A 64,750-nucleotide genomic window follows, 5' to 3' on the forward strand; every position below is an offset into this window, starting at 1 on the left:
CAGAAGATTATTCATCTCGGAAGCGTATTTTGCTAAAATATTTCAGCCGTCTTCGGGCGGTTGACTTGGTGGATTAGATATAAGAAGAGATTTTTTACCTGCACTCTCTGAAAAATCACGTTAAATGTGAGACCTTACAGCTTAAAAGAAATTACTAAATCGAAACTGAAATATATGCGGTAACACCGTAACACTGCAATCTCCGATGGCTAGGCATCAAGCAAAAACCCAAACTCAATCTGATGACGAATCTCACTCTATCCACTTGAGAATCAATTTTTATTGAAGCATCAATGTTCATCTTTCTCACGTCATGTTGAGCGAAAATCATGCATCTCCTGGTGTCGAGCTCCTTCTCCTAAAGTGGTTTCAAGCCATACTCTCAGGCTTCTTTTAGGCCCTTCCTCTTCAAGGCCAAGCATTCCTATCGACAATTCCCCAGAAAAGTTAATGGGAAAAAAGACAAAACCAAAAGAAAGATTCCTCACAAATGGTTAATCGATCTGCATCCATCATCAGTAATGGAGTTTGGGATAGTCTCTCTTTTGAGTTTTGACAGAACTTTGCAGTAACTTCTGGGCTGGATAGGGTTGGTTACTTTTTTTTTTTTTTTTTGGTAATAAGGGTTGGTTACTCTATGATTCTTATTTGATGTGAAAAAAGTGATTAGACAAAGCTCTGTCATCAATAGCAATGGTAGTTTCTGATCACAAATACATTCCCCACAAACTGATTACATATCATCTTTAGATATTTCCTGATCACAAATACATTCCCCACAAACTGATTACATATCATCTTTAGCTATTTCCTGATCACAAATACATTCCCCACAAACTGATTACATATCATCTTTAGCTATTTCCAAACTCTGAAGATGCTCAAAAGTAAATATGGAATATATTACATTCAGTTACTACTTCCGAAAACCAGTGAATAGCAAAAACTTCAACCAGACCTGCCACATCCAATTTGATGTAATAGCCCAGATGATCATTATGAAGCCAACTGGAAGCCATAACATCAAATTAGTAGCTACCCAGACATAATCAGCACGATAAGCTGAACCATTATAAAAGATTGGAGTAGACCATGAATATGTAAGCAACATAAAGACTAGAGCTAGAAGCAGGGGACCTCGAAGAGGATATCCTACGGTGAGATTGTAAGAAAGCAATGAAGATAACATGAACCCAGCAAAATTGAAAAGCATGACCAAGTTGTATGTAGTTGGGGCCACCGTAGACCAGATGGGTTGTCCTGCAAAGTGTTCATATTTGCAGTTTGATGTGCAGCTGTCCACTGTTTTTTTATCTTCCTGCCAATACCCACCTGGGGGGCTTACTCCAGTCTGATAAGTAGCTGTGGAAATTAGAACAACTATCACCAACAGCGCGTTTCGGGCATCACTTGGAACATCCATGTCCACATACAACTTGAAATACTTTGAGAGACATTTGATTCTTGAATCAGGTAAAATTTCCAGATGATTGCACTTTACTGGTACTTGGCACCCAATCTCTTCAGCTTTCTTAGCTCCTGCACTGGATAAAAGATTCCTTATTTTCTCCTTGTCTGGATTGCTACTAGGAAGATTCATTACCAGATCAAATGCTGTTAAATGAGCCTCGTTGATCTCATTTACATGGACAGCATTTTTAAAAAGGAGATTTCTCTGTACTAGTACCTTAACTATCTGCAAAATGTAAACATAATCTAATAATGTCAGAATTCTTTTTAAGATATAATTAAGCAAGGGAATTAGGGTTTACAAAGAGTAGTATACCTCATATTGTCCAGTTGAGGCAGCAAGATGCAAAGCTGTGTTGCCTTCTTGGTCTTTCCAAGGTAGAATCTCGTGGTGCCATTTCTTCCGAAGCCAATCCACCAATATCCCAAAGGCTTCGACCTTTTTATGTTTCACAGCCAAATGAAGAACAGTCTCCTTTCTAGTTGTCAGAGCTTCAATGGATTCTGGGCAACAAGAGAGTAATTCTTCCAAAACATCAATCTGTCCTGAAATAGCTGCACAGTGAAGAGGAATCTTCTTCTCTCTCCCTTTCAGGATACAAAGATCACCATCCACATCCATGGCTTTGTTTACTTTCTTTTGGCATGGTCTGCTTTCTTTTCTCAAGAGCACCCTCACAATCTCTAGTTTCCCAAACATTGAAGCTTGGTGCAAGGGGCTAAATCCATCTTGATTCAGCTTCAAGGTGAAAGAAGGCTTCAGATTTTTAAGTTCTTCCACCATACAAACTTTATCAGACGAAACAGCCAAATGTAAAGGAGTATTAACAAATGGAATCTTTTCAACCTCTTCAAGGATGAAAGGGTTCTCTCCAATCAATGCGTATAATCCATCTATATTTCCTTTATTAGCCACTTCAATCAGTCTTGGATCCATTATGTATGTTTTCTCGATGCTGTGATGGTGATCAGGAAGCAACTCTTCAAGAAAGGCAGGTTTCCAGGTTTGGCATGCTTTTATACCCCCTATGGCAAATAAAAGCAAAGAGTTAAAGGCTGATACTAGCAGTTGCTCATACTAACACTCTATAAAAAATATATAGCACTAGGTGTACCATTTCTCTTACCCCATAAATGAGAAAACAAAGAAAGATTAAGTACCCATGGTGGAAGAAGCATATATCCCTTCCCTCAAACTGAAAGTGGAACATAAGAGATGAATACAAAGCTTACCTTCTCAATACTTGCTATAATGTATAGAACAGAAAATTGTCCTTATGGATTACTCTATTCACACAGAAACTTTTGGCACTGAATTCAGACAAAGCTCTCCAAGTCACTTCTTACACTGGTCTCCAAAACACCCTTCTTCCTGGTTGTGATCTATGTTAGTTTGTAAAGGGCTTCTTGGTGTAAACACATATATAGCAAAAACAAGTCATGAGACTATTACTTCAACAAGGGTTTGGAGTAGTCTCCCGACAAACTCTAGTGGTATCTTTTATGGGAATAAAGAAAAAGCTCACTTAATGATAGAATTCATCCATTATTTTGGGTTTGATACCGATGGTGAGTGCATCAAAATGGACAAAACTAGCTTTTGACTTTTACGTGTATGATATATAGAAGGCAAAACTATCTTTTTCAAACTGTGAGCATATTGGATCCTAACCACTCGTGTTCATGAAGATTATATCAAGTGCAAAAATTTATCAAAAGAGAGTTTAAAAAAGTATTATTTGCAATAATTATTTATGAACAAATTAGTCATGGGTGTGACACAATTATCTAACCTTTATGTGACATCACCAGTATTCTCACACTTACGTTCACATAATTATGTATGCAACTTACAAGTGGTGATTGAAGTCGAACATTCGTACTATTATGTATAAAATATTATTGACTGAAGACTTGAATTACAAATGTGAAATGCATGGAAAGGGAATTTGAGTTGGGATCTATTAACCGCAAGGGTACACAATTGTGCTCCCCTTACATCTTTTTCACATATTAAAGAGTGAGATCTACCTTAGGCTCTTTTTGGTATCAATTATCATTCTCAATTATAAGAATTTTTTATTATTTTAAAATGTTTGATATTTATTATTAGTTTTATTTTTATGGATTATGGTGAGAATTTCATTCTCTTCATTAATGCGTAAGTTTATGTTGTTCCATTGGCCTAAAATGAAGGTGTTGTCATTGTTGGCAACTTAAGTGGGCTTTGATATGTTACAGCAACACACAAAAAGGTTCCGAGAGAAAGAATCCAATTCAAATAAAGAAAACTCAAGAATACCGTTTTTGAGGGTCTCTGTCCAGTTTTGATCAACCTCTTCATCGGATGATCATCCAGTGTTCGATTGAGCCGATTTTTGGAGGAAAGCTTCACGACTTCTTGATCTTCAAATCCAACGGTGGGATTGTTCATTGGAGATCTTTAAGTTAGTCCGATTTGTACGTCAAAACACTCCTTGTTTAAGTCAGATAGGAACTCTGAGTTTGATTCAAACTCTGAGTCCAGTTTTGATCAACCTCTTCATCGGATGGTCATCCAGTGTCCTATTGAGCAGATTTTTGGAGGAGAGCTTCACGACTTCTTGATCTTCAAATCCAACGGTGAGATTGTGTATTGGAGATCTCAAAGTTAGTCCGATTTGTACGTTAAAACACTCCTTGTTTAAGTCAGATTGGAACTCTGAGTTTGATTCAAATTCTGAGTTAAATTAATCTATAAAAGGAGAGCAAACTCCAGCTGAAGAGAGAGGACGTTTTGAGGAGCTTGGGAAGAGCGTGGAGGTCGAACCAGAAGACGTTGGTTGGCTTTGGAGATCTGAAGCTTGGGAATAAGAAGTCTTTTGTTTTGCTGAACAAGAAAGAAAGTGAAAGAGAAGGAAGAAGAAGCAGCAGAAGAAAAGAAGGGAACATGGTTGTAGTTACTTGCTTTCAAGAAAGATAAAGGGCTGTTGTTAACTTGTCTGAAAAGTGCAGCGGAAGCGTGGTGGGCCCATAACCCAAGAGAAACAAGTATTGTTACCATGCATCTTACACAAAGTTGAGGTAACCTGTATTCACAAGTTATTGTCTATTATTCTCTAGGTTATGTTTAATGATGAAGAACCTAGATCATGAATGTAATTAGGGGAACTTGAATTATTGGTTTACATTGTGACCTAGCAAGTTGGAGCTTGTCGAGGGGGTTGGGGTTGGTGCCCTTGTCTGAATTGCATTTTAGACTAAAGCAGGGATTGGTGTTCCTGGACTGTTGTAGCAGTCAAAATATCTAGGAGTGTATTGAGTAATATACGAAACCCTAGGTAAGGTATTACTCCGTGGATGTAGGCAATTTGGCCGAACCACGTAAACTTTGGTGCATTGCGTTTTTGGTTTATTTTTCTTTGTTGCACATATTGGAGTGCCTTGATTGTAGAGTGGTGGTACACTGTCTGGTAGACCCAGCCACATTGTGGTGTGTGGTGGACGTGTCCTTGTGCAGTTGATAGCTACGAGAAAGTTCTAATTAATCTTGTTTCGAGATTAAAGAAGCTTCACATTGAAGTGAATTTTTGAAGACATTGATTCACCCCCCCTCTCAGTGTCAATCTGGGAATAACAGTTTACTTAAAATTTTATAGTTAAGATGAGGGCGAAATAGTCAATACATTTTTTTATTTATAAAAGTCATACTTTCTCCCTCTTTTTTTTTCACTTACTATCATTTCCTAACAATTTTTTATTTTGACACCAAAATTATTCTTCATTCATAATTTATTTTCGACAAAATTTACCAAATCATTTTTCATTATTGACCATTAATGAATTATTGTACTTATTTTTTTAAATAGGCATAATAGATAATGAGAATTGATACAAAAAAGAACCTTAATCTACATTGTCCAGTACTTAGAGACGAAATCTCCTCTTAAATATGTGGTAGAGAGGTGTGAGGGGAGTATAATCCTTTACCCTTGCAAGTAAAGGATTTGAAGGGAACTTAGGTATCTGAAGTGATTGGCTCGATCTTTGACTCGATAGGGAAATGGTACAACCCAACCTGATGGGTCATTTCGATTACCTGGTTGAAACTCTAAATATATATATTCTCTTATAGAGTCACTGTGAGATTTAAATTTTCGTCTTAGGGTTTTTTATGAGAGTTTTGTCACTCTGTCCTGGCAATTGATTATAGATCTCCACTATAATCTTCCAAAATTAGTAAAAGTTCTTCTTCACTTATAAACATATGTAATACATCACATTGGTATGTGAACCACTTTAAATTTTGTGTTGTATTGATTTGTTTTCGTTTTTGTTCGTGATTTCTTAGTGTTCAATTAAATAATGAGCTCTTTGTCACCATACAAGCTGCAAATGTAGAAACTTTGCATTTTCTCAAAGAGTATGTAGTACCATTTTGTCATTCTTTATTGGTGTGCTCCTGTGCTAGTTGCTTAGAATCCTCTTCTATACTTACCTACTCGTTAAGTTACTGTTTATAGCATGTTATATCTTCAACAAAGTAGACCGCGGAAAGCCTTGTTAAAGGATTCGTAATTTTGGCTCTTTGCCCATGAAATCTGCCAGTTAAGTAACAAATGTGGAATCAAAATGAAAACCAATGTTGCTGGATCATCCATTTCTACGCCTGACATTAGACCTATATGAGGAAAGAAACTATAGTTAAAGCTGTCCTTTACAAAGAAAAGCTAACTCAGGTCACAAAATTTATATGAGAGAACACTAGAAACAAAAGGAATCTCACCAATGTTGCTGGATCATCTATTTCTAAACCTGACATTGAACGCATTTGAGGAAAGAAACTATATTTAAAGCTGTCCTTTACAAAGAAAAGCGAACTCAAGTCACAAAATGTAGATGATATGACGCTAGAAACAAGAGGAATCACACCAGTTCACTTTATTCTGAAAAGGTAATGCTGTTGGTTATTGACTCTCTCTGATTTCCACAATCATTTTCAAGCCGGAACCAATCCTCGCGGTAGTTTTTGGCAACAACAAGAAAAAAAAGAAAAGAAAAAAACAAGCATGGCAAGTTAAGGCTTTTCTCGGAGATTTTGAAACCACTGTGGGGGTTGATTCCTGCTTGAAAAGTTGCTGTGGCAGTTTAAATGTTAAAAATCAATAGCACATTTTACACACTTCATTTGAAGTATTCTTGTCTACTGTCAATTCTAAATACTTTGATATGGATTTAATTCTTGGAATAGATATCCATTTTTTACAGATGCAATGGATGTAGTCCCTACTAGAAGTTGGCACCCAAAGTCTTCGGCTTTCTCAACTAAAAAGATGAACAACAGATAACCTACAATCGTCATTTGGCTTCATTCACAAGATATACCACAATGAAATCCATTGCTGTAGAGCCATCTCTATTGCACATCTCAGGCCCAATGGGAGTGGAATTGTGGGTTCTTTTGTCATATCTTCATAAACTTTGATTTGCAAGAAAAGCACAACAAGACTGATCATCGACATTAATGTTGTGAAAAAATGTTGCAAGACGGTATTGTGTTGGATCATCAGCATAGGTTTCATATATTAACACATCAAGTGTCCAAAAAGAGAAAGAAAAATAATTAACAAAACAATATGAAGACATGAAAACAATTAAACAGATGTGGAAGGCAAGGTTCTATGAGGAAAATCATAGCACATTCAATCCAAACTTACACATAAGATGGCATGGAAGTTCTGCAAGTCATCAGGAATAGAGATGTTATAGGGAATTCTAGTTAAGGATTATGGTAAATGTTTGTGAGATTATGGTAAATGTTGATTCTCAACTCTATAATAACTGCTACGCATTTGATGCTTTACACTTACTACTGTATCATAGACTTGATTAGCTCTAACTTTCCATATTTGACTAGACCCACAAGTACTTGATCTATTCTTCTCTATGAGAAATACAAAAAAAAAAAAAAAAAAAACTTTTGGTGCTCAGCTAAGTGTATGATATTAGAGTGTAAACACAGAGGTAGTGAGAGATTTTACTATCTTACCTGGAGAAGGGTATCCTCTCACAAAAAGAGGGGTGGAGTTTGGGTTAGGATTGAAGGAGAAGGTAGTGGTGGGAACAGTGGAAGTTAGCTCCTGAGCCACACTCTGTAGAACATTTGGCCACTAATACCATTAGATTTTACCGTTTCCTTCTCCCACTGCTAAGCCCTTAGCCAAGAAGGCGTCAAATTGAGCTTAACGAGCACTTCTCAGCTCCTTTTCTTTCAATTTTCATTGGGAAAATTTCAGCGTCACCATCCATTACCCCCAATTTAATGCCACCACTTGAGTTATCCAATTTATGAATCAAACTCTTTATTATTAACACCGTAGTCTCAGTAATTTTTACTTGTTGAGTTTAGTATTATCCCCTAATTCTAAGGAAATAAGATGGGAAAAAAAAATCATTCTAAAATACAAATCATGAAAATGCAATAATAGAACAATATTAGTGTTGCAAACAGTAGAGGACTATGAAGAACAGTCAAGCATAAGGTTATTTGTTCAAGGGTATTCTTGTATTTTTAAAATGTTTAACTTGTTTACATTACCCATTAACTCTGATTTTGTGTCAGCAGGATATGTTATTGATATATTTTCCTCCTATAGAGGTCTAGTAAGTCTAGTAAATTGAATAACTCAAGGGATGACATTAATTTTAGGGGATAACTTAAGGTGGGGCTGAAAATTTTTCATTTTCATTCTCATTCTTGTTGTTTTAAAATAAATCAATAGTATAATTCTTTTTTTAATTAAAAATAAAATTTTATATGTTTAATACTCTTTAGGTCAAATTATGAAAATGAAAAATATGTTTAAATAGTTCTGTACAATTGTGGAGCTTCCCTAGGGCCAAGGCTCGTGATCCCTCAATTTCTTGAAATGTCGTTATTGATTCCCCTCTAGCCCTTTTTACATGTATGAAATACTAGCATAAGGGTGTTAATCGGTATGGTATCAGTAATTTGGTACCATATTGATTTTCAATATCGTAAATAGAAACCCGTATTGTATCAAATTTTGTACGGTACGGTATGCAAAACGGTACTTGAAAAACAATGCGATACGGTTTCGGTATGAAATTGGAGCGAAAAACCATGCAAATGCTGTACAATTTAGGTACGAAAGAACCTACTCTATATATTTATTAGTTTCAGGTTTCAAAGTATAGAATTAACAACAACTTAGAAGGGTCGAGGACCATAGATCCCTATGGTAGATTTTGAGTTTAGACTTTTTTTATGGGTGTGCTTGTGCTCAAAACATCAAAAAATTTGAGTGTAGATTTTGAGTTTAGACCTTTTTTTTGTGCGTATGTGTGTGCGCTCAAAACATAAAAAATTTTGAGTTTAGACTAACATGACCATATTCAGCCCGTTGACACTCTTACATTTCAAAGGTATTTGCAGAAAAACTAGTTATCGAGAAGCTTGCTCTCTTCACCATTTCATAGTTGACCTCGAGTTGCCTTAGAGATAGAGAAAACTTGGTTGCGCATGGCCTAAGGGGCACTTTCCTTGAATTGGGATTCTTTTTCTCACTCATGAAATGAAAATCAATGTGACCCTTGTGCCACACAAAAAAATTCAACGTGAACACCTTCTCTTTACAAGGCTATTTAAATTGCCATTTCACCAAAAAGACTTAAAATTTTGAATTAATCAAGTATTCCATTAATTAGGATCTTGTTGGGGTAATGAGCCTGACCTAATGGTGCCTGTGGTGTGCACCATTAGATGCACACTACATGGATTATATCAAATCCTAGCTGTTCATATGGTTTAAGAAAAATATTTTATTTTTTTATTTTTTATTTTATTTTTATCATTTAAGTTGATTATATGTGCACATGGTTTTTTGAGTGGTTAAAATTTAGTGAAATTCACATAGCTTGCAACCAATAGTGTGCACCATAGGCATTACCACATTGGACATGCTATTCAAGTAAAATCCCCCAGCGGGATTATCTCGGTTGGCAAAGAGCAATGCTTAATAACTAAGTGGGTGGATGTGCTTCTAGCATAGTATTAGTTTGTCGGCCTCAATCACTATGATTAGTTGACGATGACAAAAAACTGACGGGTCAAAGTTTCAAATTTCCCTGGTGCCATTAAGACCAAAATTTTGTTTTGTTCATGAGTTAAAAATCAGATGCTAGTCAAAGTAATTCAATCATGATAATGAAAATTAATACCTTCTACCAAAAAAAAAATTAAAATTTAATAATATTCATCCGGGCAGAAGCACCTAAAAATTTCAGTTGTCTTCCGGCGGCTGAGTTGGTGGATTAGATTTAAATAGAGTTTTTTACTTGGAGTATCTGGAACATCACGTTAAACACGAGACCATACAGCCTAAAAAAGTTCAGAAATCGAAAAGGAAATATATGTGGTAACACTGCAATTCTCCGATGGGCCAGGCATCAAGCAAGAACCCAAACTCAAATTGATGACGAATACCACTCTATCCACTTGAGAATAAATTTTTTATTGAAGCATCGATGTTCACATTTCTTCACATTTCTCACATCATGTTGAGCGACAATCATGCATCTCCTGATCCAATCACCTCAATTGGTGTCGAGCTCCTTCTCCCAAAGTGGTTTCAAGCCATGCTCTCAAGGTTCTTTTAGGCCCTTCCTCTTCAAGGCCAAGAATTCCTAGCGACAATTCCCCAGAGAAATTAATGGAGGAAAAAGACAAAACCAAAAGAAAGATTTCTCACAAATGATTAATCGATCTACATCTATCAATAATGGAGCTTGGGATAGTCTCTCTTTTGACAGAACTTTGCAGTAACTTTTTGTCTGGAAATGGTTGGCTACTGTATGATTCTTATTTATTGTACGTAAAGAAAGTGACTAAACAAGCTTTATCATCAATAGAAACGGAAGTTTCTGATCACAAATACATTCTCCACAAACTGATTACATATCATCTTCTAGGCTCTAGCTATTAATTTCCAAACTCATGGAATATATTACATTCAGTTACGGCTTCAGAAAACCAGTGAATAGCAAAACCTTCAACCGGACCTGCCTCATCCAATTTGATGTAATAGCCCACATGATCAACATCAAAGTAACTGGAAACCATAACATCATTTTTTTAGTTCCCAAGGTGGAATCAGGACGCTTAGCTGAACCATTAGTAAAGATTGGAGTAGACCATGTATATGTAAGCAACATAAAGACTAGAGCTAGGAGCAGGGGACCTCGAAGAGGATATCCTATGGTGAGATTGTAAGAAAGCAACGAAGATAACATGAACCCAGCCAAATTGAAATACATGACCCAGTTGTATGTAGTTGGGGCCACTGTAGACCAGATGGCTTGTCCTGCAAAGTGTTGTTTGCAAGAGTTTGATGTGCAGTTCTTCTCGGCTGCTTTATCTTCCTGCCAATACCCACCTGGGGGACTTACTCCAGTTTGATAAGTAGCTGTGGCAATTAGAACAACTATCACCAACAGCGCATTACGGGCATCACTTGGAATGTCCGTGTCCACACTCAGCTTGAAATACTTGAAGAGAATTTTGATTCTTGAACTAACGGTTGGAACGTACGTGCCCACTTTCAGCTTGAAATTCTTTGAGAGAAATTTGATTTGTGAACAAGATTCAATTTCCTGATGATTAATGCACTTTACTGCTACTTCACCCTTAATGTCTTCAGCTTTCTTAGCTCCTGCTTTGGATAGAAGAGTTATTGTTTTTTCCTTGTCTGGGTTGCTACTTGGAAGATTCATTACCAGATCCAATGCTGTTAGCCCAGCCTCGTTAATCTCATTTACGTGGACGACATTTTTAACAAGGAGACTACTCTGTACTAGTACCTCGACTATCTGTAAAATGTAAACATAATCAAATAATGTCAGATTTCTTTTTAAGATATAATTAAGCAAGGGAATAAGAGAAGTATACCTCATGTTGTCCAGTTGAGGCAGCAAGATGCAAAGCTGTGTTGCCTTCTAGGTCTTTCCAAAGTAGAATCTCATGGTGCCATTGCTTTCGAAGCCAAACCACCAATATCCGAAAGGCTTCGACCTTTTCAAATTTAGCAGCCAAATGAAGGACACTCTCCTTCCTAACTGTCAAAGCTTCAATGGATTCTGGGCAGCAAGAGAGTAATTCTTCCAAAACATCAATCTGTCCTGAAATAGCTGCACAATGAAGAGGAATCCTCTTCTCTCTCCCTTTCAGGATACAAAGATCACCATCAACATTCATGGCTTTGTTTACTTTCTTTTGCCATGGTATGCCTTCTTTTCTCAAGAGCACCCTCACAATCTCTAGTTTCCCAAACATTGAAGCTTGGTGCAAGGGGCTAAATCCATCTTGGTTCAGCTTCAAGGTGAAAGAAGGCTTCAAATGTTTAAGTTCTTCCACCATACAGACTTTATCAGATAAAACAGCCAAATGTAAAGGAGTGTTAACAAATGGAATCTTTTCAACCTCTTCGAGGATGAAAGGTTTATCTCCAATCAATGCATATAATCCATCTATATCTCCATTATTAGCCACTTTAATCAGTCTTGGATCCATCATATTTGTTTTCTCGATGATGTGATGGTGGTGATCAGGAAGCAACTCTTCAAGAAAGCAGGTTTCCAGGTTTGGCATGCTTTTACCCCCTGTGGCAAATAAATGCAAGAGTTAAAGGCTGATACTTGCAGTTGCTCATACTAACACTATAAAATATATATAACACTAGGTATACCATCTATCTTACTCCATAAATGAGAAAACAAAGAAAGATTAAGTGCCCATGGTGGAAGAAGCATATATCCCTTCCCTTGAACTGAAAGTGGAACATAAATGATGAATACAAAGCTTACCTTCTCAGTACTTGCTATGATGTAGAACAAACTGGAAAATGGTGAAGCAAACTCTCCCGTCTAGCTTGAGGTCAAGGTTTCAAAACAATCTCTCAATAAAAATCGTGGGGTTAGAGACTATAAAGGAAAATTGCCCTTATAGATTAATACAGAAACTTGTGGCAACGAATTCAGACAAAGCTCTCCAAGTTACTCCTTACACGGGTCTCTGAAACACCCTTCTTCCTGATTGTGATCTATATTAATTTGAAAAGGGCTTCTTAGTTTAGAACATATATATAGGAAAAAATAAGTCATGAGACTATTACTTCAACAAGGGTTTGGTGTAGTATCCAGGCAAGTCCTAGGAATAAAGAAAAACTCAATCAATGATAGCATTCCTTTTACCAAAAAAAGAAAAAAACAATGATAGTATTCCTCCATTATTTTGGGTTTAAGATGTAAATGATGAGGAAGGGCATCTAAATGGGCAAAACTAACGTTTTACTTTTACTCATGGTACAACCTTTAGCCAAAATTCAGTGAATTTGGGCCATTTCGGTGAAAGGCGAACCAAAACCCTTGCTGAAATTCAAGATTGCGAGATATTGTCGAGATATTGTTGATTTTTGCATATTTTCGTTTGATCTTCAACATAAAACTGTAGGTCTTACTTCATTTTTTACGGGTATAACATTGTTTATGACAATCAAGCAGGATTTCACACAAATCTGAGTGTTTTGTGAATTTTTTCATCAAGCAAGTATACCATGTTCGCATCCTATTAGCAATCGGACGAATTTGGATACCGCTAAACTGATGCGAATGCAAATTCGAGAGCGAATTCCGATTATCCATTTACACCCCTACTTTTGCCAGATCTGTATGTTAATGGAGCCCAATTAGTGTGGATCATCTCTTTGCGGTACAATCAAAAATTATGTAGGATCTACACATTAAAAAAGAAAAAGAAAAACAAATCCCATCTCCTAATTAATCAAGTTGACTACCTCATGGTCATGGTCAATAGCTGTCGAGAGAGACCATCCAGATCAACCTAGTCCACTTTATTTCTGATGTACAGCTAACAATAATGGAGTTCCGTTTAGAAGGGTCTCTCCTTTGACAAGTTCACGGATGAATCTCAATATCCCAGACCAAATTGCAGGGGGCTGGGAATTGTATATCCTCGTTGACGATGACTTTTAGGGTTTTTTGTGTTTTTGATGCAGCTAGGGAACAAAATCAAAAGAGAAAAACAAGAAGAAGAATAGAGAACTGAAGTAGTATGTATTGCTCCAATTCTGTGGGCTGCAAGCCTGCAACTAAGACTTAGACATTTTTAAGGAGTTAAATAGCCACTTTGATGAATAGAATTAATGACTTCACGCCGCCCATCACAATATTAATATACAGTCCACATTTGATCAAGACAATAATAAAAGAAATGCAAGATGGTTACAAAACTAAAAATTTTTTTAAAACTGGAAACGAGTCCTTAGCAGCCCAAACACTTGTCATCTTCCCTAACAGAAAATACTCTGTGCTCCTTCCACGGCATTACAACCACAAATGGAAATTAATTCCTGAATAGCTGTCGAAGAGACAATCCAGACTCGGACCAAATTCACTTTATTTCTAATCTGCATCTAAGAATAATGGAGTTTGGAATGGTCTCTCCTTTGACAGATCTTTATGTAAGTGGGGGCACTGGGGCCGAACCCACTTTATTTCTAGCCTAAATTGGAAGTCCACCGATGAATGTCAACATTCCAGCCCAAATTGCAGGGTTGGGAATTGTACATCTTCGTTGACGACGCCCTAGGGTTTTCTGTGTTTTTGATTTTTTCTTCATGGTGGGGTTGTGTGGTGCTGCTATAGAACAAAAGCGAAAGAGGAAAACAAGAAGAAGATGAAGGAGAAGAGTATAAAACTAAAGTAGTATTGCTTAACAACCTAGAAAGCGTTATCCATCAAAACTCAAACAAAAGTAGAGAACATCAGTAGTATTGCTTCAATTCTGTGGGCTGCAACTAGGACTTTGGCATTTTTAGGAGTTAAAGAGCCACTGTGATGGATAGAAAATGACCTCACGCTGCCATCACCATATACAGTCACATTTGATCAAAGACTACATTAAAGAAATGCAAGATGTGTTACAAATTAGAAGAATAATAGATGCCCAAAACAAACAATCAAATAAAATGTCCAAGAAGAATGGTAGATGATTCCACTTGCCAAAATTTCCCAAAACTGAAAACGAGTCCTTATCAGCCCAAATACTTGCCTGCAAGTAATAAAGATTCTATTGTAGGCCTATTTAGAGCAGGGGCGGAGTCAAGACTGAAAATTGGGGGGATGGAAAGGGGGTGAATAATGAGTCTGGATCACCTCTTCCGTTGGATGAGCATTAACGCATTTTCACCATAAATATTATGTTGACCTATACGGGACTCATGTTAAAATGAAGCATAAGGACTAAAATTATATTTTAATGTGGATTCTACATTAAAATTTTAGATAACTTAATAGGAAGACTAAAATATAGATAACACAATTATAAGTAAATTATAAAAAACATGTTAAAATAAAGCATAAGGACTAAAATTATATGAATATATTTGTTACCATTTAATGCTTTAAAAAAATCATGAACGAAAGAAGGTCGCAAAAAAGAAAAAGAAAATCATGAATGAAACAGTTAATTTCATAAAGTAAGTAAAAAAAATCCAATAATTATGATTAGATCTAATAAATTCAATTATTGAAATTCTAACAAGATTTAAATAGCTATTAGTAAAATCAAAAGGGAAAGGGAATCGGAAGTTGGGGAGGGGGCATGTGGCCGGCTCTCACTAAGGGAAATCAAAGGTGAATTAAAAAAAAAAAAGGGGAGGGGGGTCTATGGGGAAACATCTTATGCTGTGTACACCAATGTACATAGATGCCAAACAATATGCTAAAAAAGTAAAAAATTACAAGCCTATTTTAGATTTTTTAAATTTGAAATCATGTTTTAAATTTTAGCCTATTGTTTGACATCTATGTGCACTGCTGTGCACAACAGACAACTGTGCACAAAGATGATTTTTTTTTTTCCGAGCAGGGGCGGACCCAGGATTCAACAATGGAGGGACGAAGAATGAAAGTCCAGATAACCTTTCCGTTGGGGAAGCACTAATGCTTTTCCGCTACACATATTGTATGAGCTCTTATAAAACCTATTGGGGGTCCCATAACCCTAGAAATTTATACAATACATAAAACAAAAAACACATAATTCTAACCCTAGAAAGTTATATGCAGACCAAATTTTTTTTTTGGCAGGAGATGCAAACTAATTTTGATTTTTTTTTAAAAAAAAATTAAGAGATGCAAACTAATGGTAGTTTTACCTTATTAGACATTTTATTCACAATATAAAATCAAATAACAAAAATTGCAGAATAAATAAGTAAACAGATAATATAAAATTAATTAAAAAGAATAATAAAAAAATGAGAAAAAAATAAACAATAAATAAATTGAGAAAGAATACCTAATTGTGGAGAAGATTTTTTTCCAAATTTCTTTAACCCACACTTATAGAAAGGAAAAGAAAGAATAAATAAGAAGAAAGAAAGGGAAGAAAATAAATAGGAAAAAAAATATGAGAGAGAAGAGACTAAATAAGGATTGAGGAGTTTGTTTCTAAATAGGAATGCCATTTTAAATACTTAATATGATTTTTTTTTTTTAAAAATTTCCTTTAACCCATGTAAATAGGAAGAAAACATGAGAGAGAAGAAATGGGAGAATAAATAGGGATTGAGGAGTTAGTTTTTAATTAGAAATGACATTTATACCAATTATTTTACCTTTTAAAAATTGTTCTCAATATTGGGGGCCAAATAATGAAAGGCAATTAATATAAAAATCAAAAAAATTAAGGAATTAATAAAAAATTTAAAAAAGATTCGGGGGGGGGGGCATGCTCCACTGTAGGTCCGCCACTGTTTTTGGGTCTCAGCCCCTTAATAGCTCCGCCTCTGATGCAGAGGTTAGCCTAATCTTCACAAAATAAAAACCAAATAACAACATAAACTAAATATAGCTACAAGGAAACAAACAAAGGAGGAACTTCAAAATAAGTACCAAGCCTAATTTCCTAATCTGAAATCAAAAAATGCCAAAGACTATTAAAATGAAACAACAATTTTTTTTTTTTTTTGGTATTTGAGTTTCATCCAAGATAGTTTGGGCACACCTCGATTACATCCTCAGGAGAGAGCTTTGTCGTCCACAAGGACCGAACCCATGAACTCTCCACTAAGAAGTATGGATCTTACCACTAACCTTGCATTGACAAATATAAACTAAGCAATCCTATTCCTCCTCTCGAAAAACCACAACATCATCCATTCCCATGCAAAACAAATATGGGTTGTCACCCCGTTCCCATGAACAACACTATGAACAGTATTGGTATCTCTTTTCTTTTAGATCCTTCATAAATATTTTGATCTACATTGAATAGATTTGACCATCCATCATCAAGAAAGATACAGTTGTGCAACTAACCACAGAAGTATAGTTGCAACTGGATCTTTTCTCGCTTATCATTTTCTTAATTTTGTATTACCTAATGTGTTTTTATACCTAGTGAAGGGAGTGGGACCTCCAACAATTGGTAAAATACTCCCAAGGTTACATGTTTTAATGATTCACATTGTTTCTCTTTATCTCCTCTCCTTTCTCTTCTTTTCTCTTTTCTCTTATTAAGCGTGCTCACCAAATATTGTCTGATAGAAGCATAACTCCTTCAATGAAAATCAGACTCTGGATTTATTAGAAAGCTGGTTTTCTGCTCTACATAACAAAAGCAGTCGCATGCTAAATTAGACTATTTGATCAGCCAAACTTCTTGGAGAGTAAGAAAATTTCTCAAAATTGAGAGCTATTAGATTATTTATAAATAAGATCACATTTTTAAAGAACAATATAAATCAATGCAAGACCATGGATACCATGAGAATGACCAATCAAATAGCTGTAGTTCTAATTGTTTTAAGACCTCCAATAACTTGCTCTTTCAAACATTAGTTATAAAATGAGAAGTTGCAACCACTGCTTGGTAAAGACAACAGGAGGAGATACATTTACAAATAAACCATAAACAAAATAAATAATTAAAAAAAAAATCCACAAACATGAGATAAATAGGTGGAAAATACATCCAATTGCAGGTGAATGAAGATGAAGAACTGGACACCAGAGACTCGCTGATGGAAGATGAAGAAATGGAAACCCTAAAATGATCACAAAAGAACCCGAAATTGCTGCTTCGGTTGCAGAGAGAGGGCTTTGGCTTCAGTTGCAGAAAAAGGGCTTCGACTTCGGTTGCAAAGAGATATGTTGTAGTTAGAGGGGTTCGCTTGCACAAAGAGAGGGCTTCGACTTTAGTTGTAGAGAGAGGGCTTCGATTGCAGAGAGGTGAATCTTAGCTTGCTTAGGGCTTGAGAGAGACGAGAGAGACAACATATACGAGTGAGTCACGAGAGAGTCAAGAGAGAGTCAAGAGCAGAGTCGAGAGAGACATAAATGTGTTGTTATAAGGCTTTTGAAAATAACATGGGAAAATGACATCAATACCCTGATTCACCTTCAGCTTCTCTCTTGTGCCCTTCATTTTCTACTAGAAGTGCTTCGGTGCCCAAGAAACTCCAAATTTGGAGCTTCTTGTTGGCACATAAATTGTGTGCCAAACGACCACGTCAGCACACTTTTGTTGAACCAACACACTATTTTTAGACCAATTTACCTTGTATGATTTTAGCAACTTCTATGCTAAGTTGGACAAATGTCATAGAATTAGTGTGTCAGAATAATTGCCATATAACTCCTAAGCAAGGATTTTAGGATACCCTTGAAATCATTACTATAACTTGAGATATATTCAAAACAAGGAGATTTTGTGAGATCTATGTTTGTGTGTGGTGTTTTTGATTTAGTTTCTTGTGAGTTATCCTTATTCTTTATTCTGTTCCAGTGATTGTACTTTCAATTTGAGAGGAAAACTTGTACTCGATCTTCTTCTTTTCATAGTAGATTGGTGCAATACTTTGCCCTTTGGGTTTTTTTTCTTCTTTTTCAGCACTTAACAATTACTTCTGGGCTCAATAAGGTTTGGTTACTCTATGATTCTTATTTGTTGCGAAGAAAAGTGATTTGAAAAACTCAATCATCAATAGTAATATGGCAGTTCCCGATCACAAATACATTCTCCCCAAACTGATTACATATCATCTCTATCTATTAATTTCCAAACTCAGAAGATGCTCAGAAGTAAATATGGAATATATAACATTCAGTTACTGCTTCACAAAACCAGTAAATAGCAAAAACTTCAACCAGAACTGCCTCATCCAATTTGATGTAATAGCCCAGATGATTATTATGAAACCAACTGGAAGCCATAACATCAAATTACTAGCTTGCCAGAGATAATCAACATGATTAGCTGAACCATTGTAAAAGATTGGAGTAGACCATGAATACGTAAGCAACATAAAGACTAGAGCTAGTAGCAGGGGACCTCGAAGAGGATATCCTACAGTGAGATTGTAAGCAAGCAGTGAAGACAGCATAAACCCAGCAAAATTAAAAAGCATGACCAAGTTGTATGTAATTGGGGCCACTGTAGACCAGACGGCTTGTCCTGCAAAATGGTCATAGATACATTTTGATGTGCAGTTGGGTGTGACCTCGGATATTTTGTCTTCCTGCCAATACCCACCTGGGGGACTTACTCCAGTTTGATAAGTAGCTGTGGCTATTAGAACAACTATCACCAATAGAGCGTTACGGGCATCACTTGGAATGTCCACGTCCACGTTCATCTTGAAATACTTTGCGAGACATTTGATTCTTGAATCAGATGAAATTTCCAGTGCTGATATGCATTTTACTGCTACTTGGCACCCAATCTCTTCAGCTTTCTTAGCTCCTGCACTGGATAAAAGATTTTTAGTTTGTTCTTTGTTTGGATTGCTGCTAGGAAGATTCACTGCCAGATCCAATGCTGTCAACCCAGCCTTGTTCCTCTCATTTACGCAGACAACTTTTCTAACAAGGAGACTACTCTGTACTAGTTCCTTGACTATCTGTAAAATGTAAACATAATCAAATGATGTCAGATTTCTTTTTAAGGTATAAGCAAGGGAATTGGAGTTTACACAGTTGTAATACCTCATATTGTCCTGTTGAGGCAGCAAGATGCAAAACTGTGTTGCCTTCCTGGTCTTTCCAAGTTAGAATCTCATGGTGCCATTGCTTTCGAAGCCAACTAACCAATGTTCTAAAGGCGTCGACCTGTTCATGTTTCACAGCCAAATGAAGCACACTCTCCTTCCGAACTGTCAAAGCTCCAATTGATTCTGAGCAGCAAGAGAGTAATTCTTCTAAAATGTCAGTCTGTCCTGAAATAGCTGCACAGTGAAGAGGAGTCCTCTTCTCTCTCCCTTTCAGGATACAAAGATCACCATCAACATTCATGGATTTCTTTACTTTCTTTCGGCAAGGTCCACTTTCTTTTCTCATGAGCACCCTCAGAATCTCTAGTTTCCCAGACATTGAAGCTTGATGCAAGGGGCTAAATCCATCTTGGTTCAGCTTGAAGGTGAAGGAAGGCTTCAAATTTTTAATTTCTTCCACCATGCAAACCTTATCAGATAAAACAGCCAAATGTAAAGGAGTGTTAACGAATGGAATCTTTTCAACCTCTTCAAGGATGAAAGGCTTCTCTCCTATCAATGCATACAATGCATTTATATCTCCATTATTAGCTACTTCGATCAGTCTTGGATCCATTATATAAAATTTTCTATGCTGTGATGGTGATCAGGAAACAACCCTTCAAGAAAGGCAGGTTTCTGGGTTTGGCATGCTTCTGTACCTATGGCAGATAAAAGCAAGAGTTAGAAGCTGTGACCCGCAGTTGCTCATACTAACACTCCATAGATAACACTGAAGTGTACCAATTCTCTTACCCCATAAATGAGAAAATAAGAAAGACAAGTACCCAGAGTGGAAGAAGCATATATACATCCCTTCCTTAAACTGAAAGTGGAAGAGAAGTGATGAATACAAAGCTTACCTTTTCAATACTTGCTATAAGGTAGAACAAACCAGAAAATGGTTAAGCAAACTCTCACGTCTACTGGCTTGAGGTCAAGGTTTCAAAACTATTTCTCAGTAAAAATTATTGGAACAAGACTACGTAGGAAAATTGTCCTTCTGGACTCTATTCATACAGAAACTTTTGACACCGAATTTGCCCAAAGCTCTCCAGGTCACTCCTTACACTGGTCTCTGAAACACCCTTCCTCCTGATTGTGATCTATGTTTGAAAAGGACCTCTTGGTTTAAACACATATATAGCAAAAACACCAGTTATGAGGCCATTACTTCGGTAAGTGTTTAGTGCAGTCTCCAAGCAAACCCAAAGTGGTGTCTTTTAGGAGAATAAAGAAAAGTTCACCCAGTTATACTATTCTTCCATTAAATTGGGTTTCAGATAACAAAGACGAGGAAGGACATGAAGATGGGCAAAACTAGCTTTCTCTTTTACTTTATTGGTGGAAGGCAAAACTAGCTTTTTCAAACTTGCAGCATATGAGATTCCAACAACTCATGTTCATGAAGATTATATCCAGATATGAACTGAAATAAATATCAAAAGAGAGAATCAAGCTTGAAAAGCATTATTTTCAATAATTATTTATGATTAAAATAATCATGGGTGGGTATAGAATTGATTAGCCTTTAGGTGACATCACCACTCTTACGCTCAAATAATTATGTATGTGCTAAAGCAAGTGGTGATTTAAGCTGAACACGGCTACTTTTATGTTAATATATTATTGACGGGAGACTTGAATCACAAACGTATGGCAAAGGTAATTAGAGATGGGATCCTCTATCCTCGTGAGGTGACAAGTGTGCTCCCCTCAAACCCTTTCATCACATATTTAAGAAGGGGATTCATCTTTTCATACAATACGTGGTTAAGAGGTATGAGGGGAGCATAATCTTCTAACCCTACAGGTGCAGAATTCAGATTCGATGAATTCAAGGGTGTGAATCGATCGGCTTGATCTCCAACTCGCAGGTACAATACAATCCAATTAGATGGGTTGACCCTGTTATTCGACTCAAACTCTCTTGTAGAGCCATTGTGATATTTGGGGATTTTTGTTTGTAATGTCATGGCAATTGGTGATAGATCTCCACGGTAATCTTAGATGCATTGGAAAATTTCTTATTATTCGCTCATGAACGTAACGCATCGCATTGGTGTGTAAACCACTTAAATTTCTGTGTTGTATTGATTTGTTTCGATTGTTGTATGTGATTTCTTGGTGTTTGTTTCACCAATTAGCTCTCATTGTAAGAGGTGCAAATGTAGAAACTTTTCATTGACGCTAGTACCATTTCGTCATTCTTTATTAGTATGTGCTCCCTATACTAGTTGCTCAGAATTCTCTTCCATACTTTGCCCACTCATTAAGTTATTGTATACAAATATTATCTTAGATGATTTTGCCAGTTGTTCTTCATCAGAGAAGACCACCAAAAGCCATGTTAAAGGTGTTCGTAATTTTGGCTATTTGCCATGAAGTCTGCCGGTTTACCAGCTAATGTAAAATCAAATTGAAAACCAATGTTGCTGAATCATTCATTTTTACACCAGATATTAGACCATGCATATAAGGAGGAAAAAACTATATTTAAAGCTGTCCACTACAAAGAAAGAAAGCTAACTCAAGTCACAAAATGTATATGAGATAAAGTACACTAGAAACAAAAGGAATCTCACCAGTTCACTTATGCTAAAAAGGAAATGCTGTTGGTTATTGACACTCTGTTTCTACAATAACTTTTCAAGACTGAATCAATCCTCGGCAGGAAGATCAAAATACAAGGTTGCATTGGAATTTAGCTTCTCCTACCAAAAACCGCCGCGGGGGTTGATTTCGACTTGGAATGTCAAAAATCAACAGCACATTTTTCACACTTTGAAGTATCCTTGTCCACTGTCAATTCCAAATACCTTGACATGGATTTAATTCTTGGAACCTATATCCATTTCATAGTAGATGTAATGGATGTAGTCCCTAGTAGTAGTTGGCACCCAAAATCTTCGGCTTTCTCAACTAAAAAGATGAACAACACATAACCTACTATCGTCATTTGGCTTCATTAACAAGGTACTACAATGGGATCCATTGCTGTAGAGCTATCTCTATTGCAGATCTCAGGCCCAACAGATGCAATCACTTCGTCCTGTGTCCATACTTGATTATTACCATATGCAAGACGGGTCTCATAATTGCAGATAAATGAAGTCAAACAAAATTTGTTCATATCTGGGTGGAAAAGGGGAAACCAACCTTTGCAAGGTTCTTGAAATATGTTGTGGTATAGTTCCCTGTAGGGAAGAAGACTTCAAGAAGATCTGCTAGAACCAACTGGGGCTGAGAGATGGCACCATCAAACCAATCTTCAATACCCAATTTTCACAGCAAAAAAGAACAAATTAAGAGTTAATATCAAAATCCGAAATAAACAATTACATTTTCTACTTATGACAAAGATTTCCAGGGCAGAGGATATCTTATAAAGGTACCATCAAACTGATGATTGTTGCAAGTTTATGTTCACTTGCATTTTTGAATGAATGAATATTTATGGGATGAGATCTGATAATCATACTAATGGCAGTAGAATGGTGAGTTCTTTTGTCATATCTCCATACACTTTGATTAGCAGGAAAAGCAAAACAAGACTAATCATCGACATTAACGTTGTGAAGAAATGTTGCAAGATTGGTTTGTGTTGGATCATCAGCATAGGTTTCACCTATTACAACATCCAGTGTCTGAAAGGAAAAAGTGAAATAACAAAACAATATGAGGACGTGACATCTATTAAATAGATGTGAAATGTAAGGTTCTATAAGTGTAAAGGATAAGCCTCTGAATTCAATTCAAATTCAAATCCATCGTAGCTAACTCTATCCTTGATTGATCTCTCCAACCGATCAGAAGAGTTTGAGTAAGTAAGTATCAACAAGTTTAATTCAAATTCAAATATAAAGTAACAAAAAACAAAACACTCCCACCCGAATGTGGAAGAATCTCTCTCAAACAAATACAACGATCGTTTGCCAACCCCCACGACCTCAAGACCTGCTCGCTCCACCCGCTGGCTCCCTGTGCCTACCATATCGTCTCACCGAAGCGCAGCACTATCTCCTCAAAATTGCAATGCTCCCTTTACTTCATGCCAGACCTTTATGGCTATGTCAATGGAAACTCCGCTCCGATACCCTCCCCCACCCATGCTCATCACCAACCTCCATCCTAACCATGCATATTCTTATGGTGCAAGCAAGACCGGTGATCTTATCTTGGTCATCCCTCCTGAAGTGCTCTTTCTCAAATAGTTGGTCTCACCACTTCCCACGTTGCTTGGAGTTCCCTTGAGCTGACTTATGCCTCACAATCTCAAGCCCGCATAATGCAATTGAAATTCCAACTCTTGCAAATTCGCAAAGGCCACTCTTCTATGGCCGAGTTTGTTTAGAAGATTAAATATATTGTTGAACATCTTATCACTGCTACTCACTCAGTTTTTAATGCTGATATTATCCTCACAATGCTTTGTGGTCATGAATATGATTCCTTTGCCACCTCTATTACCCCCGTCTTGACCCTCTTCCCCTTGATGATTTCATAGGCCTTTTACTGAATCAAGAAATATTCAAAGATCAACCAAGACAACAACTTGACTTGCCTTCATCAGAAGTTAATCTAACCACCAGATCAACCCCCCCCCACCCATTAACTTAAATCGTGGCCCCTTTCATAGTTATAGTAGAGGATGAGCTCGAGGTTACTCCAACCGTGGTCGACATGCAAAACATCTTCCATCTCTCCTCCCTACCCGGCCCTATGGTTGCTTGTCAAATTTGCAACAAAACTAATCATACAGCGGTGCAATGTTATTTTTGCTATGCACCAACTGACAATGCCTCCAAGCTGAATTCTTCTCCAGAAGCTTTCTTGGTAGCACCCACGGCATCATTTGATCCTTCTTGGTACCTTAACACAGGTGCCACTCATCATGTTACATCCAATGTAACCCACATGGATACACCAATGCCTTACCCATGGTACTGATCAATTTCACATTGGTAATGGCTTAGGTTTGCATATAAAAAATATTGGAAGTGCTTCTCTATCAACCCCTTCAAAAATTCTTACTTTATCTAAAGTGCTACATGTTCCTTCTATTACTAAAAATTTGCTCTCTGTGAGTAAATTTACACGTGATAATGATGTTTATGTGGAATTTCATCCAAGTTCTTGCTTTGTGAAGGATCTCAAAATGGGGACTGTTCTACCTCAAGGATCAATTGAAGCTAGCCTCTATCGCTTCCATCCACCATCCGCATCTCCCTTTGTTCATCTCAATGAACGTGTATCTCAAGAAGTGTGGCATGACCAATTAGGGCATCCGTTGAAGAGAACTTTAGACTCTCTCTTTCACAGTTCTGGCCTGCACCAACCTTTATCTACTTCACCATTTTTGTGTGTCATATACCAGATGGAAAAATCGCATAAATTAACTTTCAAGTTGAATAAATCAAAGGTTGTATCTCCATTTCAATTATTGCACTCTGATATTTGGGGCCCCTCTCCGTCACCATCTACGCAAGGTTATAGTTATTATATTTCTTTCTTGGATGATTATAGTAGATTTACATGGCTTTTTCTACTTGTACATTGTTCTGATGCAATTTCAGTATTCAAGCAATTCTATTATTATCCAGCCAATGTCTTTAATTCCAAGATTCAAGTTTTTCAATCTGATGGTGCCAAGGAATATGAATATTTTGATCATTTTCTTTTAAGATAATGGTATATCTCATTAGTACTCATGTCCACACACTTCTAAACAGAATGGGACAACGGAATGGAAGCATAGACATATAGTAGAATTAGGCCTCGCTCTTATGGCTCTTGCTTCAATCCCCTTATTTTCTGATTAGCCGCCTTTAAAATGGTCATCTTCTTAATTAACATAATGCCTACACCGATACTTGGGAATAAATCTCCATTTCAGTTATATCACAAAAATCTAGATTTTTTTTATTTCTCAAAATCTTTGGATGTGCATGTTTTCCTTGGTTACGGCCATATAACAAAAACAAATTGCAATATCATTCCAGACAATGCATCTTTCTTGGATACAACAACTCACACAAGGGGTATCTATGTTATGATCCAACTATTGGCCGATCCTACATCTCTAGACATGTCATTTTTTATGAAACCAAGTTTTCCTTTGCAACTCAACCTCCCAACCACCCATCCCGTTGTCACACCACACCCACCATAGTTATAGCTAATAATCTCTTTTCATATTCAAACTCAAATAGTGAAATCTCCCATCCCACCCAAAATTCCAATTCAAATTCAAAATTTTGAATTTTCCCACTCCACCCAAACTTCTAATTCAAATTCAAATTCAAATTTTGAACTCTCATTTCCTAGTCGAAATTCAAATTTAAATTCAAATTTTGAAATCTCGAAAACTCTATCTCAACCTCTCATTGCACCCAAAACCGTAGCCCATAACCCACCTGGAAACCTATCCCGAAACCCTAGCCCATAACCCACCTACACCATCCCAACCAACTCAACCTCAACCTTACCATGTGCAAACCCGATCCAAAATGGGTCTTCCAAGCCCATCTCTAAACTAAACCTCCAGGTCACCTCTTTTGTCAATAGTCCTAAAACAAAACCCACCTCATATACCACTACTAGTAAAGACCCCAAATGGAGGCTTGCTATGAGAGAAGAATTTGATGCTCTCTTACGTAATGGTACTTGGAGTCTAGTTCTTCATCCGCCCCACATGAATTTGATTGGAAATAAATGGGTTTACATAATCAAATGAAACAGTGATGGCTCTATTTCACGTTATAAGGCTCATTTGGTCACCAAGGGATTTCATCAGCATGAAGGAATTGATTATTTTGACACTTTTAATGTCGTTGTCAAACCTACTACCATACGCTTGATTCTATTGCTAATAGTTGCCCAAGGATGGATTCTTCATCAATTGGATGTTCAAAATGCATGTCACCTTAAATGGTGATTATCATTGATCCAGAGGGTTACATGGCTCAACTTAGGTGTCATTGATCACCTAGGGTTCAAAAAGCTTTATATGGTTTAAAACAAGCCCCTAGGGCATGGTCTCATTGGCTTAGCAGTTATTTACTCACTTTGGGATTCTCACAATCCTCATCTAATATAGCACTATATTTTCGTATTCCAACACATCAAACAATCTATCTTCTTGTATATGTGGACGACATTGTCCTTATTGGATCTAGTTCTTCCGAGGTTAATTATGTCATTACAGCCATTGGCAAGGAATTTTCCATCATAGATCTCGGTGACTTAAACTACTTTTTAGGGGTTGAGGTCACTCACTCATCTCATGGTTTACATCTTTTCTAGTCAAAATATTCTTTAGATCTTTTGTGAAAGACTAATACGCATGAAGCAAAATCAGTAGCAACCTTGACCTCTTTCACCAAAGCAACCTCTGGAGGAACCTCCCTCTATGATGATCTGTCCCAATATAGAAGTACAGTGGGTAACCCTTCAGTATTTGACTCTAACACACCCTGATATAGCATTTGCTGTCAGTAGGGTTTGTCAATATATGCATCGCCCTACAATTGATGATTGGGTTGCAGGAAAGCGAATTCTTTGTTATCTAAAAGAGACCCCATCCCATGGGATTCTATTTCGGCCCACAACTAATCTTTCTCTCACTGCCTTTAGTGATGCGGATTGGGTCGGTTCATCTATTGATCGATGATCTATAAGTGGCTACTGTGTCTAGTTGGGCCCTAACTTGATCTCTTGGAGTTCCAAGAAACAACCCACTGTGGCCCGCTCCTCTACGGAATCGGAGTACAAAGGGGTTGTTAATGCAACCATTGAGTTGATATGGTTACGTTAGCTACTGAGTGAACTTGGGGTTGTCATTTCTGCACCAACTCTATACTACAATAATATTGGAGCTACTTACCTTGCTGCTAATCTAGTCTTTCATGCACAAACCAAACACATCGAGATTGACTATCATTTTGTTTGTGAACAAGTCACCATAACAAATCTTTCAATCCGATTCATTCCCATAGGAGACCAAATCGCAAACATTCTCACCAAAGGCTTATCTGCTCCGAGATTCAAAATTTTAAAATCCAAGCTCATTGTCTGTTCTCAATCAATGACATTGTGGGGGAGTGTAAATGATAAGCTTCTGAATTCAAATTCAAATTCAAATCCACCGTAACTAATTCTAGCCTTGATTGATCTTATCTCCAACCGATCAAGAAGAGTTTGAGTTATAGTTAAAGTATCAACAATCAATTGTAGAGTTTGATTGTAAATAGGTTGTAATTCAAATTCAAATATTTAAAAATTCAAATATTTGAATTGTAATTCAAATAATATTACTATACATCTCCCACTCATGAATTTGTGTGTGGAAGAATTCTCTCTCAAACGAAATTCTAACCATGAGGAAATTCAAACCAGATTCCATCAAAACTTATACATGAGATAGCATTTTATTGATGGTTTCATCAACGTTTTCTCCCCCTGCATCTTGCACATACTGCATGCCATGATTATAAATATAAGTGATACTGTGAAAACAATGGGAGGTTTCATCAGGTTCAGATTAGCGTCTTTGAAAAAATTTACCTGCATCTTGTATGCTTCATTTGTGAAACACCAAACACCGTGCAAGGTGTAACAAAAGTGAGCGACAACAATTAGCCTAAATTTATAACATTATCTGTTGAATTATCTTCATGGACTCTATGACATTTCTCTGTTTTTCACCATAATAACATGAGATGCTTAATGGAATTCACTTGTGTAACTAACCTCACCGTACTGAAGAACATGCTTCTACTGGTTTAAATGAGGTTGTCTCGCTTATTAATGCAGCTCTAGTTAAGCAAATATAGATTTGTTTCACCTTTAAAAGCACTTGAGAGAGCAGGTGAAGGAACAATCCTAGTTCAACACTAATTGTAAGATTTGATCTCTCAAACACCTTACCTGGCTTTCTTGCTATTACTAGAAAGAAACTAAAAGAATGATTTCTTGATGGGGATTTAAATGAAAGGCAGTCAAGAACATGCAACTAGATTAGTTCTTCATCTATGTGATCCTTTTTGTGAGATTATGGTAAATGTTGATTCTCAAACTCTATAATAACTGCAACGCATTTGATGTTTACGCTTATTGTATCATAGACTTGACTAGCTCTAACTTCCATAATTGACAAGACCCACTAGTACTTGATCCATTCTTCTCTCTGAGAATGACAAACAAACACTTGTGGTGCTCAGCTAAGTGTATGTTACTAGAGTGTAAACACAGAGGTAGTAAGAGATTTTACTATCGTACCTGGAGAGGGGTATCCTCTCACAGAAAGAGGACTGGAGTTTGGGTTGGGATTGAAGAGAGAAGGTAGAGGTGGTGGTGCTGGTGAGAACAGTGGAAGTTAGCTCCTGAGCTACACTCTTTAGAAGCATTTGGTCACTAATACCACTAGATTTTACCATTTCTTTCTCCCACTGTTAAGCCCTTCTCCAAGAGGGTGCAAATTGAGCTTAGCACGCTCCTCTCAGCTCCTTTTCTTTCAATTTTCATTGGAAAATTTTCAGCGGCACCTTTAGTTACCCCTAATTTATGTCATGCTTGAGTTATCAAATTTATCATTCAAATTCTTTATTATTAACACCATAGTCTTAGTAGTTTTTACCTATTGATTTCTAGTATTATCCCAGATTTTAAGGGAATAAGATGGCAAAGAAGAGAAGGAAAAAGAAAATTTCATCTAAGATAAAAATCATGAAAATGCAAGAATAAAAGAAAAGTAGTATTGCAAACAGTAGAGGACTATGAAGAAAAGTCAAGCATAAGGTTTTTTTTGTTCAAGGGTATTCTTAACTTTTTAAAAAGTTTAACTTGGTTACATTATTTATTAATTAACTTTGATTTCATATCAACAGGGTGTGTTATGATATATTTTTCCTCCTATAGGTGTCTAGTTGATAAATTTGAATAACTTAAGGAATGGCATTGATTGTAGGGGGTCAAGGTGGGGCTAAAAATGTTTATCTTCATTCTTATTGTTGTTTTAAAAGAAATTAATATTATACTTTTTTGTTTAATTAAAAATTAGATTTTATTTGATTACTACTAGGTTAAATTATAAAATGAAAAATATGTTTAAATCAATCGGTATGGGGGGGCGGGCGGGAAGAGCAACGAGAACGGCAAAAGAGAAGGCACCGAGAAAAACACGGATACGAAAAACGACCGAAAAAACCGAAGAGAATGCCCTTACATTTATAAAATTAATCCGAGGGCCGAACCGAACGGACGAACCGATTATCATCTATTTTAAAGAAAAAGAACCCCGGAAAACCGGAACCGCCGGCCCCGGGGCGGACGGACGGATCCGAGTGGCGGCCCTACGCGATGCAATGGGCGGTTTCGGTTTCCTTCGGCTATCAGTAATTCAGTTTGCAAATACAATATAATTTGGATACGAAAAAACCTACTCTTGTATAGAGCTGTATCAGCACAAACCGAGAAGGGTTGGGGACTAGATCCCTAGCGACAATTCCTCCAGAAAAGTTTATGGGAAAAAGACAAAATCCAAAAGAAAGATTCCTCACAAATGATTAATCGATCTACATCCATCAATAATGGCTTGGAATAGTTCTCTCTTTTGACAGAACTTTGCAGTAACTTTTGCGCTGGAAAGGGTTGGCTACCGTATGATTCTTATTTGTTGTGAAGAAAGTGACTAGACAAGCTCTATCATCAACAGCAACGATAAGTTTCTGATCACAAATACCTTCTCCACAAACTGATTACATATCATCTCTAGCTATTTCCAAACTCACAAGATGCTCGATCAGAAGTAAATATGGAATATATTACATTCAGTTACTGCTTCAGAAAACCAGTGAATAGCAAAAACTTCGACCAGACCTGCCTCATCCAATTTGATGTAATGGCCCAGATGATCATTATGAAACCAACTGGAAGCCATAACATCAAATTACTAGCCATCCAGGTATAAGCAGCACGGTTAGCTGAACCATTAGAAAAGATTGGAGTAGACCATGAATATGTAAGCAACATAAAGATTAGAGCTAGGAGCAGGGGACCTCGAAGAGGATATCCTACGGTGAGATTGTAAGAAAGCAATGAAGATAACATGAACCCAGCCAAATTGAAAAGCATGACCAAGTTGTATGTAATTGGGGCAACTGTAGACCAGATGGGTTGTCCTGCAAAGTGTTGTTTGCAAGAGTTTGATGTGCAGTTCTTCTCGGCTTCTTTATCTTCCTGCCAATACCCACCTGGGGGACTTACTCCAGTTTGATAAGTAGCTGTGGATATTAGAACAACTATCACCAACAGCGCATTACGGGCATCACTTGGAACGTCCGTGCCCACATTCAACTTGAAATACTTTGAGAGACATTTGATTCTTGAACAAGATTCAATTTCCTGAAGATTGCACTTTTCTGCTACTTGGCCCCTAATGTCTTCAGCTTTCTTAGCTCCTGCACTGGATAAAAGGTTTCTTGTTTTTTCCTTTTCTGGAGTGCTAGTAGGATGATTCATTGCCAGATCCATTGCTGTAAACCCAGCCTTGTTAATCTCATTTACGTGGACAACATTTTTAACAAAGAGATTACTCTGTACTAGTACCTTAACTATCTGTAAAATGAAACATAATCAAATAATGTCAGATTTCTTTTTAAGATATAATTAAGCAAGGGAATAAGAGTAGTATACCTCATGTTGTCCAGTTGAGGCAGCAAGATGCAAAGCTGTGTTGCCTTCTAGGTCTTTCCAAATTAGAATCTCATGGTGCCATTGCTTTCGAAGCCAATCCACCAATATCCCAAAGGCTTCGACCTTTCCATATTTAACAGCCAAATGAAGGACACTCTCCTTCCTAACTGTCAAAGCTTCAATGGATTCTGGGCAACAAGAGAGTAATTCTTTCAAAACATCAATCTGTCCTGAAATAGCTGCACAGTGAAGAGGAATCTTCTTCTCTTTCCCTTTCAAGATACAAAGATCAGCATCAACTTTCATGGCTTTGTTAACGTTCTTTTGGCACCGTCCGCTTTCTTTTCTCAAGAGCACCTTCAGAATCTCAAGTTTCCCAAACATTGAAGCTTGGTGCAAGGGGCTAAATCCATCTTGGTTCAGCTTCAAGGTGAAAGAAGGCTTCAAATTTTTAAGTTCTTCCACCATACAGACTTTATCAGATAAAACAGCCAAATGTAAAGGTGTACTAACAAATGGAATCTTTTCAACCTCTTCAAGGATGAAAGGTTTCTCTCCAATCAATGCATATAATCCATCAATATCTCCATTATTAGCCACTTCAATCAGTCTTGGATCCATTGTATATGTTTTCTCGATGCTGTGATGGTGATCAGGAAGCAACTCTTCAATAAAGGCTGCTTTCTAGGTTTGGCATGCTTTTACTCCCTATGGCAAATAAAAGCAATAGTTAAAGGCTGATACTTGCAGTTGTTCATACTAACGCATTTCTCTTACCCCATAAATGAGAAAACAAAGAAAGATTTGAGTACCCATAGTGGAAGAAGCATGTATCACTTCACTTACACTGCAAGTGGAACAGAAGACATGAATACAAAGCTTACATTCTCAATACTTGCTATAATGTAAAACAAAGTGGAAATTGGTAAAGCAAACTCTTCTGTTAACTAGCTAGCTTGAGGTCAAGGTCTCAAAACAATCTCTCAGTAAATGTAGGAAAATTATCCTTATAGACTCAATTCATACAAAAACTTTTGCCACCAAATTCAGACAAGGCTCTCCAAGTCACTCCTTACACTAGTCTCTGAATTACACCCTTCTTCCTGATTGTGATCTATGTAATTTTGAAAAGGGCTTCTTGATTTAAACACATATATATAGCAAAAATAAGTCATGAGACTATTACGTCAACAAGGGTTTGGAGAAGTCTCCAGGCAAACCCTAGTGGTATCTTTTAGGGGAATAAAGAATAGCTCACTCAATTATAGCATTCCTCCTTTATTTTGGGTTTCAGATTTGGATGATGAGGAAGGGCATCAAAATGGGCAAAACTAACCTTTTACTTTAGTTGTCTGATAGAAGTGATAACTATCTTTTTCAACCTTTGGGCATGTTGGATCCTAACCACTCATCTTCATGAAGATTATATCCAGATATGAACGGAAGAAATCTATCTAAAGAGAGAATCAAGCTTAAAAAATTATTATTTGTAATAATTATTTATGACCAAATTAGTCATGGGTTGGGACATAATTATTAATTTTTATGTGACATCACCACTCTTACGTTCACATGATTATATATGCAAGTTACAGGTGCTGATTGGAGCCGAACATTATTGCCATCATGGTAAAATATTATTGACTAGAGACCTGAAATAGCACTTGAAAATTAACATTATTGCCATTATGTTAAAATATTATTGACTAGAGACCTGAATCACAAATGGGAAACGCATGGGAAAGGGAATTTGAGCTGGGTTTCTGACCCACAAGAATAGAGAAAGTGCTCATTTTATATATTTCTATCACATACGTAGGAGTGAGATCCACCAGTAGTCCACCTTGTCAGTACTTAGAGAAATTCAGGCTTAAATTTGTGGCAGACGTGTTCAAGGAGAGTATAATCCTTTACCCTTGCAAGTAGAGGATTCAAACTCAGGAAACTTAAGTATGTGAATTGATTGGCTCCATCTCTAGCTCCACAGACGTATGGTACGGCCCAATTTTAGCCCCTATGCTTTATTTCAATATTTTTTTATAATTTATTTATAATTGTGTTATCTATATTTTAGTCATTTTATTAATTTCCCTAAATTTTTAATGTGAACCCCACGTCCGAATATAATAAAATATTTCAGATGTGGGATGCACAGTGGATCCCGCATTGGCCCACATAATATGTATGGTGAAAAGACATTAGTGATTGTCCAACGAAGAGATGATTCAGACTCATTATCTCCCCCTCCCCCTATATTCAATCTTGGCTTCGCCCTTGTGCCAAGCTCCTTCTCCTTAGAGACAAAGAGGTTTCAAGCCATACTCTCAAGGTTCCTTACGCCCTTCCACTTTAAGGCCAAGTACTCCAAGCGATAATTCCCCAGAAAAGTTATACTGAAAAAAACAAAGCTGAAAAGATTCCTCCCAAATGGTTAAGGTTGCGTTTGTTTGCTGGAATAAAGGTGGGGTGGGAAAAAAGGGATGGGAAAATTCTTGAAAAAGTTTAGATTTTTTACTTTTCCATTAAATCCCAAAATGGTTGATTGTTTGGTTGCTTGGGGTGGGAAAGTGAGAAACTTGTTCGGTGATGTGGCAACCCAATTTTCTCACCCCAAGCCATTTTAAAACCCCCACATATTTGGTGGGACTTTGTGGGAAAGTTGGGAAAAGTAAAAAGTGGGACCCACCACAATCACTTTTCCACAAAACCTTTCCTTTTCTTTCCTTCTCCCTCACCCCACTATACATGGGACCCACATTTTTTTTTTCTTCTTCCCACCCCACCTTTGCAAACAAACGCAGCTTAATTGATCTACAGAGGGTGGGATTTTTCTGGAACTGGCTTAGACCTTTTAAACTCCAATAAAAAATCAATAATTGTACAAAGGTCTTCAAACATTGGAGTAAGAACACTTTTCAGTCTACTGCCAAGGAAATCGCTAGGATCCAATTGGATTTGGAGATTTGCCAACAACAACCCCCTAATGATCAACAGGATGAATTGAGACTTGAACATCAACTGGAATCTTCTTTAATTGCATAAGAAAAATACGGGTTTCAAAGGTTTAGAATTAGTTAGTTAAAATAATGGGATCATAATACAAATTTTTTCCATGCTTCCACTGCCCAAAGAAGGCACAAGAACTCTATTCTCAGACTTAAGGATAGAAATGGTCACTAGATTAATGGGGAAAGTTCAATAAAATCTGAAATTTGGACTCATTTATTCTCTCTGTATAAATCCGTAGTTCCCTGACTTTCTTGAAAGCACCCACAATGCATTAGTAGCCAGGTAAATGATTCTCTTTGTAGTCCTTTTACAAATGAGGAAATAAAAAATGCCCAATTTCAAATGAAGGGCACTAAAGCCCTTGGCATTGATGGTCTCCCAACCCGATTTTTTCAAAGGAATTGGAACACCATAGGAAATTATTTGATTATTGGTATTCAACACTTCCTTGAAGGGGGCCATATGCTTGGAAATTTGAATAAGACTATGATCACCCTCATTCCTAAGAGATCTAACCCTCATGAAGTTTTCCATCTAAGACCTATTAGTTTATGCACTACTCCCTACAAGATAATTGCCAAGTGTTTGGCTAATTGCTTAAACCCATTTTAGGGATCATTATTAGCCAAACACAAAGTGCTTTTGTCCCAAGGATCGTCATTTTTGATAATGTGTACTTAGCTCATGAGTACTTGCATTTTATGGAAAAATCTTGGTTGGAAAGAGGTATATGGCATTTAAGCTAGACCTTTGTAAAGTTTATGTAAAGCTTATGATAAGCTAGAATGGTCTTTTATTGAGGTCTCCTTGAGAAGATTGGGTTTTGCTAAGAAGTGGATAAGGTGGGTAATGCAATGTATCACCATTATTGAATATCAGCTAAAGATTAATGGTGAATTGATTGAGAGGATTATCCCTCAGAGGGGGATTAGGCAAGGGTGTCATAAGTCCACATCATTCTATGCCAGATACATTCATCTATCAAGAAACTTAGCAAAGTTTAATTCTAATATTGGGATTCAAAGACTACCGGGTTTAGAGTGGCTAGATAGGCTCCAGAACTAAATCATTTATTCTTTGTTGATGATTCCATGCTTTTTTCTAGTGCCACTATTCAAAATGCATCATTAATTAATGTTTTATTGCAGGAGTGCAAATAACTATCAGAATTACACAATCGATAAGTCCAAAGTTCTCTTCAGCTCTCATACTCCAACAGGTACCAAATTTGAGGTAATAGCTACTTTGGATATCCATGAGGTGCACTCACATAGCATTTACTTAGGTCTACCTACCACCTTTGGTAAATCAAAATCTCAGACCTTCTCCTTTATTTTGGATAAACTTAGTAGTTAGTGCAAAACTGACTAGATGGAGGGAAAAGTATCTTCCACAAGCAGGTAAGGAAATTCTTGTAGCATGTGCTCTTCCCATGTATGTTGTGTTCTGCTTTTTAATTCCTCAAGACCTCTGTAATAAGATCCATTAGAAAATCAAATAGTTCTGGTGGAAAAACAACAAGGGAAAAGAAACTAACTAGGTCAACTGGGAAACCCTATGTAAGAGGAAAGTGGATGGTGGTCTAGGTTTTGGAGATTTAAACTGTCTTAATAGGGCCCTGCTGGCTAGACAAACTTGGAGACTCATCACCTGTGTTCATAATCTTTGGTCAAGAATTATGTCAGCAAAGTATCTGTGAAATCAAGATTTGTTAAGGGTAGAAGTACCTTGGTCTTGCTCTTGGGGGTGGAAAAATATTATGGCTGGAAGAGATCTGCTAATTTCAGGGATTGGGAGGAAAATTGGCAATGGACAATCCACTTTGATTTATATAGATCTTTGGATTCCCTCTCTTCCTATTAAAGGAATTTTGAGTTCCCCATTGCCAAATGGTCCTACTTTGGTGGGAGAGTTAATTGATTGAAATACAAATACATGGAACAAGAACCTTCTTGCTTCCCTCTTCTCACCTTTTGAGGTGTAGGAATTTTTAATGTTACCCATCCTCTCCCAATCTATCACAGATGCTTGGTTTTGGACCAAACAAACACAAGGAAAATTCACAGTGAAGTCAGTCCATTTCCTTAGTTTAGCATTATCCCCTAGAGCGACTAATATTGCTTCTCCCTCTTCATCCTCTACTTGTTGGAAGAAAATTTGGAATATTCCAAACCTACCAAAAATAAAGCACTTCATATGGAGGGCGGCCAGTGAAGCTATTGCCACAAATAAGAATTTATCCCAGACAATAGCCCTCCTATGCGTGTGTGCCTCTTCGGGAATCTATTGTGCATCGTTGTTTTGTCCCACAAATTGTTGGAAGGTTTCTCCCCTTAGAATTGACGTGTCTGAATTCTCAGGCCTATCTATGCATGACTGGATTAACTTTATACGCTCCAAATATAAACATACAAATGAATTGGAAATGGTGGATACGATTTAAAGTACACTGTGTTCGCTTATGTTGGAAGCCCGAAATGGATTTGGTTTTGAAGGGAAACAACCTTATTAGAAGGATTAATGAATTGTTTTTGGGCATTATATGGTAAAGTGCAATATATACATTTGAACATTTCACATGAAGAGCTTGGCCACACAATAACTGGCTCCAACTCACTAAATGTTGATTACCATTTTCAGGTTTATGTGGATGGTGCTTGGGACAAACAAAGTAAGAAGGGATGACGATGTTGTATTGTTTGGGGTTGGCATGGAGATTTCCTAGCTGCAAAGGCACACTTTGGTCTTAGCATGTTGGTGGATGTAGTGGAATTAGAGGAGATAAGGGATGGTATCTTATTGGCACAATCACTTCACATCACGAAGCTGGTTATTCTCTTAGACTACAAATGTGCAATCGAGGCCCTTAATGGTCGGAGTCACTCATTAGATTGGATATGTTGTTATAATGTTGATGAAATTTTAAAGCTTACGATTCATTTTGAGTCTGTGTTTTTTACCTTTACTAGTAGGTCCAACAATACTTATGCAGATTTTATTGCTCGTGGGGCTAGAACATTTAATATCTCTAGAATTTGGTGGAACTGCCCCCCATATTTTATGTTAAACTCTAAAACTGCCTCCAAGGATTTTCACCTGGAGAGCTTTATATAAGCTTACGTTTGGACGGGAAAAAAAAAATAACACAGAGGTAGTAAGAGATTTTACTATCTTACCTGGAGAGGCGTATCCTCTCACAGAAAGAGGGGTGGAGTTTGGGTTAGGATTGAAGGAGAAGGTAGAGGTGATGGTGCTGGTGAGAACACTGGAAGTTAGCTCCTGAACTACACTCTGGAGAAGCATTTGGCCACTAATACCGTAGATACCGCCCTCCCACCGCACCAAGAGGGCGGCAAATTGAGCTTAACACGCTCTTCTTGGCTCCTTTTCTTTTGGGAAATTTTTAGTGCCACCTTCAGTTATCCCCAATTTAATTACACCGTTTGAGTTATCCAATTTATGAATCAAACTCTTTATTATTAACCCCGTAGTCTCAATAGTTTTTAGTTGTTGAGTTCTAGTATTATTGTCCCCTGATTCTAAGGGAATAAGATGGCAAAAAAATAAAAAATCATTCTAAAATACAAATCATGAAAATGCAAGAATAGAACAATAGTAGTGTTGCAAATAGTAAAGGACTATGAAGAACAATCAAGTATAAGGTACGTTTTTCGTTCAAGGGTATTCTTGTCTTTTTAAAATGTTTAACTTGCTTACATTACCTATTAACTTTGATTTTGTATCAGCAAGATGTGTTATTGATATATTTTCCTCCTATAGAGATCTAGTTGATAAATTGAATAACTCAAGAGATGGCATTAATTTTAGGGGATAACTCAAGGTGGGGCTCAAAATTTTTCATTTTCATTCTCATTCTTGTTGTTTGGAAATAAATCAATCTTATAATTAATTTTAATTAAAAATTAGATTTTATTTGTTTAATACTCATTAGGTCAAATTATGAAATGAAAAATATGTTTAAATAGTTCTGGACAACTGTGGAGCTTCCCTAGGGCCAAGTCCTGTGATCCCTCAATTTTTTGAGATGTCCTTATTGATTCCCCTCTGGCCCTTTTTACATGTATGAAATACTAGCATAAGGGTGTTAATCGGTATGGTATCAGGAATTCGGTACCGTAATGGACCATATTGAATTTCAATATTGTAAATAGAAAATGTATTGTATCGAATTTTGTACGGTACAGTATGAAAATGGTACTTGAAAAATGGTGCAATACAGTTTCGGTATGAAGTCAGAGCGAAAATCGATGTAAATACGGTACAATTTCGGCACGAAAGAACCTACTCTATATATTTATCAGTTTCAGGTTTCAAAGTATAGAACTGGATCAACAACAACTTAGAAGGGTCGAGGATCATAGATCACTATGGTATATTTTGAGTTTAGACTTTTTTTTTGGGTGTGCATGTGCTCAAAACATCAAAAATTTTGAGTTTAGACTAACATGACCATATTCAGCCCGTTGACACTCTTACATTTCAAAGGTATGTGCAGACAAACTAGCTATTGAGAAGCTTGCTCTCTTCACCATTTCATAGTCGACCTCGAGTTGCCTTGGAGATGGGGGAACCTGGTTGTGCATGGCCTAACTGGAATTTTCCTTGAATTGGGATTCTATTTTTCCCTCATGAAATGAAAATCAATGTGATCCTTGTGCCACACAAAAGAAATTCAACGTGAGCATCTTCTCTTCACAAGGCAATCTAAATTGCTATTTCACCAAAAAGACTTAGAAATTTGATTTAATCAAGTATTCCATTAGGATCTTGTTTGGGTAATGAGCCTGACCTAATGGTGCCTGTGGTGTGCACCATTAGATGCATACTACGTGGATTATATTAAATCCCTGCCGCTCAGATGGTTCAGTTCATTTTAAGAAAAAAGCCTCTTTTATTTTTTTAGTTATTATTTTTTTATATATCATTTAAGTTGATTATATGTGCATATAGTGTTTTGAGCGATTAAAATTTAGTGAAATTCACATGGCGTGCAACCAATGGTGTGCACCATAAGCATTACCACGTTGGACATGCTATTCCAGTAAAATCCCCCAGAGGGATTATCTTAGTTGGCAAAGAGCAACACTTCATAACTAAGTGAGTGGATGTGCTTCTAGCCAAGGTCGAGCCTGTCCAAAACCACAAACGGAAAAAAAATCAACTTTTAACGTTGATGGAAGACAACTACACAAGATGAGTAGCTCTTAGTCTCCTCGTCACCCCATCAAACCATGGAATTCATCGGTGATAGAAAGATTTCAACCAGGAAACTGAACATGGAGATAACTTTTTTGGTCAATCGAACAAAAGGCAAAGAAGAACACGTATATGAACGTAGCAGCAAATCTAGGTGGCAATCGATCCATTTCCGCCGATATTTTGCAGGTTCGGTGGCGATTTTTCTGCAATATTGTTTAATTTCATTTTTTTTGTGCATTTTCCTGTTCGCTACTCACCGAACTGGGTGAAATTTGAAGTTTCGCCGAAATGTTTTACCTTGCTTCTAGTATAGTGGTGGCAATTTTTTTATATGGAGACCGTAAGTCAAAGGAAATCATAAGGTTCTAACCTCTGTCCTACCACGTCTTCAGCCTCCCCTCTCAGCTTGTAGGCCTTAATCACTGTGATTGGTTTGATGTGTCATGGTTTGATGATCACACACACACAACACAAAAAGAGGGAAAAATAAAAACGGAGTGGTCAAAGTTTCAAATTTTGCTGATTACCATTATCCCCAAAATTTTGTTTTGTTCAAAGCAAGTCAAAGTAAATCAATCATGATCGAGAATGAAAATTAATACCTGTTGAGGTATTTGAGTCATACCTAACTTATGTTCTAATATAGGCCATCAAATTAGTACGATCTAATGTGGTAATGGGCCTTTGTGGGAGAGTCTAATTACCAATAGAACCTGGTGTAGTTCTATAAATACTAGCTGCAAGCAATAGTCTGAAAATTCCAATCTAGATACTAAGGGTATAATGCTTTAAAGAAACCTTGCGCTTAAACCTTAACCATAACAATCTTAAAACATTAGCAATTTTCTAGAGAAGCTTTTGTTCGATAAAGTCTAAAAGGTGATCGAACGCTGCTCGAAGCTATCTACAATTTACACTAACTAACTCTTTCATACAAGTAAGTTGTTGGCTCCTTCTTTCTGGTTTTGCTTTGAAAAATAGGATAGTTTTCCAAAGTAATTTGCTTTGTTCTTAGGTTCGAATGAGTAATGCGGAACAATTGTTAATCTGCTTATTTTCGTTTTTCGATAATTTTTTATTATTATTGAGACGTGAAGTCACTTCTTTGGGTAAGAGAAGTCACGATCATGATTACTTAAAAGAAATACTTTAAAATTTTTCATTCTCGTTTTTTGAGACTTGAATCATGTTGGCTTCGTCTTTGGTTTTTTGTTTTATTCATTGCATTAAATTTTTTTTTTTTTTTTTTGTTGATACGAACCAATAAAATACAACTATTTGGACATACACATACATTCCCAGTCCCATGGGGTTGTCTCATCTAATGCTGGACAAGCAAGCAAATACGCTGATTTCAAAATTTCATGATCCTTGTTTGTAATAATCTGAGCTCCTTCTATTTTGGGCGCAAGAATCAATAAGTCTTCAATTGCTTCTAAAGGCCATCTAGTCTTTGGAATAGGTATAGTCTCCTTGATCTGTCCCCAATTTGTTATGATTTCTTCCGGCTTCAATTGTTGATCTTGTGCAATTCTCATTCCTGAGGCTAACCCTTTAGCCATCGTAGCAACATAGGAGGTTCCTCTCTTTGCCGATCCAAGGAGACAATGTTCCGTGTCTCGTAGCCGAGCAGATCCTGTTCCTTTTCGTGATTCACAACCCCGCACGAATAATATAGTGAGGCGAGGCCACCGATCTTGTAATCTAGAGAAATTGCCCCAGCCCCTAAAGAGGCCGAGATTACAATGTCTTTCCCAGGTGGGTGCAACCGTAGTCTTGACACCACTTGTTTATATAATCAGTACTCTCATAGGGCCGCATCCATCGAAAATACATTACGCACGCCACATACAAAACAGGTAATACATAACGGATACTAACCATCTTATCAAGGTTTGGCAAGTTGTGAGTTATAAAACAAATCGACGAAATCAGAAATATTAGAGAAGGGTAGTAATTCTGTTCTTAGCCCGAGTGGTCCCGTTGCCCAGATCCTTCTTGACCATTCACAAGTGAAAAATAGATGCCAACCGACGTGCTAGACCACAAAACGCGCCACCGCATTTGGATTCCATCTGGCGAGTATTGCATTAACTGGGATTCCTGCATTCATAAATCGACACAAAAAGTTAATAAATCTTGGATGAATCTTAAGTTTTCATAAAAACATCCACATAGGATGATCTTTGTTTTTTTTTTTTTTTTCTTTTACTTTGAAAAAGAAGGCCACATACGTTTCAAATCAAAACAATGTGTCTTGATAGATTTGTTTATTTGTTTTATTCTGACTAAAAACAGTGATAAGGAAAAGCAAGATTTGACATTGCATTATTTCATTTTTTTCTTTCTCTTCTTTAACCATACATTATAATTATTCTTTCGAATTTTTCTGACAAGATTTGATGATGTTCATTTTTTGTAATTCAGTATTTTATGGAATTTCGATTGGCTTCATCTTTGGTTTTTTGTTTTATTCATTGCATTGAATTTTGAATTCTGACAAAAGAAAGGTAACAGGTGTAACGATCATTTTTTTTTTATTTAATTTTTTCTTTTATTCATTGCTTTGAAAAAGAAGTTCATGGAGGTGTCAAATCAAAACAATATGTCTTGATAGATTTGTTTATTTGTTTTATTTTGACAAAAAACAGTGATAAGGAAAAGCAAGATTTGACATTGCATTATTTCCTTTTTCTTTCTTTCTCTTCTTTGGCCGTACATTATAGTTATTCTTAAGAATTTCTCTTGACAAGATTTGATGATGTTTATTTTTTGTAATTCATTAGTTTATGAAATTTCGATTATGATTCAATTATTTTCTATATGCTGGTTTGAGATTTGACAATTGCATTAACTCTTTATTGATTTATGGAATTTTGTAAACTCTCTCAAGACTTGATGATGTTTACTTTTTCTGGATCTTTGTTGAAAGGGTATTTAGGTGTAAAGTCTTAATTTATCTGATAAAATTATTGGATTAATTATTATTTGTATCTTTTTGATTAACTGTATTTACTATATCAAGGATTATAATGCATGATGTTCCAATTGATATGGTCAAACTGTAGACCCTTACTGGATTTGAATTAATACTTAGAAAAGAAAGACACAAATTGGATTAAAGTTTCTTAATGTATTTTATACGGTATAAACTTTTTTTGAAGATACTGTTGAAAATATTGATGAAATACAATAGACAAGAGATGAGGATTTCTGTAAAGACTATTTGTTGAATGTCCTGTTAGATAGACTTGCAGAAACCTATAGCAAATATAAAAGTGCTAAGAAAATATGGGATACCCTAGATGCTCAATGTAAGGAGGAAGAATTGTCCAAAACTCATTTAGTGTATAAATTCATGAACTTCAAATTTGTTGAAAACAAAGAAATACTCCCTCAAGTTACAGATCTAAAAAACCTAAAGATCCAAACTAGTCACAGAAAAAATAAATGTTTGTGATTAATTTCTTGTTGGGGCTATTATTTATAAGTTACCATTAACCTAGAACTCATTTAAGACTGAGATGTATAGGAAAAAGGTACATGTGGGGCTAGATGATCTCAAACGGTTCATACAAATCAAAGATGATAATAGACTTAGAAACAACTTCGAGATGGTGAATAAACAGGAATTTGCTACGAATATGATCACTCATCCCAAGTATAATTCTAAGAAAATCAAGCCACACAAAAGTGAACCCAATAAGTTGGAGGCCAAAAAAACTATCTTATACAAAAAGAAGGGCAAGTGTCACAACTATGAAAAATGGGGACACTATGCAGTTGACTGTAGACTACCAAAAAGAAGTGATGGACACACTAAAAAGAAAGAAGTCAATATAATGATTGATAACACTAAGCCGAGACACTTTGTAGCAATGGTAGGTGCAAAGGAAGTCAAGACCAGTACTTCTTCAGATTGGTGGTTAGACTCAGGAGCATGTTTGCCACAATAAGAACTTGCTGGCCGACAGCATTGAGGTTTCAGAGACTGTAAAGTTGCAAATGGAGCATCAGCCATGGTAACCCAGAGAGGAACTGCAAATCTTATTCTGTCTTCAGGTAAGAGACTAACTTTAAAAGATGTTAAAGTAGTTCCTAATTTAGAAAATAATTTAATTTCACTTAGCCTTTTATGCAATGCTGGCATGTGTATTTCTTTTCATAGTGATAGTGTGACTTTATCTGTTAACTCTCACTATTTTGGTTGTGCTTATCTAATTAATGGTATGTATAAACTAAGTTTAGGAAATGAGACAATAAACCATACTAGTTCACGCTTAATTGATCCTAATACATTGCATTGTAGATTGGAACATGTGAACTATAGGAAGATGATCCAGTTTTCCAAAACTTATAACATATCATTAGATACATCTAATGGCTTTAACAGATGTGAAGTGTGTGCTCAAACAAAATTACTAGAAAGCCTTTTCATCAGGTTTCTAGAAGCACACAACTTTTAGAATAAATACATTCTGATCTTTGTGATTTTAAAAATTTCACAACTCAAGGAGAACGGAAGTATTTAATTACTTTTATAGATGATTTTTCTAGATATTGTCATATTTATCTGTTAAAATCAAAAGATGAAGCATTTGAAAATTTCAAAATTTTTAAGAGTAGAGTTGAAAATCAGTTAAATTTAGAAATAAACAACTTACAAGTGATAGAAGAGGTGAATATTCTTTGACAGAGTTCAAAACTTTTTATGCGTCTGAGGGTATAATTTTTTAAACTATTACACCTTACTCACCCCAATCAAATGGCATAGCTGAATGTAAAAATAAGACGTTAATAGAAATGTTGAACTTCATGTTGTTAACTACTGGCAAGCCTTCCTGTTATTGGGGACAAGCAACATTAATTGCGAATCACATTCTAAATAAGTTACCACACTCAAAATTGACCGAGACTCCATATGAACTATGGCATAAACATCCTTGTAGAATTGACCTCTTAAAGACCTGGGGTTGTATTGCTTATGTAAAGATACAAGACCCAAAAAGACCAAAGGTGGGACCTAAACAAACATTTGTGTATGCCTAGGATGTACAGAAGATAGTTCTGCAGACCAGTTCTTGGATCTATCAACCAATGTGGTGATATAATCTAGGGATGCAGTGTTCTTTAAAGATAAGTTTTTTCAAGATCAAGGCATGACCTTACCAGGTCTAACAGGAATGATTGTAGAATCGATTATGGAATTTGAACCAATTACTTTTGACACTAACCCTAGTTTGATCATTGAATCAGAACCTAGGTGTACTTCTAAAAGAGATAAGAGTACCCAAAGATTCTGGTGAAGACTATGTAACCTACCATTTAGAGAATGATCCATTTAACTATAAGGAAGCAATGAGATCTAGGGATTCTTTGCTATAGACAGAGGCAATTGATGATGATATGCACTCTCTACTACAAAATAACACATGGACTTCAATTGATTTACCTAAAGGTGCCAAGTGTGTAAATTGTCAATGGGTCTTGAAAAAGAAACTAAATCTTGATGAATCTATATCTCGGTATAAAGCACATTTAGTAGCTAAGGGCTATACTCAAGTCAGTGGGGTGGATTACTTTGATATCTACTCACCGATCTGCTATCTAGCCATAATTAGAATTATTATTGCTTTGGCATCTACTGAGTACTATGTTATGCATTAAATGGATGTAAAAACAGCCTTTCTCAATAGAAACCTAACTAAAGAAATTTACATGAACCAGCTTGAAGGGTATTCCATGAAAGGTCTTGGACATAAAGTTTGTAAACTAAACAAATCTTTACATGGTCTTAAACAGGGACCTAAATTATGGCATAATAAATTCTACAAAATAGTAAAGAGCTTTGGGTTTCAAAATAGCAAGTCTGATAAATGCCTTTACTATAAGTCTGTGTCGAATAAAGTTGTAATTATTTGCTTGTATGTCATGTAATTATTGCTTGTATGTAGACAACATGCTGATTCTTGGTTCTGATCATTTTGTAGTGAGTGACATCAAAGAAACCTTAATTAAAAAATTTGACATGACGGATCTTGGTGTTGTAGACACCATTCTTGGCATGAAAGTAAGTTTTTATGAGCAAGGAATTACTCTTAGCCAATCTAGTTATATCGAAAAACTACTTTCTAGATGGGGATACAGTGGTTGAAACCGATAGAAACACCATATGATTGTAATAAAAAGCTTGTACTGAATAATGGTAAAAACTGTGAATCACTCAGAATACTCTAAACTAATTGGTAGTCTCATATATGTAATGAGTTGCACTAGGCCAAACATAGTCTATACAGTAGGCATGCTGAGTCACTTCACATGTAATCCTAATACGAGCCACTGGAGTGCCCTTGAAAGGTTAATGAGATATCTTAAGGGTACTACAAACTATAACCTTTGCTATACTGACATCCTCTAATTTTGGAAGGATATTCTGATGCATTATGGTGCTCAGATATAGAAAACAACAAATCCACTAGTGGTTATATATTTACACTAAGTGGAGCAGATGTTGTGTGGAAATCTAAGAGACAGACTTGCATTGCTCTGAGCTTTATGAAATCAGAACTATATGCTCTAGCCTCAGCAGGAGATGAAGCAGAGTGGATAAGAGATTTGATCTTGGATATTCCATTGTTTAACTTGAAGGTAACCTCTTTGAGTTTGTTTTGTGATAATCAAGCAACGATAGTGATAGCCAATAATTCACTCTATAATAGTAAGAGGAGACAAATTAGGCTAAGACAAGCCTGCTGAATTATCTTATTGAACAAGGAGTGATCTCTTTGATTGATGTGAGATAAAAAAATTAAAAAAAAGAACATGGCAGATGCCCTTACAAAGGGATTAGACAAAGATCGAACATTCAAAAGTTTGGGGGAAATGAGGATAAAGACTATATAGGTAGGTCTTAATCCAAAATTCTATGTTATTTTGAATTGTTTCAAAATATAATCTAGTCATTGTTAACATTCATGACAATTTACTTATTTCAGATAATTTGGTAAGATTGTGGAGTATAAAGCTTTATGAAGTCATTCCATATTGATGATGTAGCAACCTTTATATGAAACTTGATTATCTTATTATTTCAAACAAAAAATATGAAAATTATTAATATATTTCAATGATATTATTATTATATTATATCATTTCACATCTGATTATATGTCATCCATCGAAAGATTTGTCATTCTAACTTTAATGATACAAATGATAACTATGTTGGACAAGATGAATATTACATTTCAAATAGAAACATGGAATGAATCTTTGTAAAAGAAACTATTTAGATCTTGTTCTTGTATAAAAACTTGATGAGAATGCAAATGTTTTTCAGTCATTATGCGGAATGTACTAAGTTCTTTTGGTAGAACTAGATATTCATAAATACATTGTCTAAATGATTGGATTCATATTCTTATAAAATTCATTAATAATTTACAAGGAATGACGAAAATGGAGGAGAGCACCTTAATATGGAGCTCAATGAGAATGATTTACTTGATGAGAAATCGTTCAAGGCTACAAGAAACTATTAATTGTCCATACAAATTAAATAGTTATAAATAGTTTATGTTGAACATTAATTTGGTTTTATTTTGTTTAGATTTATTCTAAAACTAATGATTCTAGTTTAAAATATTCATTTGAATTTAATTGGATATTATCATATTTTGGAAAGTTATAAATGATTATGTATTGAGTTTGAACATTACATTTATGGGACAATACTAGAGCCATATGTAAAACATATGAGGAGATTGTTGAGGTATTTGAGTCATACCCAACTTGTGTCAATTTATGTTGAGGTACTTAAATTATATTTCAACTTATGTTCTAATATAAGCCATCAGATTAGTTACGATCTAACAGTGTAATGGTCTTTTGTGGATAAATTTCAATTACCCATAGAACTTGGTGTGGTTCTATAAATAATAGCTAGAAGCCACGATTTGGGTATTCCAATTTAGATATTCAGTGTAATGCTTTAAGCAACTTTGTGCTTAAATCCTAACCCTAACCCTAACAATACCTTCTACCCAAAAAAAAAAAGAAGAGCAAATTGCACTAGCACCCCAAAATTGGAGTTTCATTGGATATATTTGTCCAATTTTTCACTGAAAACCTTTTAGACACTGTTTATTATATGGATATTTTTGAAAATAAACAATGATTTAACTATTTTCAATAATAAATTTGATAAACATATCCAATAAAAATTCAATTTTGAGGTTTATGTGCTCTTTAAACATAAATTGGGGGTGTCAATATTTTAAGGCCTCTATTTTGGGGTGCCAATGTAATTTACTAAAAAAAATAAAAAATTAATACAAAAAATTCTATTCATCTTGGCGGAAGCAAAGCATGCCTAAAAGTTTCACCCATCTTCCGGCGGCAAAGTAAATTAATACCAAAAAGACTATTTATACAGTCGGAAGCATGCCTAAAAATTTACAGCTGGGTTCCGGCGGTGAGTTGGTGGATTAGATTTAAATAGAGTATTAAAAAGTTAAGGGGGAAAAACACGTTAAACAAGAAAAGGAAATATATGAGGTAACACACTGCAATCTCGGATGGGCCAGGCATCAAGCAAGAACCCAAACTCAATCTGATGACGAACATCACTCTATCCACTTGAGAATAATTTTTTTATTGAAGCATCGATGTTCCAATTTCTCACACCATGTTGAGCGACAATCATGCATCTCCTGGTCTAATCACCTCAATTGGTGTCGAGCTCCTTTCCTTCCTAAAGTGGTTTCAAGCCATGCTCTCAAGGTTCTTCGAGGCCAAGAATTCCTAGCGACAATTCCCCAGAAAAGTTTATGTGAAAAAGACAAAACCCAAAAGAAAGATTCGTCACTAATGATTAATCGATCTACATCTATCAATAATGGAGCTTGGAATTGGAATAGTCTCTCTTTTGACAGAACTTTGCAGTAACTTCTGGGCTGGAAAGGGTTGGTTACTCATATGATTCTTATTTGATGCGAAAAAGGTGAGTAGACAAAGCTCTATCATCAATAGCAATGGTAGTTTCTGATCACAAATACATTCCCTACGAACTGATTACATCTCTAGCTATTTCCAAACTTACAAGATGCTCAAAAGTAAATATGGAATATATTACTTTTGAGCATCCAATTATATGGAATATATTACTTTTGATCATCAAGATGCTCAAAAGTAAATATGGAATATATTACTTTTGATCATCAATAGCAATGGTAGTTTCTGATCACAAATACATTCCCTACGAACTGATTACATCTCTAGCTATTTCCAAACTTACAAGATGCTCAAAAGTAAATATGGAATATATTACATTCAGTTACTACTTCCGAAAACCAGTAAATAGCAAAAACTTCAGCCAGACCTGCCTCATCCAATTTGATGTAATAGACCAGATGATCATTATGAAGCCAACTGGAAGCCATAACATCAAATTAGTAGCTACCCAGACATAATCAGCACGATAAGCTGAACCATTATACAAGATTGGAGTAGACCATGAATATGTAAGCAACATAAAGACTAGAGCTAGAAGCAGGGGACCTCGAAGAGGATATCCTACAGTGAGATTGTAAGAAAGCAATGAAGCTAACATGAACCCAGCAAAATTGAAAAGCATGAGCAAGTTGTATGTAGTTGGGGCCACTGAAGACCAGATGGGTTGTCCTGCAAAGTGTTCATATTTGCAGTTTGATGTGCAGCTGTCCACTGATTTTTTATCTTCCTGCCAATACCCACCTGGGGGACTTACTCCAGTTTGATAAGTAGCTGTGGCTATTAGAACAACAATCACCAACAGCGCGTTTCGGGCATCACTTGGAACATCCATGTCCACATTCAACTTGAAATACTTTGAGAGACATTTGAGTCTTGAATCAGGTACAATTTCCAGATGATTGCACTTTACTGGTACTTGGCACCCAATCTCTTCAGCTTTCTTAGCTCCTGCACTGGATAAAAGATTACTTATTTTCTCCTTGTCTGGATTGCTACTAGGAAGATTCATTACCAGATCAAATGCTGTTAAATGAGCCTCGTTGATCTCATTTACATGGACAGCATTTTTAAAAAGGAGATTTCTCTGTACTAGTACCTTAACTATCTGCAAAATGTAAACATAATCTAATAATGTCAGAATTCTTTTTAAGATCTAATTAAGCAAGGGAATTAGGGTTTACAAAGAGTAGTATACCTCATATTGTCCAGTTGAGGCAGCAAGATGCAAAGCTGTGTTGCCTTCTTGGTCTTTCCAAGGTAGAATCTCGTGGTGCCATTTCTTCCGAAGCCAATCCACCAATATCCCAAAGGCTTCGACCTTTTTATGTTTCACAGCCAAATGAAGAACAGTCTCCTTTCTAGTTGTCAGAGCTTCAATGGATTCTGGGCAACAAGAGAGTAATTCTTCCAAAACATCAATCTGTCCTGAAATAGCTGCACAGTGAAGAGGAATCTTCTTCTCTCTCCCTTTCAGGATACAAAGATCACCATCCACATCCATGGCTTTGTTTACTTTCTTTTGGCATGGTCTGCTTTCTTTTCTCAAGAGCACCCTCACAATCTCTAGTTTCCCATTCATTGAAGCTTGGTGCAAGGGGCTAAATCCATCTTGATTCAGCTTCAAGGTGAAAGAAGGCTTCAGATTTTTAAGTTCTTCCACCATACAAACTTTATCAGACGAAACAGCCAAATGTAAAGGAGTAGTAACAAATGGAATCTTTTCAACCTCTTCAAGGATGAAAGGGTTCTCTCCAATCAATGCATATAATCCATCTATATCTCCATTATTAGCCACTTCAATCAGTCTTGGATCCATTATGTATGTTTTCTAGATGTGTGATGGTGATCAGGAAGCAACTCTTCAAGAAAGGCAGCTTTCTAGCTTGGGCATGCTTTTACTCCCTATGGCAAATAAAAGCAATAGTTAAAGGCTGATACTTGCAGTTGTTCATACTAACGCTCTATAAAAAGAAATAATATATATATATATATATATATATATATATATAAATATATATATATATATATATAATAAGGGCGGGGCGACGCGTGGGAGTCCATTGATGGCAGAGGTTCTCTAACCGATCACGAACGCAGACGGCGAGTGAAGCACCTGGTATCTCGCCTCTTGGCCAACGAAGAAGAACGTCTCGCCATTTCGAAGAATGCCCATATATATATATATATATATATATATATATATATATAGACTAGGTGTACCATTCTCTTACCCCATAAATGAGAAAACAAAGAAAGATTTGAGTACCCATAGTGGAAGAAGCATATATCCCTTCACTTAAACTGAAAGCGGAACAGAAAGTGGAACAGAAGACATGAATACAAAGCTTACCTTCTCAATACTTGCTATAATGTATAACAAACTGGAAAATCGTAAAGCAAACTCTCATGTCGACTAGCTAGCTTGAGGTCAAGGTCTCAAAACAATCTCTCCGTAAATATTGTAGGAAAATTTCCTTATAGACTCAATTCATACAAAAACTTTTGGCACCAAATTCAGACAAGCTCTCCAAGTCACTCCTTATACTGGTCTCTGAAACACCCTTCTTTCTGATTGTGATCTATGTTATTTTGAAAGGGGCTTCTTGGTTTAAAGACATATATATAGCAAAAATAAATCATGAGACTATTACGTCAACAAGGGTTTGGAGAAGTCTCCAGGCAAACCCTAGAGGCATCTTTCAGGGGAATAAAGAATGGCTCACTCAATTATACCATTCCTCCATTATTTTGGGTTTCAGATAAGGATGATGAGGAAGGGAATGGGCAAAACTAACTTTTTACTTTAGTTGTCTGATAAAAGTCATAACTATCTTTTTCAACCTTTGAGCATATTGGATCCTAACCACTCATCTTCATGAAGATGAAATCTAGATATGAACTGAAGAAAATCTATCAAAAGGGGGAATTAATCAAGCTTAAAAAATCATTACTTGCAACAATTATTTATGACCAAATTAGTCATAGGTGGGGACATAATTATTTAACTTTATATGTGACATCACCACTCTTACGTTCACATGATTATATATGCAAGTTACAAGTGCCAAACATTATTGTCATTATGTTAAAATATTATTGACTGGAGACCTGAATCACAAATGTGAAATGCATGGGAAAGGGAATTTGAGATGGAATTCCGACCCACAAGAATAGATAATTGTGCTCCTTTTATATCTTTCTATCACATGCATGTGTAGAAGTTAGATCCACCAGTAGTCCACCTTGCCAGTACTTAGAGATGAAATTCAGTCTTAAATGTGTGGTAGATGTGTGCGAGGAGAGTATAATCCTTTACCCCAGCAAGTAGAGGATTTAAACTCTGTAAACTTAGGTATGTGAATTGATTGGCTTGATCTCTAGCTCCACAGAAGTATGGTACGGCCCAACCTGTTGAATCATTCCGATTACTTGATTGAAACTCTATATATATGCTCTCTTGTAGAGCTATTAAGAGATAAGGAATTTCATTCTAGTGTTTTTGGTGAGAGTTTTGTCACGTCGTTCTAACAACTGTTGACAGATCTCCACTTTAATCTTCCATACTAGTATAAATTCTTCTTCTCCGGCCACTCGTAAACGCACATAATATATATGTCATATTGGTATGTGAACCACTTAAATCTTTGTGTTGTATTGATTGGTTTCTTTTATGTTCATGATTTCTTGGTGTTCGTTTCAATGATGTGCTCTTTGTCACCGTTGAAGCTGCAAATGTAGAAATTTTGCATTTCCTCATAGAGCATGTAGTACCATTTCAAGAAAAGCAGAAAGACTGATCATCGACATTAATTCTTGGAATAGATATCCATTTCATCACAGATGTAATGGATGTAGTCCCTACTAGCATTTGGCACCCAAAATCATCGGCTTTCTCAACTAAAAAGTTGAATAACACATAACCTACTATCATCATTTTGCTTCATTGACAAGGTACCACAATGGATCCATTGCTGTAGAGCTATCTCTATTGCACATCTCAGGCCCAACAGATACAATCCCTTCTTCCTATATCCATGCTTGATCATTACCATATGCAAGAATGGGCCTCATAATTGCACATAAATGACATCAGAAAAAAATTTCTGATTCATGTATTTAGATGAAAAAGGGAAAACCAACCTTTGTGAGGTTCCTGAAATATGTTGTTGTTTTGTTTCCTTGTAGGGAAGAAGACTTCAAGAAGATCTGCTAGTACATAGGCTAAGAGATGGCACCATTAAACCAGTCTTCAATTCCCAACTTCCCCTGCGGCTTACCTTCTTACCGTAGGCAAATATATAACGATGCATCTTTGCCTACGGTCAGGTATTTCCGTAGGCATATAATTTTTGTTTTTCAAAAAAATACCTGTAATTGCATACTATATATCTGCTTTTAAAACTCATAATATATAATAGAAAAGCACACAAAAACATAAGCAAAGTATTAAGACTTCCACATTCAAGATTCTAAAAGTCACAAATTCATTTATAAATAAGTCTCAATGACATTGTTGAAAAGATATAAAAAAAAATCATGAAGTTTCAAACAGAAAGTCTCCATTGCTCTCAAATTGTTTTATCCAACCAAACCTTCAATTTTGAGCTCTTTATCTCTATGTTTTCAAGCCAATGCATCTGCAAGGAAACCAAAAAATGAATAATATGAGACTCCACAAACTATGAAATACAACATTAAACTTATGAATCTCACAGGCAACTTAGGTTTGGGCTGGCCCAACTATCACTTCTGGAAGTTGAACAACTTAGAATTGTATAGACAAATAAATAAATAAGTGCTAAGGAAACATCCATGCTTAATTAATCTCCCTCTGTCTTTAGAAAGATAAATACGAACATCCATTTAGTTTAATGAAAAAAGTGAGGAAGGTAATAAGAGGAGAAATTTAAATAACACAATTTTCCTGTAAGGTTGGCACAAGATTATTTGGAAGGTTCTTCCAAGCAAACACACAGCTAATTTTTTAGGGTATCTCGGACATTATTAACCCTAAAAAAAAAAAAAAAAAGAAGGAAAATGTTTGCAGTGTTCTTGTAACCAAAGACAAGTTTCTAAATTAATGAGTTCATGTATCTACATAATCATATGCATGACAGTCTAGGGGTAACTAATTTTGGAAAAGAACTAAGGAACCTTTAATATAAACAACTCCAAAATCTGAGACTCTGTTGCATGAAATTTGCAATTCTTTCAAATTTGTAAGTCCTGAAACAAAACAGATAAAGACATTTTAAACAAAAGAATTATTATTAGTATATAATACGACAAGTATTCAAGAAATGAATCAATAACTTTGATGCATGAAATTCGCAATTAATTCAAGTTTGATAGCCCATATGAGAAAATATGCAATCTACACAGCAAATTGATAAATAGAGGACTACCAATCTGTGCTCCATCAAAGTGAAGCTTCAGTGATGATCATACACCGAATACAAATATTCAAATTGGTATAGAAAAGTAAATGTTTGCAGACCAAATACATATGCTAAAGAAAACTAGGTACAGAGTATTAAAGAAGAAAACAGAATGTTACTTGATGAGTAAAATCATTCAAAACTAGAAGGAACTATTAATTGTCCATACAAATTAAATAGTTTATGGAGAACCTTAATTTGGTTTTATTTTGTTTAGATTTATTCTAAAACTCATGATTCTGGTTTAAAGTATTCATTTGAATGTAATTGGATATTATTCAATTTTGGAAAGTTATGAATGATTTTGTATCGAGTTTAAACATTACATTTCTAAGACTAATTCTAGAACCATATGTAGAACATAGGAGGGGATTATTGAGGTATTTGAGTCATACCCAACCTATGTTAAAGTATTCAAGTTATACACAACTTATTGTTGAGGTATTTGAGTCATACCCAACTTATGTTCTAATATGGGCCATCATATTAGTTACGAACTAACAATATAATGGGCCTTTGTAGGAGAGTCCAATTACCAATAGAACTTAGTATTATTCTATAAATACTAGTTGGAAGCAGCGGTCTAGGTATTCCAATCTAGATACCCAGGGTGTAATGCTTTAAGTAACCTTGTGCTTAAACCCTAACCCTAACAACTAGCTCTAACTTCCATAATTGACAAGACCCACAAGGACTTGATCCATTATTCTCTCTGAGAAATACAAACAAACACTTTTGGTGCTCAACTAAGTGTACGATACTAGAGTGTAAACACAGAGGTAGTAAGAGATTTTACTAACTTACCTAGAGAGGGGTATCGTCTCACAAAAAGAGGAGTGGAGTTTGGGTTAGGATTGATGGAGAAGGTAGAGGTGTTGGCACTGATGAGAACAGTGGACGTTAGCTCCTGAGCTACACTCTATAGAAGCATTTGGCCACTAATACCATTAGATTTTACCGCTTTCTTCTCCCACTGCTAAGCCCTTATCCAAGAGGGCGGCAAATTGAGCTTAACGTGCCCTTCTCGGCTCCTTTTCTTTCAATTTTCATTGGGAAATTTCAAGCCGCACCGTCAGTTTCCCCTAATTTAGTGTCACATTTGAGTTATCCAATTTATCCATCAAACTCTTTATTATTAACATTGTAGTCTCAATAGTTTTTACCTATTGATTTTTAGTATTATCTCCAGATTTTAAGGGAATAAGATGGCAAAGAAGAGGAGAAAAAACTAAAAAAATGAAAAAAATACATCCGAAGATAAAAATCATGAAAATGCTAGAATAGAAGAAGAGTAGTGTTGCAAACAGTAGAAGACAATGAAGAAGAGTCAAGCATAAGGTTTTATCGTTCAAGGGTGTTGTCTTTTAAAAAAGTTTAACTTGCTTACATTAGTCATCAACTTTGATTTCGTATCAACGGGTGTGTTACTCATATATTTTTCCTCCTATAGGTGTCTAGTTGATAAATTTGAATAACTTAAGAGATGACATTAATTTTAAGATATAACTCAAGGTGGGGCTAAAATGTTTCATTCTCATTCTTATTGTTGTTTCAAAAGAAATTAATATTATAATTTTTTGTTTAACTAAACAATTAGATTTTTTTTTTACTACTACTCTTTTGGTCAAATTATGAAATAAAAAATATGTTTAAACAGTTTTGTACGACTGTGGAGCTTCTCTAGGGCCAAGGCCTGTGGTGCCTCAATTTTTTGAAAAGTCCTTATTGATTTTCCTTTGGGCTTTTTTACATGTATTAAATATTAGCATAAGGATATTAATCGGTATGGTATCACTAATTCGGTTTGGTATTGGTATCATATTGAATTTCAAAACTGTAAGCGAAAATCGTATTGTATCGAATTTTATATTGTACAGTATGAAAATGGTGCTATACATTTCAGTACAAAGTTGAAGAGAAAAAAAACAAAGCAAATACAATATAATTTTGACACGAAAAAACCTACTCTTGTATTGAACTGTATTTGCAGAAACTGAAAAGGATCGGGGACTAGATTCCTAGCGACAATTCCCCAGAAAAGTTTATGGGAAAAAGACAAAACCCAAAAGAAAGATTCGTCGCTAATGATTAATCGATCTACATCTATCAATAATGGAGCTTGGAATTGGAATAGTCTCTCTTTTGACAGAACTTATGCAGTAACTTTTGCGCTGGAAAGGATTGGCTGCTGGATGATTCTTATTTGTTGTGAAGAAAGTGATTAGACAAGCTCTATCATCAATAGCAAAGATAAGTTTCAGATCACAAATACATTCTCCACAAACTGATTACAAATCATCTCTAGCTATTTCCAAACTCACAAGATGCTTAGAAGTAAATATGGAATATATTACATTCAGTTACTGCTTCCGAAAACCAGTGAATAGCAAAAACTTCAACCAGACCTGCCTCATCCACTTTGATGTAATGGCCCAGATGATCATTGTGAAACCAACTGGAAGCCATAACATCAAATTACTAGCTTTCCAGACATAAGCAGCACGGTTAGCTGAACCATTAGAAAAGATTGGAGTAGACCATGAATATGTAAGCAACATAAAGACTAGAGCTAGGAGCAGGGGACCTCGAAGAGGATATCCTACGGTGAGATTGTAAGAAAGCAATGAAGATAACATGAACCCAGCAAAATTGAAAAGCATAACCAAGTTGTATGTAATTGGGGCCACTGTAGACCAGATGGGTTGTCCTGCAAAGTGTGCTTTGCAAGAGTTTGATGTGCAGTTCTTCTCCTCTTCTTTATCATCCTGCCAATACCCACCTGGGGGACTTACTCCAGTTTGATAAGTAGCTGTGGCAATTAGAACAACTATCACCAACAGCGCATTACGGGCATCACTTGGAACGTCCGTGCCCACATTCAACTTAAAATACTTTGAGAGACATTTGATTCTTGAACAAGATTCAATTTCATGATCATTGCACTTTACTGCTACTTGGCCCCTAATGTCTTCAGCTTTCTTAGCTCCTGCACTGGATAAAAGATTTCTTGTTTTCTCCCTGTCTGGATTGCTACTTGGAAGATTCATTGCCAGATCCATTGCTGTCGACCCAGCCTTGTTCCTCTCATTTACGTGGACAACATTTTTAACAAGGAGACTACTCTGTACTAGTACCTTGACTATCTGTAAAATGTATACATAATCAAATAATGTCAGATTTCTTTTTAAGATATAAATAAGCAAGGGAATAAGAGTAGTATACCTCATGTTGTCCAGTTGAGGCTGCAAGATGCAAAACTGTGTTGCCTTCTAGGTCTTTCCAAATTAGAATCTCATGGTGCCATTGCTTTCGAAGCCAATCCACCAATATCACAAAGGCTTCGACCTTTCCATATTTAGCAGCCAAATGAAGGACACTCTCCTTCCTAACTGTCAAAGCTTCAATGGATTCTGGGCAACAAGAGAGTAATTCTTCCAAAACATCAATCTGTCCTGAAATAGCTGCACAGTGAAGAGGAATCTTCTTCTCCCTCCCTTTCAAGATACAAAGATCAGCATCAACTTTCATGGCTTTGTTTATGTTCTTTTGGCACGGTCCGCTTTCTTTTCTCAAGAGCACCTTCAGAATCTCAAGTTTCCCAAACATTGAAGCTTGGTGCAAGGGGCTAAATCCATCTTGGTTCAGCTTCAAGGTGAAAGACGGCTTCAAATTTTTAAGTTCTTCCACCATACAGACTTTATCTGATAAAACAGCCAAATGTAAAGGTGTACTAACAAATGGAATCTTTTCAACCTCTTCAAGGATGAAAGGTTTCTCTCCAATCAATGCATATAATCCTTCTATATCTCCATTATTAGCCACTTCAATCAGTTTTGGATCCATTATATATGTTTTCTCGATGCTGTGATGGTGATCAGGAAGCAACTCTTCAAGAAAGGCAGCTTTCTAGCTTTGGCATGCTTTTACTCCCTATGGAAAATAAAAGCAATAGTTAAAGGCTGATACTTGCAGTTGTTCATACTAACGCTCTATAAAAAGAAATAATATATATATAAATAAAGACTAGGTGTACCATTCTCTTACCCCATAAATGAGAAAACAAAGAAAGATTTGAGTACCCATAGTGGAAGAAGCATATATCACTTCACTTACACTGAAAGTGGAACAGAAGACATGAATACAAAGCTTACCTTCTCAATACTTGCTATAATGTAGAACAAAGTGGAAATTGGTAAAGCAAACTCTTCTGTTAACCAGCTAGCTTGAGGTCAAGGTCTCACAACAATCTCTCAGTAAATATAGGAAAATTATCCTTATAGACTCAATTCATACAAAAACTTTAGCCACCAAATTCAGACAAGGCTCTCCAAGTCACTCCTTACACTGGTCTCTGAAACACCCCTCTTCCTGATTGTGATCTATGTTATTTTGGGCTTCTTGGCTTAAACTCATATATATAGCAAAAATAAATCATGAGACTATTCCGTCAACAAGGGTTTGGAGAAGTCTCCAGGCAAACCCTAGTGGTATCTTTTAGGGAATAAAGAATGGCTCACTCATTATATCATTCCTCCATTATTTTGGGTTTCAGATAAGGATGATGAGGAAGGGGATGGGCAAAACTAACTTTTTACTTTAGTTGTCTGATAAAAGTCATAACTATCTTTTTCAACCTTTGAGCATATTGGATCCTAACCACTCATCTTCATGAAGATTAAATCTAGATATGAACAGAAGAAAATCTATCTAAAGGGAGAATTAATCAAGCTTAAAAAATCGTTACTTGCAACAATTATTTATGACCAAATTAGTCAAGGGTGGGGACATAATTATTTAATTTTTTATGTGACATCACCACTCTTACGTTGACATGATTATATATGCAAGTTACAAGTGCTGATTGAAGCCGAACATTATTGCTATTATGTTAAAATATTATTGACTGGAGACTTGAATCACAAATATGAAATGCATGGGAAAGGGAATTTGAGCTGGAATTCTGACCCACAATAATTGAGAATTGCGCTCCTTTTATATCTTTCAATCACATGTAGGAGTGAGATCCACCAGTAGTCCATCTTGTCACTACTTAGAGATGAAATTCAATCTTAAATGTGTGGTAGACGAGTGTGAGGAGAGTATATAATCCTTTACCCCTACAAGTAGAAGATTAAAACTCAGGAAACTTAGGTACATGAATTGATTGGATCGATCTCTAGCTCCACAGACACATGGTATGGCCCAACCTGTTGGGTCATTCCAATTACTTGATTGCTTGTAAAGCTATTGAGAGATTAGAAATTTAGAAATTTTAAGGTTTTTGGTGAGAGTTTTGTCACACCATTCTTACAATTGGTGACAGATCTCCACTTTAATCTTCCATACTAGTAAAACTGTATAAGTTCTTCTTCTTCACTCGTTAACGTACATAATATATATGTCATATTGGTGTGTGAACCACTTAAATCTTTGTGTTGTATTGATTTGTCTTCATTTCTGTTCATGATTTCTTGGTGTTCATTTCAATGATGTGCTCTTTGTCACCATTGAAGCTGCAAATGTAGAAACTTTGCATTTGCTCATAGAGTATATAGTACCATTTCAAGAAAAAGCAGAAAAACTGATCATCGACATTAATTCTTGGAATAGATATCCATTTCATCACAGATGTAATGGATGTAGTCCCTGCTAGCATTTGGCACCCAAAATCATCGGCTTTCTCAACTAAAAAGATGAATAACACATAACCTACTATCGTCATTTGGCTTCATTGACAAGGTACCACAATGAGTCCATTGCTGTAGAGCTATCTCTATTGCACATCTCAGGCCCAACAGATACAATCTCTTCTTCCTGTATCCATGCATATGAAATACCAAACAACCTGCAAGGTGTAACAAAAGTGAGTGACAACGATTAGCCTAATCTATAACATTAAGTGTTGAATTATCTTCATGGAATCTATGACATAAGATGCTTGATGGAATTCACCTGTGTGACTAACCTCGTTGTGTTGAAGCCAGGCTACTACGTACTGGTTTAAGTAAGGTTGTCTTGCTGGCTACAGCTTTTGGAGTATTTGACAAATTCTTAGAAATCAAGACTCACAATTCACCACTATTCAGCTCCCCATGTTAAGTCCGCGCTCCGCCCCTAGTTTTGAAAAACATTTTTCAAATGAGATGCAAGTTGATCTAAGAGAAAAATGATATGTTTTTCTAGTGTCTTAAGAGTAAATGATATTCTTACCTTATTTTTTAGATCATATGAGCTGAGCGTATATTCTTTAAGCTATTCCAAAAATGATAAAAATGAATTTTTACCCAAGACCTATACGAGACTTGACTTTTAGTCTATTATTTATTATGAGATTTTTTTTTTTTTTTTCCTATTCTTTTAGATAAAATTAATTTCATAATACCAAACAAAATATCAAGAAATGAGAATGACAGTTGATACCAAAAAAGTATCCTCATCCTGATCAGCAGCAACCATGCATCTCCTGATCTAGCAATAATGGAGTTTGGAATAGTCTCTCCTTTGACAGATCTTTATGTTAGTGGGGGCCAACCCACTTTATTTCTAGCCCAAATTGGAAGTTCACAGATGAATCTCAATATTCTAGCCCAAATTGCAAGGGTGGGAATTGTGGAAGATGTATATCCTCGTTGACGATGCCTTAAGGTCTCTTGTGTTTTTTGTTTTTTCTTCATGGTTGTGTGTGCGATGCTGCAAGAGAACAAAAGCAAAAGAGAAAAACAAGAAGAACATGAAGAAGGAAGAATAAGGAAGGAGTTTAGGGTACCTGTGCAATCATTTATCTACTATAACTTACAGATATATTCAAAACAAGGAACTAGACTTTGTGAGATCTATGGTTGTGTGTGTGGTGCTTTTCATTTAGTTCAAATCGGATGGAGAATTAGCCCACTATGGTCTTCTTCCAGGTATGCTCTCCTTTCTCTATTCAAGTTTTGTTTTCTTCCATTTAAATCATTTTCAAATTGTAATCTGGAATGCTCCTAGCATTGTTAACATCCAGCGGGCAGCCCATGTGGAGAAAGAGGCTGAAACTGGTTTGGAGAAGAAGAAGAAAAAGAAGAAATCTTCAAGCAATGCTGGTGCTGGTCAAGCTGTACGGAAAAGAAAGTCCAGTGAAGGTGAGAAAAGTTTAAAAAAAAGTAGTGACGATGAAAGGAGGAAAAAGAAGAAATTTGACGGAAAGAAGGCAAAGGTGCTAATGAAGAGGAGGATAACGAAAGTGGAAAAAGGAAGAAAAGAGAGACAAAAGAGGAAAATGATGCCATTGAAATTGTTGGCGCCAATGTTGACGAAAATGCTACTGGGAAGTCTTCCAACAGAGGTTGGACCTCAAGGAGGAGGCTCTAGTCCATGGGCCCATCTTCTAGCCAGGAACTGTGCGATTACCCAAAAAAGAAGAAAATGTGAACCAAAACATATGTTTCGAAAGAGAATCTTGGGGGAACAAGGAGTACAGAGGGGACAACGACTTCTAACTTGCCTTATGGACATGTTGCCTCATCCCTACCTTCCCCAGTTTATCCTTATGTCAGTAAGAAATTGTTCCTGCCATTCGCTCGTTAGAGTTTTTCTATCCCACCAATCTTCCTGATTTACCATTTTTCGATGAAGTTATCAGAGAATCTCATGTTTTTTCGAAAAAAAACACCTAATCAGGAAACAAGAGCTGGAGGTTGTCTAGTTGGCTTGGGGGTGAATGATGCCCAAATAGACAAGTTGCCACGGAAATCGCTACTCGTGCCATGGAGGATCTTATTGAGCAACTTGCTAATCAAATTTTTGGAGAGGAGAATGATCCTATAATTCATGAGACTGATTCCATAATTTATGAGGCTCCCCCTAAGTGGCAGGGGGTCACATCCATGCTGAAGTTGAAGTCCAAGCTAATGTTGCGGCTGAACTTGCTAATCCCCAATGTGCCTCTAATGTTGCTGCTCTAGTCCAGTTGGTCAGGAGATTGTAGGTGATACTCCTGCACATGTTTTTGGTCCCTCTCAAGCTGACGATAATCAAAGTGTTGTTGACTTTAGTGATATCTTTCGTCCAAAGTGGAACCTGAAGGAAAACCACACATCTACCTAGAACTGGGGCACAACTTGTGAATGGGGGAACCAAGGGTAGAATATATCGAGCGCGAGACAAAAGAGAGACTATCGTCATCACTAACTATGATTGATCAGCTTAAAAATTCATTGATCAGCTTTCTGAACTCACTTGTCCTCCTGTGCAAATGCTTTAGTGCTGCTTTCAACGCTTTGCAGAAGTATTGGAGAGGGGAAAAAACCCTTTCCCTTGAAAACCAAGAGCTTGTCAAACGAAATCTCGAACTAGTAAATGAGGTACAAAGTCTCAAAACTAGTTTGGATGTCATGCTAAGAAAATTGGAAGTTGCTGAAGTCAAGGAGAAGAAGCTGAATTCTGTTCTTGACAGCTTATAGGAAGACTTTGATTTTTGTTTTGATTATTATCGTGAATTGCAGGATGAGTCTATAGATCTAAGGTCCACGCTCTGAATTCAAAGAGAAGAGATTAATCAACTAGAAGCTAAGGTTGATGCTATGGAAAGAGTAAGACTCGCCACTCAAGACAGGGATAAAGCTTGTCAGGAAGTGGAAAATTTAAAGAAGGATCTGCGAAATTCTCATACAAAGCTTGACCAAGCAATGATATGGTCTAGAGGCTTCAAAGCTAAAAGCAGTGAATTACGAAGAGAACTCCATGAAACTGAGATTGAGAATTTTAATCTAGACAAGGGAAAAAAAAGAAGTGTAGAAAACTCTAGAATCTTTTACTCAACAGAAAATTGAGCTTGAATTTGAGCAAAATAATCTATTAAGAACCTTGGAATCCTTCATTCAACAGAAAATTGTTCTTGAAGAAGAGAAAAGCAAATTGTAGAATGACTACAACACTTTCGGTGGGCCATTGATAAGGCCAAGGAGAATTATGCCTTCATGGGTTTTTGCCACAACATGTTCAAATCTTGTTGTGATAAATTCTGGGGTGAGGTTCTCAAAGTTCTGACTAATTTCCGTTTCAAGGGAGAAAACGAAATTAAATTAAAAGTTAGTTCTCAATTCCTTCCTACAATCCTTCTGGTCAGAGCGTAGTGTTCCACTTTCCTTCTTTTTATCTCCCCCTTCATCAATCTCTTTCCTTGCTTGCAAGATCTCTTTCAGATTTGCATACTGATTGCAGCAAGTTGTTAGCTCCACAATATTTTCCGGTTTATTCATGATTAAAAATTCAAGCAAACGATCATCCGCCAGTCCTCTAAACATTGCATCATAAGCTACTGCTTCATTTAGGTCTTTGATTTGAATTAACTCTTGATTGAATCTCTTCATGTAACTATGAACTGACTCTCCTGGTTTCTAGCGGATCGCTACTAGATTATTTGTTGTCTTGTTGCTCTTCATACTGCTTTGGAATCATGAGACAAAAATCATCATTAACTCTTTGAAATTCCAGATTGAATTTTGTTTAAAAAGGCTGAAGAACCAAGTTGTTGTAGGTCCTTTTAATGATGAAGGAAATGATTTGCACTTCAAGATCTCTGACTCTCCTACTAACATCATGACATAATTGAATTGACCAAGATGCTCTAGCGGATTAGTACTTCCATCATACATAGAGAACACCGGGAATTTAAAATTACAAGGAAGTAGAGTCTCCATAATCTCTCTGGAAAAAGGATCTTGGCTCATAGACTCTTCAATGTTTTCTTTGTTCTCTTTGTTTACTAAGCTCTGGATTTGATTTTCGAGGATCCGGAATCTCTTGCTAATTTCAAATCCATGCATGTTAGAGTGATTGCAGACTAAGTTTTGTCTTTTTTTTTCCTTTCGATCTCTTCTACTTCCAGGAGTTCTACTTTGTTTACTCTTGCTTATGAGAGTTTTCTTATATGCCTGAGCAGAATGTTAGTCTTCCACCTCAATTGGTGGAATAATATGCTGACTAGGATCAAAACGTTCTCCACAGCCGTCAAGATTTAGATCTGGCTCTCTACAATGTTGCCTCGACTCTTGCCTCCGTGGAATTTGGTTCATAACGGCTTCATATTGGGAAAGAGGAGTTCAATGCTCAACATGTAATGTTTGTGTTGTCATTACTATTGGTTTTGGCATTCCAGCTTGAGGAATGTATGTTCTCATGAGATTCTGAGTTTCGAGGATTTGATGTTGCGTACTTTCCATTTGAAGCAGAATCAGCTACAGATCAAACATTGCTTGTGAAGTTCTTGCTGGCATCTCAATGGATGTGTTCCTTTAGTTCTGAAGCTCCAGGAGATGAGGAGATTATCCTTCTATAGTTTTTTGCTTCTGACGAGTCAGCATCGCAGGCACTGGTGGTGGTAATGGTACCTCTTTCGTTTTCCTTTCATTGTTCTTCCCTCAAGGATCTCTCTGACTCGCCTACATATTCTCAATCAAAGGTACATCATCTTGTTCTTTTGGTAACTAAGCCATCACTTTTTTCTCTTTTCCTACAGACAGCACCAAATGTTGATGTCAAATCTTTTAAGGTAGCAAATTACACCAAACTAGATTGTTCTGGTCCAAACTGATTGAATCTTCGTTGACTTGCAAGTAATCTAAAGAATAGAGTTAGAAACGGAGCCGATCTACTTGATCAGATCCATCCCCAACAATCAAGTCAATTGAGTGTTGAATGAGAGAGAACCAAAGTTCCTGGAAACTCTAGGTTCAAAAGACTAGATAACAGGAAAGTTGCAGGCGGGTTCGCAAATAATGAAGTGTCTCACCTCCTGCTCTCACCCTTCTTGTATTA

General features: G+C 36.3%; 6 protein-coding genes across 8 annotated transcripts; all 6 read right to left on the reverse strand.

Annotated features, from left to right (window-relative positions):
• Window positions 1-634: 634 nt before the first annotated feature.
• LOC149012940 (ankyrin repeat-containing protein BDA1-like) lies at window positions 635-2,880 on the reverse strand. 2 transcript variants are annotated; one of them, XM_089160268.1, is made up of 3 exons: window positions 2,719-2,880; window positions 1,787-2,496; window positions 635-1,696 (listed from the first exon to the last, which is right to left on the reverse strand). In XM_089160268.1, exons 2-3 carry the CDS (start codon window positions 2,405-2,407, stop codon window positions 917-919), a joined length of 1,401 nt encoding a protein of 466 aa, XP_089016394.1. In that variant the 5' UTR covers window positions 2,408-2,496; window positions 2,719-2,880; the 3' UTR covers window positions 635-916. The 2 variants fall into 2 exon arrangements, with proteins under 2 accessions (XP_089016394.1, XP_089016393.1); XM_089160267.1 differs by having other exon boundaries at window positions 2,704-2,880.
• Window positions 2,881-10,308: 7,428 nt separating this feature from the next.
• On the reverse strand, window positions 10,309-12,550 carry LOC149012941 (ankyrin repeat-containing protein BDA1-like). The gene is made up of 3 exons (XM_089159450.1): window positions 12,331-12,550; window positions 11,417-12,126; window positions 10,309-11,337 (listed from the first exon to the last, which is right to left on the reverse strand). The coding sequence occupies exons 2-3, from the start codon at window positions 12,113-12,115 to the stop codon at window positions 10,486-10,488; spliced, it is 1,551 nt and encodes a 516-aa protein (XP_089015576.1). The 5' UTR covers window positions 12,116-12,126; window positions 12,331-12,550; the 3' UTR covers window positions 10,309-10,485.
• Window positions 12,551-18,292: 5,742 nt separating this feature from the next.
• Window positions 18,293-20,704, reverse strand: LOC149012942 (ankyrin repeat-containing protein BDA1-like). Its single transcript, XM_089159534.1, has 3 exons — window positions 20,444-20,704; window positions 19,537-20,242; window positions 18,293-19,451 (listed from the first exon to the last, which is right to left on the reverse strand). Exons 2-3 carry the CDS (start codon window positions 20,155-20,157, stop codon window positions 18,660-18,662), a joined length of 1,413 nt encoding a protein of 470 aa, XP_089015660.1. The 5' UTR covers window positions 20,158-20,242; window positions 20,444-20,704; the 3' UTR covers window positions 18,293-18,659.
• Window positions 20,705-30,079: 9,375 nt separating this feature from the next.
• LOC149012943 (ankyrin repeat-containing protein BDA1-like) lies at window positions 30,080-32,473 on the reverse strand. Of its 2 annotated transcripts, none has more exons than XM_089160253.1 (4): window positions 32,351-32,473; window positions 32,052-32,121; window positions 31,275-31,982; window positions 30,080-31,196 (listed from the first exon to the last, which is right to left on the reverse strand). In XM_089160253.1, the coding sequence occupies exons 3-4, from the start codon at window positions 31,893-31,895 to the stop codon at window positions 30,414-30,416; spliced, it is 1,404 nt and encodes a 467-aa protein (XP_089016379.1). In that variant the 5' UTR covers window positions 31,896-31,982; window positions 32,052-32,121; window positions 32,351-32,473; the 3' UTR covers window positions 30,080-30,413. The 2 variants fall into 2 exon arrangements, with proteins under 2 accessions (XP_089016379.1, XP_089016378.1); XM_089160252.1 differs by having other exon boundaries at window positions 32,301-32,473.
• A 15,870-nt stretch (window positions 32,474-48,343) lies between these two features.
• Window positions 48,344-51,168, reverse strand: LOC149012944 (ankyrin repeat-containing protein BDA1-like). The gene is made up of 3 exons (XM_089158886.1): window positions 50,866-51,168; window positions 49,711-50,417; window positions 48,344-49,620 (listed from the first exon to the last, which is right to left on the reverse strand). Exons 2-3 carry the CDS (start codon window positions 50,329-50,331, stop codon window positions 48,841-48,843), a joined length of 1,401 nt encoding a protein of 466 aa, XP_089015012.1. The 5' UTR covers window positions 50,332-50,417; window positions 50,866-51,168; the 3' UTR covers window positions 48,344-48,840.
• Window positions 51,169-55,821: 4,653 nt separating this feature from the next.
• On the reverse strand, window positions 55,822-58,461 carry LOC149012945 (ankyrin repeat-containing protein BDA1-like). Its single transcript, XM_089160151.1, has 3 exons — window positions 58,105-58,461; window positions 57,176-57,883; window positions 55,822-57,096 (listed from the first exon to the last, which is right to left on the reverse strand). The coding sequence occupies exons 2-3, from the start codon at window positions 57,794-57,796 to the stop codon at window positions 56,314-56,316; spliced, it is 1,404 nt and encodes a 467-aa protein (XP_089016277.1). The 5' UTR covers window positions 57,797-57,883; window positions 58,105-58,461; the 3' UTR covers window positions 55,822-56,313.
• Window positions 58,462-64,750: the final 6,289 nt, after the last annotated feature.

The sequence above is a fragment of the Hakea prostrata genome, chromosome 6 (genome assembly GCF_041222555.1).
Source record: "Hakea prostrata isolate BN-2017 chromosome 6, UWA_Hpros_2, whole genome shotgun sequence".
Taxonomy (NCBI): domain Eukaryota; kingdom Viridiplantae; phylum Streptophyta; class Magnoliopsida; order Proteales; family Proteaceae; genus Hakea; species Hakea prostrata.

Excerpts from the sequence above, each read along its gene's own strand:
- LOC149012940 (XM_089160268.1), bottom strand. The coding sequence starts at position 2,407 with ATGGATCCAAGACTGATTGAAGTGGCTAATAAAGGAAATATAGATGGA. Across the intron at positions 1,697-1,786 it reads CCTCAACTGGACAATATGAG|ATAGTTAAGGTACTAGTACA; the intron begins GTATACTACTCT and ends TACATTTTGCAG.
- LOC149012941 (XM_089159450.1), bottom strand. The coding sequence starts at position 12,115 with ATGCCAAACCTGGAAACCTGCTTTCTTGAAGAGTTGCTTCCTGATCAC. Across the intron at positions 11,338-11,416 it reads CCTCAACTGGACAACATGAG|ATAGTCGAGGTACTAGTACA; the intron begins GTATACTTCTCT and ends TACATTTTACAG.
- LOC149012942 (XM_089159534.1), bottom strand. The coding sequence starts at position 20,157 with ATGGATCCAAGACTGATCGAAGTAGCTAATAATGGAGATATAAATGCA. Across the intron at positions 19,452-19,536 it reads CCTCAACAGGACAATATGAG|ATAGTCAAGGAACTAGTACA; the intron begins GTATTACAACTG and ends TACATTTTACAG.
- LOC149012943 (XM_089160253.1), bottom strand. The coding sequence starts at position 31,895 with ATGGATCCAAGACTGATTGAAGTGGCTAATAATGGAGATATTGATGGA. Across the intron at positions 31,197-31,274 it reads CCTCAACTGGACAACATGAG|ATAGTTAAGGTACTAGTACA; the intron begins GTATACTACTCT and ends TTCATTTTACAG.
- LOC149012944 (XM_089158886.1), bottom strand. The coding sequence starts at position 50,331 with ATGGATCCAAGACTGATTGAAGTGGCTAATAATGGAGATATAGATGGA. Across the intron at positions 49,621-49,710 it reads CCTCAACTGGACAATATGAG|ATAGTTAAGGTACTAGTACA; the intron begins GTATACTACTCT and ends TACATTTTGCAG.
- LOC149012945 (XM_089160151.1), bottom strand. The coding sequence starts at position 57,796 with ATGGATCCAAAACTGATTGAAGTGGCTAATAATGGAGATATAGAAGGA. Across the intron at positions 57,097-57,175 it reads CCTCAACTGGACAACATGAG|ATAGTCAAGGTACTAGTACA; the intron begins GTATACTACTCT and ends TACATTTTACAG.